Consider the following 55,856-nt stretch of genomic DNA (forward strand, 5'->3'; position numbering starts at 1 on the left):
AGTCAGATAACCAACTTACACTGAACATTAATCGTTGACAATAGGATTGCTGTGGCTTAGAGTATGGTTCTAATTTTGCAGATACCAACCACTTAAGTGGTAGTTGTTGGCATTTGGGTAGCAATCACTGGCTTCAAGACAAGATGCTAGGCAACAGAACTCCTTTTCTGTAGTTAGTCCGGTATTCAAGGACCGAGAATTGAGAATTTGCATTGGTTTCACTAGGCACCGAAGAGACCGCTGGAACCGAGCGGCTGCTTTTCTGTAACTGTGCATGCTGGTGCAGGGCACAATTACCCCAACGCCCATCCTGCCTGGCAGGCTGGCTAGGGTAAGGCCCAGAAATCACAGCACAGAAGCTAATAGAATGGAGTACCATTCAACATGCACTAGGGAAGAGATCAGTAATTGCAAAAATACCTGTAAAGAGAGAAAAGGAGAGGGACAGGAAAGAGGATAAAAAGCAACCTGACAAAGTGTATTCTATGCATACTTTTATTAATAAAATATAAGATTTACAGCATATGTCAATGGACAGTGTGCTTGGAGAATTACCTAGTTGGATAGTACGACACCAAAGTCAGTAGCTGGTTTTGGCGAGGAGAAATTAAACCTCAGATAACATGCCAGGAAATCACCGCTACTGACAAAACCAAAAATCTTTCCCAAGACTAGCTTTAAAACCCCTGAATCCATCCCAACATGCACAGCTGAGGTCCGAGAGGCAGTTTCGCTTGAATGTAGTATTGCTAGGAGGCTGCACTTTGTTCTATGTGAAATCTACCTGTTCAGTTCTGTGTCGTCTTCACATCCTCACTTCCTTTTGCATCTGTGCTAAGCAACTTTTCAGGTATTCAGTGCATCATTTGCAATATACAGGTACACACAAGAGCAGCAGTCTTGATACCACAACCCTCAGTCTTCCCCAAACAGCAGTTGTTAAACCTACGCAGTTCTTTGCAAAATGGAGATGAATTGTACCAGCTCTGATGCAAAAGCAGCATCTAATTACCTCTTTGCCCTTGCGATAAGAAAGAATAAACCTAGGCCCTGATGCTGTGAACACCTATACACATGATTAACGTTACTCAACAAGTTGTTTCCTTAACTATTAGCAAGTATCATCATTTGAGTAAAATTAGTCACATGCTATGTAAGTAGGAGTAGGGCCTACTGGTTTATTCACCCATTGGAAAACAGTTGCTGTCCCTGGGGCAGTTAATTTTTTTTTTTTTTTTTTCACAAGGCTAACAGGTGAAAAAAGGTAAAATCCTTACAAAGGCTCATGGTCAGGCATGCATGTTACAAGACAAATACTGTATTTAAGAGAACCAGATCTAATAAATATTAGAATTTTTACATTTTCAAACCACTGCACAAGAACTTAAAGAAATTAAAGTATGGTAGCAATAGTAGTCTTGTTAACAATCTCTAACCCAGCCATAATTTTACAGCAGAAACATTATCTTAGTTGATCAAATAATAGAGGCATTATAATAACTACCTATAACTAAGCCACAGAAATAATTTAAATATAGGTAACTGAAAAGTGAAAATTCTCCCAGTCAAGGTAAGTTCACGACGACTTTAAACTTCATTCTGAACATTTCCATGAAGGAAGAGTAAACCTAAAAGCACAATTAGCAAAAATATCTGAAGGTAAAAACTCATGAGCCTTATAAAGCATCAATATCTAGTTCATCTTTGGATAAGCCTTATTTGCTGAAGAGTTTAAATCTCTCAAATAACTAGGAACACTTATTTCATGCAGCTTCTGTACTCCACGTATTTCCTGATCGTTGCACCATTTAACATTTCTGTAAGTGCAACAACTTTGCAAAGCCAAAAGCCAGAAGAAACACTTGCATGGTAAAACTACATTTCCACTCAGTTACTGATAGCAATAAAATACAGAAAATAGAGCATCTCAGAATGCAGTGTAGTAATTATCTATGTAATCACTTGGTATTTTGTACTACATAACAACATACTGCCAGACAAGAATTCAAACAACTTTTTAAAAAGCCACGGGGGACTTTGTACTCTAAAGAAGGCATTAAAGGTACTGTATCCTAAAACAAGGCATTAAAGAAACCAGGATAAAACTAAACATTAAGACTTAGACCCATAAAATGGATTTTAAAACCTGAAAATTCTATTCCCGTTCCAATTTCAGCAATAGTTTAAAAAAGAGCCTTCAAGGGTACTGCAACAGTAACTGACCTGTTCAGATTACAGCAAAATCTGACAGCAGTTTATTGTTTTGGAGTGGAAGTGGTCAACGCATACTACGGCTGGTATTCTTGTCATTCATGAATGAATGCAGATACTTGTGAAATCCCTCCCTCTCTTCATTCCCATGAAAAATAATTAATACTGGTTAAAATCATTACAAAAAACATCATTTTATTTTCATGCATCTAAGGTAAAACACAGAGTATTTGTATAAAGAGGTAGATTAAAAAAAAGAAAACAGATTCTCCATTCTTTGTCACTTTTATTCAGTAGTTTGTTTGTTTTTTTTCCTTATTTTCTCTTTTTTGGTGCCAGACATGGCAAGGAGTGATTACAGTCAACTGTTTATTAAAACATTTGTTGCAACACAGACCCCCTTTACCACTGACCCCAAACGGACCCATTTCATGTGCTTTATTTTGTTTTGTTTTTTTTTTTCATTACACCACCACCAAGGCTAGGTGGAGGGGGATGAAAGGGAAAGGGGGAGTCCAGGAGGCCAGAAGGAGGACGAATGCTACAAGCCACAGCAAGAATGAGCTGTATTTAATAAAAAAAGGGGGCCACGAATGATACAGTAATGAGGTTACACAATTAAATCCCATAGCATGATTGAAGGCTTTCCCTGTGTTTGACGTCATCACAATGGAAGGCATAAAAAGTGGAGTAAACCGATGTTGATACAGTCCAATCTAGTCCATTAGGCAAGATGGTGCAAGTAGTCATTTAAATTAAAAAGTGCCCTATCCTCACCTAAATGGCTAGCAGACATGGAGAAGAACGCAGTGACGGATCAACAGAGCTTTCTCCATGTAGCTATAAAAGTGTGTTGTCATATGGCACATTTTTAAACACTGGAAAGGGGTGCCATAATGGACCTCTCATTCTCTTTTGTTTACAGGTACAAATGCTAGGTTCAACTATTTCAACTATGCAGGAAGTGGACTCTTCAGTTAGGAATGCCAACCCTAATTCATTTTGTCTTGAAATATATACAAGTTGTTTGTAGTAGCTACAGCAATGATGTTTTCCTTAGGATGCCAGGCTGTGTGTAGAATCTTCTTGTTGAAGTCTAGGCTGTCAACACTGATTTCATCCTTCTTTCGCTTACCACTTGCGCATACTTTACGTGGCTTCAAAACGGTACGGGGTTTATTGTTTTCCCGGGATGCCTCTAAGGTGATGTCTCGCTTTGTGTTTCTGTCAAACATTCTGAAGAAGTTGTTGTAAGATCCCGTCATGACAATGCTGCAGAGAGGGAGAAGGAAGGAAGTAACAGTTCAGTCGAAAATAACCTCTTTTATGAAACGTCAGGGTCCCGACTAAGATCATGCCTTATTATATAAGCAGAAAACAGGCATCCTTGCCCATACCTTCTACAATCTAAAGTGAAACTAAAGCATTTGAATGTTTTATAGATTTAAAAAAAAAAAAAAGCTATCATCTTCCTTAACTGGACCTTTTAAAGGTACACACTTTATCTAAGCACTCCAACTTCAGTGTCATCATTCAACTTGCTTCTCATGCACACATGGGGAAGTGATCTAATGAAAGCCAAATACACCGGATTTTTAGCCATATAATTTTAGTTACATGCAAGTTGCATGAATTTAGGTACTAACTAACATACCTTGTTTGTGATAATACGTTACAGAAGATCCTTATTCTGTATCACCTTTCAGTAATACACTTAGAAGTTTCCCTGTCCTTCCTTTGCCTCAAAAAAAAAATTTTAACAGATACTGAGTTAAAAAAAAAAAGCTATGTCTGACAATACTGATAGGGATACAATGAGCTGATTTAGATCTAGCAAATAAGTAGTTAATGACATGATTAAGGCAAAAGCAATAGCTGTCTTAAATGGTAGTACTGGCTAGTCAACCATGCCTGAGCGAGGCAAACTTGGCAACTCATTGTAAGAAAGAAAATTCTTAGAAGGTTTTTCCCAAGTGTTCTACCTTTTGACAAGGCAGCTTAAACAGAAAACACACAGAGAGGTTCCCCAACAGCCCTAGTGTAGATTCTTACAGTTAGAGCACCAATCAGACAACAGGGTTTGAGTACATGGGCCTTATTCCCATACAAATCATTCCAAAGTTGGATCATAACAGATGACAGAAAAAAAACCCAAAAAAACCCAGAAGATAAACACTAGGGATAATAAACCTAGTGGATTAGGGTATTGGCAGTATTTCACCAGTTAAAGTTTGCAGAAAAGCATCTCTAATCTTACTGCTTCACCCACCTCTCCAGTTTAAGTGGCTGGAACAGTTGATTAATATTTCATTCTGGCAAAGCAACAAAACTCAATTTCTAGTCAAATTCTACATCTCTTTAGTACACTAAGGCAAATCTCTGTAATCCTATGCTACAACGTCAAGCGTTAAGAGCTAATATACATACGTTAAAGTCTACTGAAGTACTAAAATACTATCCAAGCCAGTCCATGAATAAAACCAGACAGATATTTTGGGGCCATGCTTCAAACTGCCCGTTTTAAGAATAACTTGGAAAGGTCTTACATGCATATAGAGAAGAATTAAACTTGCCTGTCTGATCCATTCCAACAGCATTCAAATTTGTCAAAAATGCAATCATTCTCATACAGTGAACAAAGTTTACTTCTGAGGTATTCATGCACCTGGAAGAAAATTAATTAGATAAATGGAATGAATAGTGAACTTGCATACCTGTAAAATAATCTTCATAAATTCTGTTCCAAAAGTAGTTAAGTATCTGACAGTGCTTACACCCTATTCACAGGAGCACACACAGCTCCCTCCTCTGACTGTATGGATAAAGAGCAAAATGAACAGATGCATGAATTAACATATTCTGCTCTACAGAGATTTCGAATGAACTCAAATAGTAGCAAGTCACTTGCAGGGGAGAAAGAGACATCTCCCAATACTTGGCAATTCTTCAGAATGCTTTCCCTCTCTGAGCAGTTGTCATACCCTCACTACCCTTTTAGATATCTGAAAGGATTTATCAGACTTCGCTTCTTTCTAAAAATCATGGTTTGGTGACTGATCTTCCTCCTATGTATGATGAAGAGGATCCCTTCATGAATTTTCTTATAAAGAAAACACCACAGCGATTTTCAGTGCCAGCTAAAAACCTTTTCTGCAAAGGAAATGTTTTACCTCCTATTTTCTCCTGGAAAGAATAGGAGAATATAAAGTCAACTGAAGACTCTAAGAGAGATGTGCTATCTCACAGCTGAAGATTACCTTTCCACATTTCCATTGTGTAAGAGAGAGGCTTTTTCATACCCAAACATGGTTTTGGGTTCTGCAATCAGCCTGCAAATAGCAAGATCCTTTAGCACGTGTGCGGAACCCACAAATCTCATGGATGCTTTGCCTGGACATAGTGATCTATAAACAAAAATTTAACTGCCACATCAAGACTATTAGTAAGACTCAACATCCTTCAAGGTGTTAATTTCTAGCCTATATCATCTTCACCGAATACCTGGTATGTTTCCACAGGTCTGTTTTCCATATTTAAATCCCAGATCTTCACTGACAGGTAATCTCTAGTCATCATATATCGACCACTATGGCTAAATTTGACATCAGATATGGAAGAGATGATTTCAGAGAAAAACGATCTGTTGCTAGGATCTTCTGGTTCTTCAAACACTGTATAAAAATAAAACAGGCATTTCAATAGATAAGTTTATGTCTCTTCCCATACAAGATACACCCAAATTAGGTTTACATAGGCTTACCACATTGGGCTAGTCTGCCTGCATTATATACAATAACTTTCAATGAGAAAGCCTTATAATACAATTGCCACACTCTGAAATATTTTATTCTCATAGCAAGTCAACGTCAGCTTCTAAATAAGTGAACTACTCGCTAACATTCGGAGTTTTCATTGACACACGTAAGATATCAAGCACCAATTACAGACCAAACTCAACCAGTATTTACCTCCTGAGGTCTGCAGAAAGCCGTTCCTAGTCCTATTGTCTAGGCAGACTCCCCAGCTTAAGCTGCTAATAATTTTATTCACTACTTTTACTTTGGCAAAATAAGAATCTAAGATTTATTTAGATTTTTAGATCTAGTCAATATACTACAGAAATCCAATATAAATATATACACACACACACTTCAGTGTTTAATAGATTCTTATTGAGTGCTTAGTTTCATCTAACAGCAAGATATCATATTCCACAAAAAGACAATAAACAATGCAGGACAGAACTTACATTTTGAGTGTCTGTCACAGAGTGCTGATGCTCTCATATCACAGAGACGAATCGTTCCTTTACTGCTGCTGTATACAAACGTATTACAGCTGTTTGGGTGGAACTCTGCAGCTGTTATCACCTCTGTGAGCTCTTCCATGTTGGCAGGCTTAATATCTACAATATCTACAGCATTTTGTTAAGAAATTTTCTCCAGTTTTCATAACATTTTTCAGCTTTAAATGTATTCAGCAATGCTTCTTCAATGCTTCACCAAAGTATATCTGAAATAGCCAAACAGAATTAGAACAAGCCAATCAAAGCAAAATAATGCTTGAAATTTGGAAGCAGGACAAGACTTCCATGCCAAAGGCTGTGGGACCCAGTCACAAACTGGGCAGAAGTTAAAATCAAGTCCCACAATTTGTCTAGAAAGCAAAACCGTAACATTGCATTCTATATCAGTTTGAAGTTAATTCTTGTAACAGCACAAGCCTGCTTAATTTTTTGCTTCACTTCCACATTAATTAATCTATGTCATCCAATTTTTTTCCACATAAAACTTTATTTTGCTTAAATTCCAATTACACTACTACATTATAAAGAAGGCATGTATGACTTCTGCTCAGGATCCTGCTGATTTGTCCACAAATCTCTGCTCCCAGCAATGGGACTGAATACATACTCCTGTGATCCTACTGCCTGCAACATCTGTAGATGCACATGCGAGCAGGGCTGAGGGTTAGGTTAGGAGGTAAAAAAGAAGAAACATTGCTGAGATAAGGATGGTACTCCTCTGACTTGCTTCCTACTGCAAGTCAAGAAAATTTTCACAAGATAGTTTACTGTGATGCTGCCTTCCAGAACTGCTCATCTAACTTGAAACCTTAAGCTTTTTCTAAGAGTCTGTTTTTCACCATGCAAATGACTAGTTCTCCTTCTATTGCTTATGCTGAGCTACCTCTCCAGAAGTAAAAGTCCTTACAACTACTAGGCAGAAATAACCAGGAAATGGAGAAACATGCTATATAAAAAGCTTTTCAAGAAAGGAAAGAAAATCCAACAGTTTTGTTGTAGCCGAGCTGTTCCCATCATACAAAACAATGCAAAAAAGATACTAAAACTTCTGTCTGTAATTTCTAGGTGCCACAGGTTAATCCGCAAGTCATCTGCAGATAAGTACGTTTCATAATCGCTATTAATGGAGATGGAATTGATGTGATACGTGTGAGCATTGGCAAATATTCTTCGTGGACTAGCTTCAACCATGAGGTCCATGGGCCTGAATACTGGCACCTGCAAAATACAAAGCAATGGAAGTTTGAGATGCAAATGTACTACAAACACATTAGCACTCATAATCACAGTCCTTCAGTACACCAAGCCGATTAAAATACCTCAAAATCACCTCAGAAGTAAATGTGCCTGCCAACAGGCATCACAGAAAATGTGAAGTTAATAATCTGATGGGGCAGCTACTCACTGAGCCACAGGCTAATCTGTGTGCCGGGGGCAGAGGGAGAGGAGAAATCACTTGAGTGTGGCTAATTCACAGAGAGTGAACTACTCACCCGTAGTGTTGTAACTGTAGTAGGATCCCTATACCGTCCATCTTCTTCCTTTAAATTATAACCCTCTGGTCTTTTGTCCCTTTCACTGATTTTCCATAACTTTATTGTTTTATCTGAAATGAAACAGCCACAGTTTCAAACCAAAGCTCTAGCAAAGATACTAGTCTTCAAAGTTGATGCACTTTAACATGAAGCCTTCAAACAAGACAAGACCACCTACGTGTACCAAAAAAGACGAAAATACTGCGTGCAGAAAACAAGACAAGATAAAAAGCATTAAAAAGACCTCCTCCACAGTTTGTTCTTTTTCTAAAAGTTATAGCAAGTTTCAGTTAGAGTCAAGATTGTTATGAATGGCTAATATGAGCTCTCACACAGTTAGTTATACACATACTAAGGTACTGAATAACAGCTTAGCTAAGCCCCTTTGCTATAAAGCAACCAAATCAGAAACGACTAATATACCACCCCATGCTGTGGGGCTTCTGTACCCAGTTAAGCCAGAACAGCAGTACAGTAAAACAGCACAACTCTTGCGTAGCCACATCCCTAGATACTTGCATTTAAAACCAACTTGCTTCCAGCCTTTTGGAAGTGGAGAGGATTAGACAAAATCCTAATGGCGAACCTATGTAACAATAGGTTACCATGCAAAATTAACTATTAAGTCATAACTTACCATTTGTAGACAATAAAAACTGAGCAGCATTTTTCTGGGGTAACCACCTAATTTTGTTGATCTTCTCTTCAATTTCTAAACTTTTCAAGTAGTCAAACTCTGGTTCATGGCTTTGAAAGGTACTGTAAACATTGTATTCTCCCCTACTGTGAGACTGGGTTTTGTTCTAAAAAGAGAATTAAATGATCAAGATACGTATGCAATGTACAGAATGCTTTTCAAGGCTGCAGGCAGAAGGCAGAACTAGGTATTTATGCAGCAAGATATAGAGGCAGACTGCTAATTAGCATAAGAATAGGTTAAGACTTCTACACTCTATTGTTGCCTATGCCAGATTTGCCACAAGTATCCTTTGGTGTACAACTTGCCTTATTTTAACGAGTCTGTCGAACAGATGAAATGAGGATCATCTCTTTTGCAAGAACTTGATTAGAGTTTCTACTATTTTGGATAAGAAAGCATCAGAGAAGAGAGAGTTATCACAGCAGCTTTTGACTCCTAGAGTTTCCATAAACTCCCCTCAGCCACGTGAATACCATCTCCAGCAAGTTCTCATATTAATTCCAAGCAGCTGAACTTACAAACTAACATTTTGCCTAAACATTCTAGGCATGGTAAGTTTTCTTTAAAAAAAAAAAAAACCTCGAAAATCTTCATCATTCTCTCATCTTTAAATTTTCCACCTCTCTTTAAGGAGAATATTCCCCAAGAGAGCTACACAGCCACATGTATGGCAAATCTACTCTGTGGGTAAGTTCAGCTTGCTAGGCACACTATGGAAATCCCACGTCACCTCTAAATTTATACAAGCAGCTCCACTATTCTGGTTTATAATCTCCACGTTCCCTGAGACCTTCTAAACCGTTTAAGAAGCTTTTTCTTCCTCATTCTGGAGATGAGGGGAAAAAAGCTTAAACACCTCTGCTGAATACATCTTTGACATTAAAAGTCACACCTGCAGCTAGCCTGTTCAGGATGGAACTGTTTGGAAAACCAAAAAACCTCCAAACTTGCATGATTCCTCTTTCTAAAAGCTATGTTTTAGGCAGTAGCTTCCTAGCACTAATATTGCATTGCATGGACTGAACCTTAAATTCCCTCCAATGGGTAAGGTGACAGAAAACTGGAACAATTTCTGAAATAGTGCTCACTAGGTGCACCTGAAATTAATTCAAGCTTAATTTTGTGATATATTCCTGTTCCACCCATTTCAACAGGTTGCACCATCAGATGCCTTTCCTGTGATATGTTCTTGACTAGGGAATTTGCTCCTTCCTTCTCTTGTGTCTCTCATGTCATCCCTTAATACCTACTAAAACATACTTCTTGATATGATCCTTGCTAGCCCACATTTGTCACATTCCTTGCATCATTTTCTCTTGCTTCATACCCTTACATTAATAGCTGGCAGGAATTCTTACATTTTACAATAAGCTGTGGGGGAGGGAAAAGCAGACAAAATGCTTTGAAATAAAGTTTGGTGCTAGAATATTATACCACACCTATGAATTACACTGGCCTTCCCACCCTAGAGAATGGAAGGAACTGTGTTCTAAGTTTCAGTTAGACCTAACAAGTTAAGCAGGGTCACTGCATAGAACAGGTGACTTCTAAAGTAAATCTATTGTGCTTTAGGAAATGCTTGTCATGATTCAGGGAACTTTCCTTCAATTCCATACTTACCATAACAATTGAGTCTTAAATATACTTCTTGCGTATTCTAGTAAAACTCTGCAGGACTAGAATAATATCTAAAACCAGTAATATATGAAATCCATCCTTGGGATAAAAGCAAAATTTAAACCATCAGACCATCTCATGGCACTCAAAAAAAAAAATCAAAACAAGAAAAGGTGTTGGCCCAAGTGCCTTATGTTAAATTCCAATTTAGGTAATTACAGACTGCCTCCGCAAATTCCTCCCTCAGTTTCAATTACATACAGTATTCATTTCCTGCCTGATACTTATGTAATGTCACTTACTACGCGTTGCAGAAGGGCTGCCACATTCCAACCCAGAGGTGGCAGTGGATAAAGTTACACAAGCTTGTATAACTCTATACAGAGCACTTGTGGTTTAGTGTTTTTCTTCCTTGTATGTATGGTCTGTAAAGCACCCTGGAATGCAGTGTGATAGAAGACGGTACATAAATCCAACCAAAATACTTAAACAATTGTCTTTTAGATACTCTTACATATAAAACTTGCTCTAGACAGTCGTGCATATGGCATAACTAACTACTAATACATTAGGGAATCCAGTCCCCATTGTTCATTCCCTAAACACATCGAGGAGTCAAATTATGCCAAAAACAATTCTGTGCAACTTAATCTGATAACCCAGGTGGTTCTTACTATACCTAGATTCACAGATCATAAGGATATGAGCCATGGGTTATGCATCAAAAACAGAAGTAGTCAAGTGAGACAACTCACTTGAGAACAGGCAATTAGCTATTCAAGCTTTAAACTACATTAAAGGATCTTTAAAGGATGCAAGCTAAAACTCAAGAGTTTAAAAAAAAAAAAACACACCAAAAAACCCAACAAAACACTGCAAGAGTTTGTGCCCGAAACTACATCAAGATTACAGTAAGGATACTCTACATACTATGTTCATCTCAGACTCTGGCCAAACAGACTTAGGAAGAGGCTAGTCAGTCAGGTATATCCCACTAGATGGCACCAACTGACCAAAGTGATTTATTTGTAAAGAGAAGGTACTGCACTCTTGCAGTTGCCCGCGTACCAGCAGAAAGCAACTTGTTCTGGGGAACTCTGGAATTCTTCAGGTTTGGGATTTTTAGAATTGGAACTGAATGAACACTAAGGAAAGAAGCAGCAGCATGATTTTTCTAGGCAGTGAGATGACAGAAGTGCCTTTTTATCCTCTCCCTGAAATAAATTCTAACCAAGTCAACTTCTAACTACAGCCTTAGTTAAAAATCAAGCACTCCATCTCAGCTTTCCCACCTTTAACATGGGAGTAGAGGCCCTTTCCTAGCATTGTAAGATTTATCTGTAGAATTCTGCAAAGACCAAAAGAACAAGTACAAAATGAAAAGATACCTTTGCTACTCTGAGTCTATAATTTTACCTGATTGATATCAGAATGGAAAAGGACATCTTAGGTCACAGTTACAGACTCACTTAAGGGCAACTTTTATTTCCCCAACTACAATGAAATCTAAAATAATCATCACAGTCAAGCAGTCATTGTAAAACAACCAACTTCAGCTTCCCCAAGGTCTTTTTGTGTCCTACCTCCCCCCCTTTTTGTTTCCACTTTAAACACTCTTTAGACCACAGCTAAAGAGTGTTTAAAGATAAATTAATTTCTAAGAGTGTCACAAAGTTCTAAATGAAATTTAAGAGTGAAGAAATTATTTTAATCACTTATTACACAGGCATACACTTTGTGTGAATTTTTTTATACAAGCATGCTCCTTTTCTTTAAAAAGAAAATGAATAGAACAGAGGACAACATTAAATATACCTGAAGTAGTCAGTACTCACCTCCTGCTCCTGTTGAAAGATGACAACTCTACCTCCTTTGTCTCCTGTTGCTAACAACTCTCCAGAATGGTTAAATTCTACTGTAGAAATTATATCCGCTGCATAGGAACACAAATAAACCCCGCAAGTTAATAATTCTTCTAAATACTAAGTGGCCAAGAAAGCTAAGATTATAAGTAAAAAAGAAAATGCATACTTCAATTCAGTTTAAGTATACTTAAGTTACAAAATACAAGTAGGGATTTCTTCAAAAATATAGCAGTAATTTTTTAAAGCTGTACATTTGAAAACCATTTACTAGTTCACCATGCCAGAGTTACAAGTTCAGTGTTGTGCACTAAACTGTTTTTAAAAGTTTTATATCATCACTTAGAACTGATTTTCTGTTACGACTGCTACTCTAGAATAGTATAGAAATGGATTTTCAGTATGTACTGTAACAGCAGAGACTGTGTATATACATATTCCTGCCTTTATTTTCTCCATTCTTTCTGATAGACTATTTAAATACAATCATTACCCATATGATCTCAAAGCCTTTTTTTTTTTTTTAAAGACACTGTACAAATTTGACAACTTAAGGGCAAAACATATTAGGGTGGAGATGTTCAGACACAGTGTCTAAGGAATACAAGAATGTGGAACAAAAACAGCTACAGAAAATTAGGAAATAAATTCAACAGACTGTCTCTAAAAAACTTGAGTATCTCTTCTGGATGAGGAAGGTTTACATTACCACAAGTATTTTTATATGGGGTGCTAAAATTAAATTGTGGACATACATTGACAAAAAAAACAGTCATGCCTAGTATCAAACTGATCTGTTTAGACAGCAAAAAGGACAAATTGCAACTTAAGCTCAAGCACACCAATTCACATTTTCAAACGCACACGTGCCCCTCATACTTTCAAATAGTAGAATCGGAAGCCAAACCATTCTTTGAACACCAACTTCAAATTGCAATACAACTACAGAAATCTCATTTTCTGCAGAAGAAAGTACCGAAGATTTTTACATATGCAAGTCTTCAGGCTGTTTCGCTTTCATGTCAGTCTAATGTAGATAAACAATGTATCCACCTTTTCTATTGGATGGTTTCTTCATTCTCCCGTTTTAGAGTTTAAAAAGGTCTGGTACCTGCTCTACAGACTGAAAGCTACTGCTAAACAAAAGATACTCAGTCTGAATTTAAACAGACACTATTGTGCAGCATATCACAGAAGCTATCTTATCATAGACAGCAACAGGGTTATTTCATTTTGAAGGAGTGAAACATGCAGGATTCTCCTCTTATTCATTTAATACCAAAATGAAACTTACATCATTCTCAGGTTGTCCCAAACACATGGGCAGTGGCCTCTGAGGACATTAGCAAGCTGTTCTTTAATAACTGCATTACACAGCAGCTACAAGCATGCAGCGTTATCTGTCTGAAAACTGCACAATGCAACAACAGCCTAGACAAGCAGGCCAAACTCGGCTGAAAAATCCTCAAACAGAGGCAAAAGATGCAGAGTCAGATTCTTGGCACGAACAGGTATGTACAGCTCAGTTGCGTTTTCTAATATACAGCATTAACTGCCATATAAACAAAGGACAAAAACAAGATTATCCTATCTCCATCAACCTCCCTTGCCATGATTATCTGGCACTGCTGAAACACAAACAGGCTGAAATTTCTCAAGAACACTGTGTTACGTGTTAAGGACATAAATATGATGTAAGCTTGTACGTAGATAAACCAGGATCCAGATCACACAGAGAAACCTTGATTTGAGTGCACATCATTTCCCCCCCCCCCCCCCCCCCCCCCCGGAAGCTAACGGTTACTTTAGCCATTCATTCACGTATTTGTGAACAAGATTAAGAGATTTCTCTCACATCTGTAAGACTTCAGACTGCATGCCATTCAGATGAAGATATGGTATTCAATATATACCTTTCACAGGTGAACAGGGCATAAAGGTAACATACAATTCATCAAATCCAGTATGCAGAAAGTGTGAAATGCAAACCAAGCAATCTAATTTTGACTATTCCACAGAATGCAAACCACGTTGTTGTAATCCTCTGACAGAAGAAGAGCTTAAGGAAGTTATCAATTAATTGAAGAAAAACAAGATAACTCACCTCTCACTATTGAGAAGTATACAGAATAATTACTATTTTGAAAAACACTGAGATTTAACACTGCAAGCTAAGCCAGTCTTAAAACAGAGAAGACGATACAGCAAGTTATCAGTAGATCTAAGTGTGTGCATGTATGTGGACGGAGAACAGCAAAGAAAAATTTGCCTTAAATATCTTATATATCCATCAAAGAATAGAAGGATAAATTCATTGTAGTACTTATTTGGTGAAAGTCACTGGTAAGTTTTACAAGGTCAAAAGCCTTAGGCTTGAAGCCTTATCATTAGAACAGGCAGCAACAAAAGCCAAAAGAACCTTAAATTAAGGGATAAAACCTCCATTTTCTTAGGTCTGCTGATGTAATATATATTGAATTTATTTATACAAGTCTCATACATAGCAGAAAGCTAACCACTTTTCTGTAACAATTCTAGACATTCTCACTTTTTGCATTTATTTTAACTTTCAAGATCATCGAAGCTTGGTATCAGTCATCTCCAAGCCGATACAAGTCCTGCTTTCTCTATAGGCTCAACTGCATGAATGAACTTTCAGTACTAACATCCCCACACCTCCAACAAGTCCAGCAACCTCAGTCAGTGGTGACAAGGTACTCAAAACTCTCCAATGCCTGATCGACACTATGCAAAAGATATTTTCAAGTACTTGGATCAATTTTAAGTTAGAAACAAAATACATTCCTTAGCAGCAATCACAACAGAAAATTATCAATTAGTTTTTTTAACTCAAGCTACATATATAGAATCTGATGTGCCTTCTGCACTGTAATCTTGGACTGTTCCCTTTCCAAGGACAAAACAAGCGTGCTAAAAAAGTAGGCAGAAAAATTATTTCTGCTTAACTAGTCCCAAAACAGGGCTGAGATGCATATTTTATACAAAAATCAGTACTGCAGAGCAAAGCAGCCAATCATACATTTTAAATCCAGTAACTCACCGTTAAGAATATTGTATTCCCATACCTTGGTCAAAGAAAGAGACAGACATCAAGGCACTGGTGTTGCACTGGGCGGATGTAATAGTGTTTGAGAATTGACAGGGGAAGCATTTCATCTTCCGCAGTGCACTGATTCACTTGTGTATTGTCATCTGTATGAACACCCTCGTTGCCAAATAAAATCAATGTTATCCTTTTCTTTTCAAGTAGTAACTAAAATTCCCGTGATAGTTACATGTAGGGTTATTTTAGTCCTTCAGCGCTGCAACGGGCAAAAGAGCATCTATAGAACACACTGCCTTCTCTCTGCGTCCTCCCTTTTGTGCATGCTATTTTTGCTACAGTCTCTAGGTGGGAGTCTTGCAAACACAGAGGGCTGCTCCCACTGTCCAGAAGCTTGTAAATGATCCTTTCTGCACGCAAAGAGCACTAGGGAGAAATCTCTGAGGGAGAAGCAGATGCATAGGTGCTCTATTGTCACCAACACCAATGGCTTTTGGAAATATGATGCATTCTGTTGTTCACTGCTGAATTCATTTCAATGCCCTCCTCTTCAAGCACCAGTATCAGAGATAAATAACCACCAAAACCTTATCTGATAACCATACCCCTCACAGGATACAGTTAAATAGCATTATCTGTTAATAGACTTCCACAAAGTTACCCATGCCTTTAGAGATCAGATTTGTCTCTCTCCTCCCCCCCAAGCCTCTTGAGACATCTTTGACACCAAGATGAAGCGTGACATTTCAAGCACTGAGATTTTTAACACTACAGGGCAACAAACAACACACAAGATTAAGACATTCTGAGAAAAGTAAAAAAACAGGACAGAAATGTGCATCTACATTCCTGTAGCGTACCTCCAATACCTGTACTAAGTTTCTCCCTCTTGCATAACTTGGGACAGACAGCTCAGGGGTTACTATAGTTTTTAAAAGTACTTCTTGGCACAGATGTATACGGTTGTCCTTTAGTTCCACTTAAATATCCCTACATAGACACTTGTTGTTAACACCGTAGTAACACTTCCGAGACTACTAAGTACTTCCAAATAATGGTTTTCAGTGATCTAAAAGCAAAGAGGAAAAAAAAATTATCACCTATACAACTGGAAGTCCATTTACTGATGTCGTGCATGTACATCACCAAGGGAAAATGTTTTGCAGTAGGTTGAATGAAATGCTATAACCAAACACAGAACTACTATACAGTAGTATCCCTACCTCAAAGAAACAAAACACGCTACAGGCAAACCAAGCCAGCGATCTTAAAAATCCCACCAAACCGTAAAGAGAGGCTTCCGGTCCCTGACCTATCAGCACATGCCAACAGGGCAGAGTCCTCAAAACCTCCTGACTGTTCTTGCAGAATACAGCGGCTACAATCCAGTTTCTTACAACTGCTGTCAGGGTTGCTTTTTCTTCTGCACATGGTCTTTATTCTTCACAACCTGCTCTAAGCTTTTTACGTATTGCTTCAATGATACATCTTCACTTTAAGTGCCCCAATAGAAATCAAAACCACCACAAGGTCTGGACACTTATCTTCACTAGATTCAAGTAAGACTAGCTTTTCCCATGGTGGACACGGAGACAAGAACCTAAGAACTAAAGGAATCAAAACAAGGTGCCTAGCTTTGACAGAGAACGGGACAGGATGGGGCAGGGGGAAAAGACATTTATCTCAAAGTTTTGGTAATGCTTCAAGTCACATGTTTGCAGTTCACCATGTGAAAGGGATACATACGAGAAGCTCCCAAGCAATTCTTAACCAGTGGCAGACACACACTTCTGATTAATCATCTTGCAAGAGAACACTCAACACAAACCTAACTTCTTTCCTAGTGGGCTTCTGAAGACAACAATCAAAATTTCAGAATTTTTAGTCAATATTTATTACACCAACTTCTGCTATTTTGGGTAATTCACCTGTCATGTCAGGCAGGATACAGATGGTTTGAGAAACTGGGGCGCTGGGCCAGTGCGCTTACAAAAGATGACCAGTTCAAATGAAAATAGGCAGATTACACTGTTCAAAGATAGATGAATAAAGGAATCAGACAGATCTCAAATGCCTTTTCCTCCTTTAAAGGAAAGCAATGTTTGAAATAAGAAAAACTCAGTGACAGATATTAAAAAACATTTTCACACTTCAGGGGCCTTCCACACTTTTCAGTGAATGCTGAACAAGAACCACACACCGAGCAAGTTTTCTGAAATATTAGAGAGAGGGCTGTGCTGAAGTTTTACCACTGTCAACAAGTCTACAGAATAAGGGAATAAAACAGCTTTATCAATCCAAATAAGCAAAAAAATACTGTAATCCAATGACTTAGTTCCAGAAGGCCCACTGTGAACCTGAAAAGCAATTCTGTATTAAATTTGTTTCCAGTAATAGAATAACAGATATTTTATTAGTACAGAAGAGGCTATCTATTTTAATGTACCATGAACTTTATATAAACTCTGCTTATAAAACATGCTTGGTAGGCAAAACATGTCACCTACTCTACAGCAGCAAGTCAATCACGGCACTGAACAAAGAGCGTCTTTATTTCACCAGACCTAAAAGGTTTCTGTGCAAGTTTTTGGAATCACGTTGATCTGCTGCCTAAGCAGAGAGCAAGTAAATGAGTATGTTTACACAAGTGGAGCAATCTCCTGATGTTTCCAAGGACTGAACAAAGAATTGTAGTATTTAAAAAGCATTTTTGGTACTTCTTCATTGTTTATACACCTTCCCAGCGGCTCAAAATACCATTTCTGGAATTTTCCAAAGGAGCAATTCAAACAAATCTCGTCCATAACGTAGAGCAGATTACTTACATGTTGGTAATTCTGTCCTAAGGAGTAAAAAGACAATTCACTGACCAAATGTGGAGCCCACTTCCTCAGTTTGCCAGCCTTAAGTATAGAAGAAGCTATTTTGATCAAACTAAACATCAATTGATCATTCCAAGGATACTTCAGAAACTGTCTGGAACGGGAAACATTAAGAAACCAACTTTTAGGTTTATTATTAAAAATCAAAAAAAGCTCAAAAAGCCCCAAATGGAGGAAGCAGCACAGGAATGGATAAACATCATGAGGGATAAAGACAGTGAAATATTTGAATTCAGTGCAAAATTACTGAGCATACCTGAGCCATTCTTCCTAGATTCTCTCTAAAGATAAAGTCAACACACTCAAAACTGAGCAAGAGTATCTGTCCAGGAGAACTTGCAGACCTTAAGTGCCTGGAAATCACTTGTGAATTGTGTGATCCTTTCTAATCCAGGGTGAAGCAAAAACTTCCTGCTTCAGACTACTGAACAGATGCAACTTCCAAGAACTCAACTCAAGCCACAGCTAGCGACAGAAAGTTGTGACTTTTTATTGGACTTTCTTGTTTCCAGTAATGATTTTGTTTTGGAGTTGTGTACTTCATTGCTGAGGAAAAAAAAACAACCAAAAACAGCAGAGAAAACAAAAGCTCCTACAAGGCTTCAAATATTTTAAGCAGCTACACAATGCACTCTGAATGTCCGAGTCATCCCAATATCACTCCATTCTTTGCATTATTTTGATTTACCACACTTATCAAGAGTCCTAATATATTGTGTATTAAGTCTCTGAAGCTAGGTAGTAAAAAGTGTTAATCTCAAAGTGAACATGAAAGCTGCTTAAACAAGATTAAGAAAGAGTGACCATACATATGTGTTTGCAGAGAAGGGAGGTCCCAACACAGGATACCACAGCTACATGCGCCAGGGAAAGACTAAGAGCAAAATGGCAAGCACTGTTTAGTACTGACGGTATAAAAGAAAATACCCTCTGCATTCCAGCCTCATCCTTAATTTATGTACGTAGAGAGGGGGAAGGGAACACAAGGATTGTATACTTTAAAGTCACCATGACCAGTTTTACTATTGACTTAATTTCCCTTTTCTTCATTCACTTTCAAGAGCGATTCTCTGCATTCATTCCATCTCTCAGAAGTGACTAGGCAACAAAACCAAAGGCAGCTGGGATAAGGCATTCCTACCGTTCAGTTTACTTCAAGAGTCATTCCAGAAGTCCTTTAAATAGATCTCTTCTTTACTGGGAGAGGGCATTAAAAATATATTAATTCCTCAGAAATGAGAGGATGGGATGAAATACATGCAACACAGAAGTAAAGAAAGGGCTTCCCTTGTGGCAAAAATTTTCACTTCTGTGCCATGAAGCACTGCAAGAGCCAGCTGGTTACTTTTTCTCTCCCAAGTACCAGTCCTGCAATACTGCTGCACACAAAGAGCACACAAAGCACCTTAACAGGGAGGGGAGTGGAATTTGTATGATGGCCCGCTAGCGTCACACCGCTGCTGGCCCTACCAGTGTTAGGACACAAACATGCAGGAGCCAAAGACACAGTTCAAGCAGCAGAGAGTAATTAAGCTGGTTTTGTTGGCTTGTGCACATCTGGGAAATCTACACACAGGGAGAAAGATTTAGAGTGTTCTCTAGCATCCACGTTCATTCCAAGTGCTCCAGGACCTGTGATGCTGAAAATAAAAAACATGCAATCATTAACTCATTTTCCCCATTGATTTTGAAAGCATTCTAGTCCTGTTTGGTAAAGAGGTATTTAAATGTTGAGATTCTCCCAGTCCTATTTACATCTGTATCTATGTGTAATACACACATAAGATAAGAGTCTCCAAATAGTGAATAGATGTAGTACTTCACATCTGAAGTTCACTGCATAAACTACTCACCCTAAGTAAAATAACCAAATCTAAAACCTTGTCAAGCAGCCCTAAAACCCCATACTTTCCCTCCATTTCTTGGACTTTCCTATATTCTTATTTCTTTTCTTTTATTCACTCTTTCTTCTCCCATTCTTTGCCAATCTTTGAGGAAAAACATCACTTTCTAGAACAGGCAAGTCCTAATTCAAGTAGGAGTTCAACTTTGGATTTGAAAGCCTGAGTGATTTACTCATTATTATTACACATCTTATTTTTAACTTTCTATTCAGTTCCCTAAAATAAAGGTTGGACCCCTCCTGATAAAGCTTTTTCCTGTAGCTTCCTAAGTTACAGTAACATGACCGATGCCTACCTTGCAACTCTGGTTCAGCTCACAGTGGGCCTACAGGTAAGCACGGCTCACGTAGTATCCTTAAGTACATCACATCCTTCTGAGATTACTCTTTATGCTGTCAAATCTACATACTAGCAATGACAGTAAGAACTCTTATCACCAGCCTTCAGAAGTAGGAGCTTGAATTCAGTCACTTTTTTTAATGGAAGCAGAATCAAGACAAGCTAAGGGAAGGAACCAGTACTGTAAGACAACTATGTCATAGGATATACGTGTATTAGGATGGCTTCGAATTTACAGATGCATTTATAACATGTTCTTAGATAGCCTAGAGATAATGCAACTTAAGTACTAAGCTCAAAACAATGTTATTCTGTGGTTTTGTAACTTTATGCAAACAACTATTTTTGTTAAGCCTTCTTAGAAAACACAACAGTTTACTGAGCACCAAACTTCTATTCCCTCCCACTGAAGTAATACAGCAATACCAGCCTTAATCTTGTTGCTACTGGTTTTATGTAAGGCTAGTAATTCTCCTAAATAGCTTTACTAGGCTAAATGCTCAGCAAAGAATACAACTCCAAATCCATCTGACCTACGCAACAGAAGCTGCTCCTGTCTGCAAAGCAGTAGTGAGAAGACAACATCAGAACCGCAGAGAACAGAATTGAAATAGAAGTGACTCTCAAAACCCTTTACAAGTTGGAATAATAATGAATATGCAGATGAAGTATTTTACCAAGGTAATAGTAAAGCAGGGAACAGAATCACCATCTACCAAAATACAGTGCCTCTCATCTGAAAAAGCAGCTCCTTACACATTCAGAAACCTTTAAGTGATCCTAAGTTAATCGTGATACCAAAGCAACTTCTTCGTTTAAATACAATTCATAGAAAGCACGCTCTATGTTGAATATTATAATCTAAGTTGTATAGGGAGTAGCATAGTAAGTATTTTAATTCTTGTGTTTGGTAAACAATTGCTGTGCCTCACTGGGCAACTGCTGTTTGTGGGCCAACATTAGTGAGCTTCAACATCTCCGTTCAGGTCAAGTTTCCACCATCAAATTTATCACCAGTTTCCCCCGTGGTCCATTTTCGGACCAAGGCAAGAGGCCAACGAACAAGCGTGCTAAAACAGCAGCAACTTTCAGAAGTAGCAGAAATCACTACAGGGAACACTATAATCACCACCACCTCAAGCTTTTGTGAATGATCCCTAACACGTTTCAGCTACATTAAGCAGTTTGGTTTTTGCTAAGCTAACAGAGCTCATTAAGACCGAACTGAAGGCATTATATGAGCAAATCTGCTGGGGGGGGGGGGGCAGGCAAACAACATGCTTAGGAGCAACCACATCTCCAGACAGCACAGTTGTATTTGCAAAAGGCTATCAAGCCCACAACCAAAATGCTAATTAAGTGCATTTCTGTCTATATGTACAGTCTCCACAAGCTTACACTTACAACAGTTTCCTAAACAAGGTCAGAATGTGGCATTGCTAGAAGAGAAAGGAAATTGATTTAAACCTCAGACCACTGGCTTCCTGTCTCCATCTATAGTAGGAAATTCAAAGTCTCCAGTATACATGACTCCAAGACACCTGTGGTGGCATAGAGAAAACAGAGATGACAAACAGTAGCAAGTCAAAGCACTCTGAAAACAGATGTGTCATACACGAACGTGAGCTGATTGGTCCATGCTTCCTACAAATTCAAATGACATAAAATTGCTTTAAAGTTTGATCTTTGTGAAAGGAGTTAAAGCATTCACATTAAAAATTAGCATGAGCTTTGGGAAAGAACTTTTACACCTTAAATTGATTTAAAACTGTAATCCACCATGGAACTGGTGAAGCAACACCTGTACCACAATTACTGTAACCACTGGGCTATACCTGACTGTAGAGGTTTTATTTCCGCTCACCAAATCTGGCACTGCATTCTGTAATCCCTTTTATGCAAACTTCGTTGTAAACCTACGGAAGAAAAAAAACCTATAGGGCTAGTATATATTAGCGGAAAACAATCTTGAACTGATGCCTTGGAACCATTTCATCTAATGAGAGAATTAAATAGTTTTGGTTTTTTTTAACCCCAAATTAGTTTATTAATAAAGTGCTTCAAAAATTACTATGAAAAATCCTCTCATGTTAAACTCATAACAACAGCAGATAGAAGATTTTTCTCTATATATAAACAAATGCAAAGCTGTTTAGTTTCTGGATAGAGATCATTAACCCTCATCACCTAGATTAATTACTTTCTATTTTTAAACCTTAAGACAAGACATTACTGCAGTTCCTTTCAGAACACATGCATAGGAAACCAATAGGCAAATCCCCTTCTTCCACTAGGTGAAAGAGAATAAATTGACCACAGCAGTATCTTAGTTCACAAGAAGCTGCAAACCAACAGAGTTCCCAGTACCTTGTCTTGCCCCTAAGCTAGACATCATCTAGTTGGGAGAACGAAGTAAGGAGCAGTCAGTCTAACAGCATTCAGAGAAGCAAGAAACAAAATGCATTTACAAATCAGTCCAGATGGAAACACCGCAAAAAAACCTACTGCTGACTTGGCTGCCCACACTTAGGCACTGCATATTTAACTAATAAGGTTAACCTAGCTCCAGTATTAGTTCATGTAAAAAACATAACACACTGTGGAACTAGCGAAACATTAGTTGTAGCCCTGTTGGTACAGTTTCCAAGTCCTCTGGGAGCTGCCTTCACCTATGTATTACTAGGACCTCCGAGGGTGGGGTGTTTTTGGTTTTGGTTTGGGGTTCCCCCACCCCCACATACACCTAAGCTGACCTATCCTATGATCCTTCCCATCTTGGAATTGAGAGTGTGTGTATGTGTGTGAAGCTTCTTATAGTCCTCCACAACTCTGGAAGACTACCACTATCCAAATAATCCAATCTGCAAGTTACTGCTAAGTGGAGACATAACCAGTTCAAGACAGAGCCATTTTTCAACTCAACACAAGCTAGATTAGCCTGAAAATACCTCAAACTCAATAATAAGGGATTATTTAATACCTGACAAGTATTCCCTTGAGTCTCTAAAGGCATCCTCTGCCTTGAAACCACAAAATAGCATTGTTCTGGACTTTTACAATACCCTGTGAAAGACAACTGAACCTCAAGGTGGTCTGAAGCACCACCCAGATATTTTTAATTCAAATAGTTTTAGTCTTTGCAAGAGGCCTCTATGTTTTAACTTGAGGAACAAACCTGGTTAGGAAAGCAACAACTAAGACAATTTCGCTCTTTAGATGTTCATTACGTACATTTAGAGTTTTTCCCTTGAAGAATACCCTAAAAAATCTGTTCAAACAAATGGGATTCTACCTTACTTTATTAGTACTGCAAGCATATTTAGAAAGACTAATAGATATGCATACATACACAGGGAACATTTTACTAGGGGAAAAAGCAAATGATGAGCATTTAGTTTAAACCTCTTAATACGCATGCTTCCCCAAACTCAAGTATTCCTTAAAACATGACAGGAAGTGCCTATTTGCTTTTCCTATTCACACTAATTCAGGTCTATTGTTGGCTGAAACAAAGGTCTTTCAACCTGCATCACCCGTTCCCAGGACATTTGACACCAGTTATTAATATCATAAACATAAGAGGCATAAGTGGCAGAAATCCAGACCCACTCCTGGTACGTCTTAAATAACCTTAGAAAGGCGGGTGAATAATCTCACAGGTTGTGGAACTACATTTATTCACAACTAGGAACAAGCAGTTAAAGGTCACAGCTTCTCCTTGAGCCTGTCCATTGCAGCCACTGCAATACTATATAATAAAAAAAAAGCTCAAGTCTGTCCACAAGCTTTACTCTCTCCAACCAGCAGAACTGTTACGCTTTTAAACAAAAAGGTAATCAACAGCAAATCCAACATTTCAGCATTTTTAAATACCAGCTAGCTATTCAATGTGAAAGCTTATCATGGGGTTCAGTTTTCTGAACACCACAAAATTCAGCTGCTGAGAGCTTCCAACCTGTGAAGCTTAAATCTATTTTCAGGTGGGGAAAGGGGAAGAGAAGAGTGGCCCTCCTACTGAGGATGTGCATCAATCCCCTTTCAATTGCAATGAAAACTCCTCTTCACTCAAGGTTAGGATTATCAAAAAAAGATTGTGAACAGTAGTTTCCAGCCTCTGGATAACATCACCTTCAGAGGCTATGCACCTCTAAATTAAGTTGCTATCTATCGCTCTGTCAGAAAAGTCAGAAGCCAAAACCTTAGGCTTCAAGCAAGTGCCACAGAATTCTGGCAACCAACAAAGTCTATAACAGCCCAGAACAGTCATATAACCACCAAGCCTTCCTTGAGTGGTTTAAATACACTAAAAAAATTGAAAATAAGCATGTGTTCTTTGGTGCTGCAGCAATAAAACTCCACCTAAAACCACCTTTTTTTTTTTTTTAAACCCCAAGTGAAGTCTTAGCTAAAATGTAAGCCCAGTAGAATATAAAGTCTACGGTTTGCTTGAAGGGGGAAACTGGCAGCGTCAGTGTTCTCTGCTTCTACAGTTTATACTATAGAGGAAGCATTTTCTATATTACTGCAGACATAGTGATAATGGACTAAATGACACAGAAAAAGAGCTTCCTTCCCTTTGAATTTTCCTGTTTCAAACATCTACTATTACAGGGACTGTACCTTTCAACCATACATTATCCCTTTAAACAAAGTAATTGTACTAAGCAGTACTATATACAATCCACACTAGTTATATTTCCATTACAGAAACACTGTTCAGCCAGCAAAACCTACACTGATTTATGAGAGGTCTTCCTGGACAAAGATGACAGAAGGGTTAAGTTATATTTGTATTGTGTAGAATTTCGTTGGGGAGTTACTCATCATTTCTGTCCTTTGTACAATCACATACAGATCATACATACCCAATTATAGGGGAACAAAATTAACTCTAGCAGGAACTAACTTCATGCCCACAGTTGCTTCATATAAGATCTCCTTAGGTGCCTGAATGTTCTGTCACTATCACTCACAAAACTGAGGGACTTACTGAGCAATACAAGGAGAATTGAGACAAAAAGGCTTACAAGTAACAGATTAGATTATTTCTGCTCTAACACAGCATTTGTCTAGCCTTAGTACTCTGGTACATGACTTGTTCCAACATATTTTCTGCCTGCAGAGCTTCACTTTATAATGTCATTAATAAAGCTACAGCAAAACTGTTTCTGCATATGTCATTTCCAAGAAAGTAACATCTCAATTTTAGCACTGCTGAGGGCAAAAACTCAGGTTTACTGATTTTCCAGAATAAACTTTATGCTGGAACAGAGAAATTACATAGCCTCTATTCAGAGGAGAACAGCGCTGCCATTCCTGACCTCTGAAAACATTCCTGCCAACCTGCAGATAAAGGACATCCTATTAACTATATGTAGAGTGAAGATTCAGGAGACCAGAACTCCATCTCAAGCCACTGCTCTCTGGAAAACCTCTATTCTTAGAGCTAAGTTGCAGTACTACACACTCACTAGGCTCCTTCAGGATTTATACATAATGCTTACAGAAGCGCTCCATAGTTCTCATAAGACACACTATGAAATGCAAGTTATACATAGTATGAGGATTCCCAAAAATGCATTAAAAGAATTCGACTAACGTTTATTCAAGCTTTATTTCTTCTCACTGTGATAAACATGTTAGCGATGTATCTATTTTCCAAAACCACGCTAATTACCCCTTGTAGCAGAAGTGCTTTGCTGTATTGCCTAGCTGTTTTATTTATACTTCCATCTTCTTAGGGAACTGTTCTCAATATACTGAGGAGGAACGAAAAAGGAAGTTCTTGGGGGAAAAAAAAAAATCTCAACAAGCTCAGAAATACCATCTAGGCCTTAAAAGTGTCAACAGTTAAGCTGTTCTTCCCACTAAGTTATATCCAGTTAATGGCACGAAGTCACTGCCTTGTATGGGTATCAGGGATAACTTCCATTCAAGACCAGTGCACAATCCCCACACAGAAGTTTTAAGTGTTCCTTCACCAAAAGTGATTTTAGACATTATGAACAAAGTCATTCAAGACTACGGGTAGTTAAGCTCTCAAATATAGGCTTCTGAGACTGTAGAATCTCCACAGATGAAGGTTTTTTAATAAACGTCCAACAGGAGTAATAAGTATACTTGAAAGATGTGCATTTAGAGAACATACTAACAAGCTCCCAAGGTCCTGTCAGCCCTATTCTCTGGGATACCATCCTCATTCTGTTGTGACAGCTGATAAACACATTTGTTTGATAACCAGGGGCTGAGAAGGACACTGAAGAGCCTACCACTCAAAGCATGGATTTCACAAATGCCAAAGTTATTTTGATGCTCTTTGATTCCCTTTAAAAGGGGTTTTCTGCACTGTTAAAAAAAAATATTTAGTAGCAACAGGACTAGCAGAAAATCAGCCCTGTGAACTAGGCAAATCACAGAAACATTTACTCACCTCTTCTTCTAATTCACAGAATGTTTACAAGCTTCTCCTCAAGACTACAAATTACCTTACTCAAGATAGCTTACACTAATTATAACTGAACATGTCTACATGAAAGTTGCCCCTGTATTACTTATTCAAGAGGATGTTCACCTATATAGCACTGAAAAACCTGCACTACAAAATTAGCTGTATTAATTCACATAACCAAACATCCAATCAGTAAAAATTTTAAAAGGATGTGTTAATTTGGATGTCTGTTCATTGAAAGAATAAATCATTTCTATTTCAAGTTGTATGTACTTGAACCATTACCTAATGCCTAAAAGTCATTACCTAATGGCTTTTATTTAAAAAAAAAAAAAAAACAAACAAAACCAAAAACCACTTCAATACTAAAAGGAAAACATACCTGCTTCCACTTACATTTGTTCATTTTTATTATCCTTTTTTTCCTATGCTCAAGCCAGGTTATTGATTCATGAGTCCTTGAAACTAATTTGAATCAGTAACTATTTACTTCTCAATTCCTGCTGACAGCCCCCCCCCACCTCAACCTATAGAAACATTCCTCACATCCACTACAGTATCTACACCGAAGTACACCCTAAGAACATAGGCTAAATAGTCCCCTCAGAAGACCTTACTTCAGATCTTTTCAGGGGCTTGTTTGTGTTCTGAAGTAGTACAGAGCTATTTATGGAAAAATCCCTGCTGGAATCACAGCCAGAATTTCAATAGGCTGCACAGCACAGAAAAGCCAGTGGTTAGTTTTCTGTTTGCAAATAACATACTGTGCTATTGTTTTGCATGTACATAACAGAAGCCTTTAGGCAACGCCTTTCTTGATTTGTCACTGAGAATGCTACAGACTAACAGCACTGGAATATCTTGATTTTCCCTTTTTACTGAAGCCATTCCAAAACGCATGCTGCAAGTTAAAAATTAGTAGCAGTATTTTAGGAAAATACCATAGTTTGGCAATGCCTTTCAAAATCAGCTACGAGAATTCTGTGACTTGGTGTGCATTTCTGTTGTAGATACAAAAAACAACTCCTAGAAACGATCATGCTGTTTCAGACTCTTCTCATCCATTCTTTGACCAAAGCTTTTATTTCAGGTGCAAAAGCTAAGGCCAAAAATTTCTAAGTCTTTTAATCTTCATGTGCAGAATGCAAGAGACCATTGTACCTCAGACAACGTGTAAAGTGCCTCCTTCTAAGGAAGGAAAATGAAAGCAAAAAATCACTCTTACCTACTGTAACAGAAGGGAGGGAGAGAAGGAGGGAGGGAGGCACACTCACTAGATGAATTTCAGGCAGCTTGCCGGAGAGCACAGCGCCTGTGAAGGTCACAAGTACAACTGAAGTCTCCAGCAGAGATGAATACACAGTTCTGACTATTAAGTGACCGTGGAATAAAAATTTCTGATTACTGCACTCACTATAGGCATTCACTCCTTCATCAGTTCATTTCAATACTTAATGCATTTTTTAGTGGCACTTGGAACCCGAAAAAAAGAGTCTTCCCTTTACCAGCTGCCTCTTCTTTTTTTTTCCCCACTTGGCAAGTATTTTCCTGTGTTTCTATTCTGGCCCAAGCATACATGCCTCAGCTTCTTAAAAAAAAAATTATTAAAGAGAGACCATTGCTAGTTTCTGGCCTGGACTTTCAGAGATTCTTAACACTTACTTCTCTAAATGATGCAAAATGGAATCTACAAGTCTTGACAACTCTAAGGCAGACACTTAAATTTATAGCACATCTTAAATATATATATAGTCTGCTAATCTGAGCAAAATACTGACCTTTTAAGTTAATTATTTTACATCTCTCACCTTCTCTATCTATAAATTAGGACCTTTTCTTTAGATTTTGGAAGAGTTGTATAACAGCTGAAAACAAGATAGAGAGTATTTAGTATTATTACTGTCCTGCAAGGATCCCAAAGTTCCTTGCAATAGCTTTTAAAAGTTTTGGAACTTGATTTCAGGGAACAGGCACACTAGTCTTACAGACAGGGAAAACAAAGCATGGAGGGGTTAAAATGACTTAGTGACCTTCCTGATGAAACAACTCTGGATGATTACTTTCAGTTATCTCCATTTCCCATTTTCCTTTTTGTCAATCCCGCTGCCCCCCCCCCCCCCCCCCTTAAATTTAAATCTAAACTTTAAACTTGGTAAAAAGCAAAAGAGTAGTAACAACTCTGTAAGAAACTTGAGCCTCCATCAAAAGACACTGGTTAGAAAGAACATGAATTAGAAAGTGCCAAACAACTTCCAACTGAATGCTACAGAATTGTAAAACTTTTGGAAAAAGAATTTCAACATATACAAAAACAAGCTTACAAGACCAAAGAGGGCTGTGTACACGATCTTCTCTTGATGACTTCTTCAAAATGATAGCAACCAGCAAGAGGGAAAGATTAGGTCAGAAGTGCTCCTACACAGGATGCAATCACTCGGTCATGCCATTTTTTCTAACAACATGCATGCTTAATTACCCTTGTGCAGGAACACCGAGCAACAGAACAGAGAGATGACCCAGAAGCACAGTTGTAGATGGCAATTTAGAACATACTTCACTCATTTTCAGAAACAGCAGAAAGATGAGAATGCTACAGAAACAAGTAGATGTTTGTTATTCCCAGGTTTGGTATGAGCTTCTTCAGGTCAAATCAAGGAAAAGAATCCACAAGCTCCAGGGAGCCAACCACCTGATGTGCAGAATCTCCAAGTGGGTTTTTTTGTTTCATTTTAAATGTTCTCTGTCTTCCCACTGCACTTTCCTCTGAGGCATCTAAATACTGTCAGACACAAAATTCCTGAGTTAAGCACAGCATGTGTTCTGCTCCAGTAACAGAACTGGTATATTACCAGCCCCCACCACTTTCAAGAGTGGGTTATCACTTCCAAAAGGGTCTGGAGTAAAATGAAAGACCCTGGGTATTTCTTGAAAACAAAAAGAAAAAAGTAAGATTCAGCTAAAACCAAACCAAAATAACAACAACAACATCACAGCTTCATGGGTGGCTTTTGTTAAGAACAGACTAAGAAAAGGCAGAAGGACTATATAGAAAGTTTTTAAATTTTGGTCAAAAAGCCATTCCTGCCAGTTCCACATTCCACTAAAATAGGTTACGAATGCTTCACTATTACCTCTATAATGCAGTGCCGTTTTCTCACTGCTAGACTATATAATGAAAAAGTTTGCAGGCTTCAACTTCAATTGCTGTTTGTTCACATTGATCTTTCAGAAGAGGTGTCCTCAAACATGAATCTCAATTCACTGAAAGTAGAGTTTTCCATATGAAAGGCAGTCTATGAACAAGCACATATCAACTCTAAGCATAAAAAGGCTGAGGAGGAGACTGAGCAAGCTGTTCACAATACCATAGTTTCACATGTTGCCTTAAAACCATTATCATATCTCCAAGAGAAGCAATCCATCCATTCACCTCTCACATCTCTTGTCCCATTCCTGTAGCAGTGCTACCTATTCTACTACAAACATTTGTTACAGTTTGACAAATCAGTCTGGGGAAGCTAACTCAGGATAAAATTAATCTGATAGCAAATAATCCAAGACATGTAATTTTCATTCAGGTCAGTTTCCCAAAGCGATCACTACGCAGCTAAGTGAACATCTGTGTCAGCTCAAAGCAGTAACTCATAAAGGTACAAGGAAGGACCATCTCTTTCAGAAGCAGCAGCTACTTGAAGTGACAATGAACCTACAGGCAAGTCAGGATGCAACTTGAATTCTAATTCCTCTTTCCATACCAAGGCCACACGTCACTCCAAAACAAGCTGAACACGGCAATTATTAAAAGATAATCCAAGATTTTTAAATTATCTCCAGTATTTCTATAAATGAATCTTTACACAATGACCCAAGAACAGTACCTCAGAAGTTAGGTTTTTATTATGTAATTCCATTGGAAAAAAGTCCAGGAGCTCTGAAACAAATGTCTTTGGGAATCATTATATATTTAGGAGACTTGAAGCTAAAGATTTATTTCAGTATGTAGCTCTTGTCTGCTGGACCAATTTACTTTAAAATTTGAAGTTATTTGAAAAAAGTAAGTCCTTCAGACTACATTTATAAGCACTATACACAAACACACACAGGTCATAATTTCTGCATATCATCTTCTAACCTTCTACTAACAGGAGAAAGGCCAGCTTAAATTTTGGCCAGCTGAAATCACTACTCAAATCACTAGTCAAAGAATGGTCCCTGGAACACTTTTTATATTCATCAGGGAAAAAGGAAAATACAGCTACTAGCATTTAACAGACAAGAATATATTAGAAATTAATCCAAATTTTAAATAAGCAGCTGTAGTCTGAAGTCTCAATTACCTTAACTGTTCCTGAATATATGCAATTATCTTTTCTCAACTTCTCAAAAACATAGAGTGCCAACTGTGTGTGTTTGGAGATCACATTATTCCCAGAGCATTAATTTAAGAACTGCAATTGGAAATGCAAAGAGAAACACTTCCACACAAAATGCATTCTACATACCTGGGGGGGGAAAAAAAAAAAAAAAAAAAAAAAAAAAAAATCAATCTTTGTTTACAATACAACTCTTTTAAACCCTCTTTTCCTGACCCTAAAATTTTCTTCCAAAATTAGATGCAAGCCTAACTGCCTAAGGGGTTTAACATCTGACCTAAATACGCCGGTTTTCTTAATGGTGCTATCACTTGTGGATCACTAAGAGGAAAATACATTTTTATAAAGAATGGCTAACCAAATTAATAATTTCTCCTCTAGTGCTTAACAAAAGCTTGGTAAGTTAGAAGAGAAGCTTACAGCCGCTTCTGTTTCTGTAACCAAATTACAGTCATGAACAGAAGCCTCAAATAATTGTTTTCAGTAATATTATCAACTCACAGTAGCAACACCCTACCTGATGTCTCCTTAGCCAGCATCTTCACTTTAAAAGCAAATGTAACAACCCAAAACCTTCCAGTCACAGAAAAGAACAAGACAAGACCACCATCATGTAACACTACCTGCTGCCCAGAGCAATCTCCTAAAGCAGTCCTGTTCAGGGAGCCAGAAAGTGAGCAACAGTATATGCAATAAAGGAAGTCCTGCTATACAAAATCATTAACAAGTGCGCAGACACACACAGTATCAGTACTTCACCTCTTAAGACAAGACACCTTTTTAGGCTTCCCTCATTTTCAGGAAGGCTCACGTAACAGCATAAAAGATGACAACATCCTTTCTGTTTCCAGCTTACTTGCATACTAACCCTACAAAACTAGCATTTAGCTAGTGCATGCTTTAAGAGCATAACTGAGCTATAAAGCAATATAACAAAGCTATAATTACAAATATTCCACTCAAGTTTAAAATCTAGAAAACTGTCCAGATGTAGTTATTTTGACTATTAAGACCCACTGCTGCTTCTTGAAAGAGATTATTCTAAATTGGTTTGGAGCAAGTATCATAATTCCTGTTTTTCTTTCCTTTTATTTTCATAGAAATATGGTAACTGCTGTCTCTATTCACATTCACAACATAAGTGCCTACCTATGCCAGGACTTTTCATTCATTTCAATCATTTTCATTTCAATCATTTTTTCAAGAAGGGTAAACCTCAGTTTCACATAATTACTGAACACTGACTTATTCTGCAAAACTTTTCGCTCCATACTAAAAATATTGTAGACATAATTATGGTACTGCGTATTATAGAGCATTGAAAATACAAAAAAAGGTCTGGAAAATACCCTTAAGGCAGTTATAAAAGCATCTTATACTAATGAAATTGCTTTGGGAGCACAGTGTTTCCTAAAGAGGAAAGAACAAATGTAGCCTTGATTTGGTACCATCAGTAATTGATGTTTTTACTACAGGAGGTACAGTACATAGCAGATTTAATTGTATGCACAAACAGCACCTAAAACAAAGAAAGCCTAATTCTACAGCATTTAAATGCAAGACAATACATTAGTTTAGATGAAGTCAAACCCCAAAACAAGGGAATCAGTTTTTCAAATCATATTAAGAGTGATAAGACACGATAAGAGAAGATTATCATTTGTCAGATTATCTTTTTAAAGTGCTTTACAGTAAAGCAATCAGTAAGTAATCCCTCTCCCAATTAAGTGGTATTCTTTTCTAGAACAACTTCCAAGAAACTAAACTGTACTGATATTAACACAGCTCTTGGTACTAACAGAGCTGGTAACAATGCTAAACAAATGTCATTTCCACATACTGCTTGTGTGGACACTGAAGGAAGAAAATCTATTCCATGTGTACTAGTTTTGCTGCAGAGAAATGTCAAAAAGATTATTTACAACATAGTGATAAATGACATTGTGTTGTGTCCCTGCATGTGTTTGCACATGTGTACATGATATCTAATTTCAAAAAAATCTACAACTGTCACACTGCACAGCAGTTTGACAACTGGCTTATACCTACCTAGATCAGTGCTGCTACCAAATGAGGTAGTTCTGCATTCTCCACCTACCCTCAGACACATGTTTTCATCACCCTTTCTTTACACGTCTAGAGTTTGCACATCCACACAGCCTTAAATTCAGGGATCTGATTCAACTGCAGTGTAACCCAGTAAAAATCTACAGGTCCACTTGTTTTCAATAGCAGCACGGACTTGGACCAGCTTCAGTCTTTACATCTAAAAGATGACCACCAGTGATGCAGGATCTCTGTCAAGCACTAGTGCACCATAACAAAGCTTCAGTTACCTTATTGGCCGGTATTTTAGTTCAGTCTCTTAAGATTACTGTTACAGTATCAGTAGTATATTCTATTGCTGACCTTCAGATAGCACATGTTCAAAGTATCTCTCTTGAACAGCAAAGGTTTAAAGTCCTTTTTATCAGTCGATTTTACCATTTGTAGTAGCATAGCACTTCAGAGATCAGGGTCTTGTGATGACTGTACATAAAGTCCTATAAAGAGACCAACCCTCTTCCGGAGTTCCTCATGTTCCTTTGAGCCACTTGATCACTCTCCACACTATGCTGGCACAAGCACACACAGAGCACTGAGAACCAGATCAGGGTTCAATTCAGCTGAAAAATAATCCAGTCAAAATGACAATTTTAAGTATTTTTCAGCTGGATCAGCTTCCCAAACAAGTTCATTGTGCAGTTACATGAACACTTGTGCCAGCAAAGTGGGAAGGAGTGCCTCTTTAAGCAGAAATGCTGCCAAACATGTAACCATGGCCTAAATAGGCAAGTCAGAAGAGAACAGAAAGAAGGAAGGAAAAAAAAAAAAAGAAAAAAAGGCAGACAGTACAGCTAGGAACACCCAGCTCTTAACTCTTACTTCAGCACTGCATCCAGTAGAAGTTTTATTCTTCATTTTAGTTCTCCTAAAACACATTCTATGAAGCTACAGCTACCACAGAAACCCATTTCTAGGGTAGAAATACCCAAACCAGAATCGTTTAGGTAGCACCTTTAAAATTAAAAGCTATGAAGTTTCACAAAGCTGATCAAGAGTTGTAATCCGCCATGATTGCCACTGGTAGCCAAGTTGCATTCATTTGTACTGTTGGATAACCACCGTATTTACGACACGAAAAACCCACTCCTTTTTCCAACTAATTTTTATATGCAGAAAAGATTCCAAGAACAGCAAAGCATCACAGAAGTAACAGAACAATACCGGTCAGTGTGACTGACAAGCTGAAGTGCCGTAGCTACCAAACCCATGTCAAGAGAGAGTACTGAATAACTTCTAGGAAGCTAAACAGCCACTTACTATTTAGCTGTTTGCTAAATGCTCTTTGTTTTGGGGGACTTCACACTTTAAATGCACACTTTAGTCAATCTAGACCAGCAGTTCCTAGAACACAGTAGCCTATTTCTCTCTCTAGATACAGTCAGTCATTCTACAAATGGCTGAAGTTAAAAGAGCTAAAATACAGAAGCAGACTTAGGAATACAGAATAGGACTATAACCATGGGTCTTTTTATTCATCTCCAGCGTATTTCAAACTACCCCTTAAAAACAAACCTATTACCAGTCCTTGCTCCTTCTAACTGATGTTACCTTATCAGCATACAGAACATAACCACAGCCTTCAAAAACCCAAATTAAGCTCCCTCCCACAACTATACCCCAATCTTTCTTCAGCATTATTATCGCAACCTCTCACACCTTTGCTACTTTTCTCTGAGAATTTTTCCTCCCCTCCTATTCCATCAATCCCCATTAAAAAAGCCCATCAGTGACTTCTATAATAATGCCATTGTTTCTCTTCTGTGACTCCTGTCCACAAACACAGCTCAGCAGAAGCCCTTCTTCCCAACTGATCCCAGCAACATCCCTCCATCTCAAGGTATGGGTCCCTATTAGTCAATTGTTGGTAAGCCTACAGAACCAGATGTGCCACCAGGCGTAACAGTCTGGTAAGACAGAGCTAACCAACTTTCCAAAGGAGGCTCAGCAGCTCTAACCCACTATTACAGATACATGTTACTTGACAAAGAAAAAGCTTTCTGGTAAGGCAAGAGAAGATCGTGAACTCCAGATGGTGGTAAACTGCTTTTTACAGCAGTCCTCATTCCTGGCTTCAATTTTCCTTACTCTGAGATAACTATTCTCATGCACTGAAGACAAACTACCATTACTGAAGCAACAGCAGTTCCCATAGCTGCTCTGCAATTTTGAAGTCTGCCAAAAATAAACATGAAACTACACTTGAAAGATATAACATACTTAGAATCAAATACAGAAAGCCTTCCTGAACAAGACAAAAGTCAAATCTTGTTTATATCTCTGACCACACACACGAGCTGACTAGGGATAGCCATGTAAGAGACTTCATCTGTTCATCATCTGCACAAACTGAAACAGAGTACAGCAATGTTTTGGCTATAAAAGAGGAAACATTAAACAAGTCATAGATTATTAACAAAGCAGCACAGAATAGTTAAGCATCGGACTTTAAAATTAAGTTAGTAATCAGCACCCACAGCAGATATTCCAGTACTTCTTTCAGAGACAATTCGGGCATGAAATAGTTAAACAACTTGTCAAAGATGAGTGGTAATTACTCAGGGTTAAAGCTTAGGACTTAAGTTCCTGGCTCCCAGCCTTGGACCCAGACTATCAGACTTTTACGTATCTTTGGATTACACTTGAAAGAACATTTAGATACAGCAGCTTGACTCTTTTCCTTTTGCCAAGTAATTAAACAAATTTGACTTAATTTGTTCTGAAGTACGAACTCATTCCATTAAGCAAGTGTCTAGTTTTCAGAGACAGTTTAAACTCACAATTCTTAGTTGTTTCCAACTGGAGCTGCCATTATGCCACATCTTGGAGAACATAACAGCAGGAGAGTAAAAACAAGTCCCAAAACATTGAAACTGCTGCAGAAAGTCATCGTAATCCTTTTCTATAATCATTCCCATAAAGGAAACTTTCACTAAGAAAACATGGTAATGTCTGCTCTTGAGTATTTCTGGACAGTTAAGTCTTGCTTGCACTGAAACAGTGATGGCACAAAAGAAAAAAAAAAATCCATTACAGATGATGTTGATAACCTGATCATCGAACTTATCAAGGACAATGACTCTGTGTTCTCCACTGGAGAAGTCCTGTCTAATCTAATGTCCTGGCTCTGGATTCTCCAGAGTACCTGGAACAAGTTGAGCACAAATATGTTGTAGAATTGGGCACAAGCAAGACACATAAAATTAAGAAGGGAGAAAAACTTCTGTGGAGCAAAGAATCAGCTATTTCAGAAACAGAGGCAGCACAAGCTACAACACCCTTGCCCTTATGCAATAGACTGCTAAAATCACAAAAAGGCAAACTTTTGCCATCAGTTAAAATTAAGGACCCTAATTATAATAAAGCAGACACTCAGATTTCAATTTATAACCTGATTTCTGTGCTTAACTTTGTGATCTGATAGGGCCAGGCCACAGCTTACAACCAAGGATAAATTCCATACATACCAAGAGAAAAGAGGCTAGTTCTCTGCTCCTCACACACCCATATTCCTCAAGTTAGAAAAGCTTTGCCACAGCAGAATGACACAGGCAGGCCCCAGATACAAACTCATTGCCATCTTCTTTCCTCAAGCTTTAGTAACAGCTTTCCCCCTTCTTTCCCTTCCACCCTCATTAGCTCTAAAAGAAACAGTCACATCCATCTATCACACGGCGCTTAGAAAGCCAGAAAATTAAAAACTGTATGTATCAGAGTTCATGTTTCAGCCATCAAAGCCACCAAATATTGACTTTGTAATAGACAGCCATTCTAGCCTAAGTATCTGAAGAATTATAGGTTACACATATTATGTGACGGTTAGGAGGTCAGATCTGACCTCAAATCTACTGGAAGCTACGTACTAGCATTCTTAGCAAGCTTTTTAAAGTTGCTGCCACTATTACTGCATTAAGTGTTATCCTCCATTGGCCTGTTTTATAGGCAACATTGTAGAGAGACCACTGGTTTTGCATTCTACTGATTAATGCAATTAAATAGATGCAGTTTTCTTGGTTAACACTTCTATTAGTTTAGTTTAAGCTAGCTTTCCAATATAAATATTGCAATACTGTATTACGATCAGGAAGAAAACAGAAAGTGAAACCTCCCATTTCTTTCGAGTTTGTTTTCTTCACTTGTTTTTAATGAAGTTTCAGCATTCCACAACAAAAGTTAGTTTTTAAAATTTGAGCTCTAAAGCCATTTGGAACACAAAAATCCACACCCTAGGTGCTACCGTACACAAATTGGCACTGTGCTCAGTCACAGACACAATTAGAGTTCATACTTGTTAGCTTGCAGACCACAGTGGTCAAACAATCATTTAAGCTTCAGAGAGCAAGATTTTCTTTAGCTTTCACCATGGTGCCTGCCACAAGAAAGCAGACAGAAAGGCAGGGAGGGAAAAAAGGTCCTCAGACTAGACTTAGAGCCACTGTCAACTTGTCCTTGGGTATTCTGAAGGAGTGCAAATGCTGGGTATTCAGAAGCATGCAAAGCTGCTGTTCCATTTTTTGCAAGAACCACACAAGGCTCCGTTTCATTAAAGTGAACCTTAAAGCCAGAAATATAGCTAATAAAAGGAAAAACATGACCAGCTTGATACATTATTAACCCTTCCAACAGTATCACAGGGAGACATTACGAAGTATAACAAGAACTCAAAGGATCGCATGGAAGCTAAACTTGTGCTTTGATTAGACAACTGGCTTTCAAAAATTTCCAGCGTGAATTGTGGGAGCCGAATATACAGGAAGAGGAGAGAATTTCAGCTCAACAAATTCATTACAACGAAGTATAATACCAGCCTTGGGACCTCACTCCAGGATCTAGGCATTTAGATTTCAGGATGTCTCACAGTATATCGAGGCTCTGGGGTTTGTACCTTAAGACTCATCCTAAGTCAGTTAGAGCTGACAATGAAACCAAACTTCTCTGCTCTTTGGGTCACAAAATCAGAAGGCTGCATCTTCCATAAAATCAAAAATGGATAGTCTTACAATTTTTTGGAAACCATCCTGACTGGCTTGCTGAAACTGAAGCTAGTTAATTCACTTACAGTGAAGGCTTCCCTGAACTCCACCCACTACGACTCCAGCAACACACAGTACAGCTGCTAACCTGTCAGGAAGCATAAGGCTAGCAAGTCATCTTTCGTAACAAAGTACAATACTTCAGAACAGCTAAGTAAGTTAAGGACAGACTATTTCCTGATTTCCGCTTTTCCAGATCCCCATAAAAGCCACTTTACCATATATATATGTATATAGCTCATTACTATTATATGCATGTCAACATGTCTATTTTCATGAAGAATTATTTGCAAGCACTTGCCACACAACCACAACTTCTTCAATATTTGTACTTAATTAAGGATTTAGTTTGATATGTAATTAAAATAAAGTTTATAGAATTTACAGTCTGACGGGGAAAAATTATACCACATTTAAGAACAGTTTTGAGTTCAAGCTTTAAAAATACACTTCCTGAAGAACTTAAAATTAAACTTTAAAAAAACTGTTACAGCTTTCTTGTTTCCAAAAGTCATCTTTCAGCTTGTAAATGACAGGAGTCTTTGAAAGTGCATCGTTTGCCACATGCTGCAGCTAGTAAATAAAAACAAGTCACTTATGTTTATACTGATTTTTTTTGGCCCTTGGAATTTAATTTGAACCACACATCAAATGGGAAAATAATGGAAACTGTAGTTACCGCTCCTCTAAATACAACATTAATCTTACTTGTAAGTCAGAGCATTCAAGATATGTAAAAACAGAAAAAACCCGAAGAATTACGTAAGTGACAAGGCCAACTGCTTGCAAAAGAAAAATTTTAACTCACGATCTTAGAAGGCTGTGTTGTGCAAACAGGACTTTATGGCCAAAGAAATGTAGAAGTCAGTGCAACTTTCCCTAAAAAAGACCTCAGAAGAAATTTTGCTCTCTAGCACAGCGATTGAACAGCACAGAGAAAGTATGAATCCTCTAAAGATCCCCAATCCAAGGAAAAGAAACTAACAAGTACATTTTTTGCAGTCACAATCAGAGGCAGCCATCTTAGTATAAAATTACATTTGTCATTGCCAGCTTAGAAAAGTTTTAGGCAATTCCCAGTATTACTTCAAACACAAACCCCCTCTTTACTTAATAAGTAAGCATGCACAAATATTCAGATTTCTTCCTCTTCTGGTTAATAGAAGCTGGAAAGATTGGGAAAATTACTTGATCTTTATCTAGTACTTAGATCTTCAAAGAGTACAAACAGTAATTAATTCTCACAACACCTCCCTGTGGAATGCAAGTATCACATTCCCCATTTCGCAGATTAGGAGAAAACACAAATCAAAAATTGAGTGACAGGAAAATCTAACAATCTTGGAAAACAATTCCAGCAAAATATTTAAGAAGCCTGAATCCAACCCTTCTTAAAAGTGGGCAGAACAGTACTCTCAAACCATAGTTTAATCCTCAGTCTGGGTATCTGAATGCACGTTAAATGTCTGTTTGCTTTGCTCAAGTTGCATACAGCAACACTGAGATATTTTAGTAAGATGGCAATCACATCTCCCTACCTAAGAAGTAGTTAAAGTCAGAAAACATTCAGTAAAAAATATTGCTCTTACCTTCTGCTACATCATCATCTACAGCGCCTTTCACCTGAGAAAAACACCACTGAATGTCATTTCCTCCTCCAGCTCCTAAAAAAACACAATCAAAAAATGAGACCCCCCACAGCAACACAAAGAGCACACAATAGTTACCAACTGAAAATTTCAGACAACGTTGCACACGCCTACTTCCTCAGCTATGCTGTCGGCACAATTACAAATTGCCCCTCCCCACCTTTTTCCTTTACAGATATTGTTTTTGTCATTAGCGGTTTGCCAGCGTTCAATGCAACGTTTGTCAAAAACAGTGTAAGCACAGGCAGTAACAGTGATAAAAGCCTCTACCACCGAAAGCTCGCTGGACTAAGTAACATTGCTAGTGCTAACTTTAACTGCGCATTTAAAATGAGTGTGTGAACATCTTATTTCACACAAAGCTCCTTCCTACTTTAGAAGTCAGAACCCTCTACAAACACGCACACACACACACAAACAATTTAAACAGTAACTGCCAGAAAAAGCTGTACATTTTTGGAAAATTTCAGTCTTTCGTTCAACATAAACCAAGCATGCTACTCATTTCCTTCTTTTACAAAAACAAACTGAACCTACAGACTAAAGGAAAAAAATTTTACCACAATTTTAGAGTCTCTTCGCAGAAGTAATGAAAGCAATTATCAGCCTTAAAAGAGCAGCAAATCCAAGCAGAAAAGCAAACAAGCAATCTGATGTTAACAAGTTCTACTACCATAGAAAACGGATCGAAGAGAAAACTTCAGGAACATTACTGCCTCGGCGGAAGGCAGTGATTCATTTGAACCCTGCCACCAAAACACACAAAAAAATCACCACCCATTTCTTTTGCATTTCAGTCTGAGCAAATCACTGCAGGGCTGAGTACATACAGGAAGAGACTGAAATGGGCTTGCCTCTTTTTTTTTTTTGTTGAAAGCCACTGTCAAAATGGAACTTTTCCTCAACACAATTCAAACAGGCTGAGCAACAGATGGCATTTACACATTAATCCAGAGGTCTGTTACCACTTTTGGAATAACAAATACAGAAGGGACTTCTTCCCTCCTCTACACTAAGTTAAGGGAGGAAAAAAGTCAAAGACATGGAAACCAGAAGCCCCAAAATAATCTTTCCAAAAAAGACCAAGTGTCTCAGAATGTTGAGAAGAGCTGCAATACAATCAGAGTCCAGTCTGCATTTTTTGCCTGCCTTAATTTCTTTTCTGAAGGATTACAGGCATGCAAGCTACAAAACCTGACAAGGTGAAAGCAAGTACAAGCATCCATTTACGCAAGAGATGTGAAAATGCTTTCTGCAGCTACATTGGAAAGGTTTGCCACACACATCTCTCTACCATTCCCCAAACCCCATACAACCTATTTCCTTTCCTCTCCCCAACCTCTTCATTTGTCATTTAGCAGCTGGCACCATGGAAGCTTTTAAAGGGGACAGCTTGTAAGAAAAATCACTGCTCTTTCTTCCTAAGGCTAAAATTCTATGTTTCATACAATTTACTTGAACCAAGTTGGCACTTCCTTCCCCCCCCCGACTAAAACAAAAAGAAGAGGGTGGAGCATGGGCGTATGGTGTAGGGGGAAAAAGCAAAGCACAAACCTAGTACAGCCTCTCATGCTTGCTCCTCCAAAGCACTGAAAAGACAATTCATTTGCAGAGGAGGGGGATGAATGTATTTCCAAATTAAGAAATCGCAAGGAAAAGTAAGAACGAAGAGATACCTTATGCATACACACTTCTAGCCTACCAAGAGCACTTCAGGATGCAAAATGGGGAGCAAGCACAGGAAAGAATGAGAAAGCAAACACAGAAAGACCTGTATTATTTAATTACATCCTGTGCCCAATTTTACTCTCATTTGCAGATGCTTAAAAGCTGCACCCTACAGAAGGGTGCAATTGTACTCTCGACACAAGCACGTCTGCACCCTAGAACACCTCTCTGTGCACAGCAGCACTTCTCTGCACAGTCCTCACCAACTCCACCTGAGAAATAAATGCAACATACAAGCCCGTTTACAAATTCAAAAAGCCTGTAGGGGAAAGAGAAAAAAGGCAAAAGACCCACCCTGTCTGCAAGCCTCCTGCACACTGAACTTCAAAATACACCACTTCCCCCATCGAAGCCCCTCCACCTTGCTTCTTTCATGCCTTTTTTTTTTTTTTTTTTGCGATAAGGGAGGGAAAGGAAGAAGGGGTGGGTGGGAGGAAAGCACGATTTCCCAGAAAGGGGGAAAAAAAAAAATCAGGAAGGCGCAGCGGAGGCGGAATGGGAGCGCGGGGACGGGGGAGCCAGCGAGGCAGGGGCAGTCGGCACGCCGGCGGCCGCGGCTCAGGGAAGGCAGAGGCAGGCTGCGAGGCATTCCGCGAGCCGGGGAGAAAAGCCCAGCGAGCCGGGGGACGGAGGCGGCGCTGCCCGCTGCCCCCGGCCGGCAGTCCCGCCGCCCGGCCGGCAGGCCGCTGCCGCAGCCTCACCTGCGCCCCCCGCCCGGCGGCGGCGGCAGGGGCCGGTGCCCCGCGGGGGCAGCCTCCCCTTACCTGCCATGTTGGGCTCGCGATAGCGGCCGCGGCGGGTCGGGCGGTCTCGGCGCTGCGCGGCGGGGCCGCCGGTGCCGGGCGGGGGGCGGCGGCGGGGGGCGGATGGCGGCGGATGGCGGCGGGGGTGCGGCCGGCTCCGCTCCTGGGGCTGCCCCCGCTCCGCGCCTCGCTCCGGCCCCCCCCCGAACGCTCCACTTTCAAAATGGCGCCGGCCGAGCTGGGGGTGACGTCACCCGGCGGGGGGCGGGCGGGGCGGCGCTCCGGAGAGGGCGGGGCGGCGCGGCGGGTCCCTCGCTGCCCCCCGTAGGGCAGGGCCGGGCCGGGCCGGGCGGCATGGCGGCTCGCACCCCGCGGCCGCACGCCGTGCCTCGCCCGCCGGCGGTCCCCTCCGCGCTTGGGTTGGCGGCAGCCGCAGCGCCGGGCCTTTTCCGGGGGCTCGTCCCCTGCGGGGAAAGCTTCCTCCCAGGGCCCCAATTACCTCCGTCCCCTACCTGCTCGGCAGGATGCTTTGCAGGCTCACCCTTTATTGTACTCCTTCACTGAATCTCCCCCTTGCTTGTCGTTATCGTTTGGTTTTGGTTTGGGTTTTTTTTGTTGTTCCCTTTCCTCCACTCCCTCGCTTCCTTCTCCTGCCATTTCCTCATGCAGCAGTTCCTCGCCGTAGCCACATAACCTGTTTGATGCACGTTTTCCACCCTCTTGGATGCTTTCCATAACGTCTGCAGACTTGGTCTCTTATTTCAATGGAGAACCCAAGTGCGTCTTTGCCCTTCTCATTGCTATTCCCTGCATACTCCCAGCCATGCTTCTGAGCCATTTTTAGTCTTCCTCCACCGTTCACACTGACAGCCCGCAAGTTCTACAAAGAAAGACTTCCAGCCGAGCCCAGCTTGGCACAACTCCTGCTGGCTCAGAAAGGATGAAGGCTCCTTTTTAGCTCACTGGGTCCCAGCTAAAGTCTCAGCTGTAGTGAACATACAGGACTTGGATAATTGATGCAGTACAATCTATTTAAGATCTTGTGAAAGTCATCGGATTCCCTTCACAGATGTTTGTGCAAACGTTTCCTTTCTTCTCAGGTTGGGTAGAGCTTGCTAATCCAGATTTCACTTTGAGATTCATGAGCTCATCCTGCAAACCCAGCACTGCCACAAACTCGCAATGTGCCTTGAAACAAGTCTCCTAAGTCATCACGTACACTAATTTTGCATTTCCATCTCAAAACACCTAAGAGACTGCTTTTCTTAAACGAAAGACCATTCAACTCCTAGTCAAGTACAGCGCAAAACACAGAACTGTGGGAATTGAACACCTCTAAACAAACACACAAACGCAGCCAGGCTCCCAGTGTTTGAGAGTAAACACCAGAAACCCACAACTGGCCCGGATTATAGGCTACTTTGGACAAATGCAGCTTTATCTCTATATCCCTGATAAAGATTACACATGCAAATAAAATCATTCTTGGAAACAACAATAAAGTAATGTTTGAAAGAGCACTCAACACATATAGGGCATTCTAAAGAACTGCAACTCACCTAAGTTTGGGAATATCTGGAACCAAGTATTTTGCTTAGTCCATTTTGAGAGCAATCCAAAAATCTAAAAACAAACACACTGCAAGTTTGAAAACATTCACAATCAAGACAGGCTCTTTTTGGATCACTACAGCATTAAGGCCCTTCTCAACACCCAGGTCCACGTCTCCCAGAGCTCAAGAACAAATTCACTCAATTCTACAAATTTGTGGCCACGTTTAGTCAATACCAAATTCGGCACGAAAGCTGGCATTCCTCTTTTTTCGGGATTCCTCAAAAACATCCTTTTCAACCCTGAACACAGTTGTCCTGCAACCATTTATCAGGAAGGTTTGCAAATAAAGTCCAATTCATCCATTGCCTTCTGTACAATTACTGCAGAATTTGGCCCTCATAGTAGAATGAGCATTGTTTCAAGAACATCTGTTGCTAAAAAAAAAAAAAGACCTGCAATTAGCTCTGTAATATAAATTAATGAAGCTTTAGTACATACCTTGTAATTAAAACAAAGTCCCTCTTAGAAAAGATATAATATCATGGTGCCAGAAGGATGTATCATAATTCCAACATTTCAGGTTTTTGTTTTGAACTGAGCTACAGAATATAATGAAGTATAATAAATAATTAACATTAAATCACAGCCAGGGTAATTAGTAAGACATCTTGGGAATCACAATCTTTGCTTGGGTGTTCGCTTGCTTGTTAATTCAGACAACACAAGTATTCACACTAGTATTAATGGTTAGTGCAAATTAGCAAGAGTGCATTTCATAGCTCTGATTCAAAGTTTGTAAGCACATATTCGTGCCCCTTTGATTTCACTGGAGTTTAAGCATTTGTTCAGGTGCTCTGGAGAGACAGTAACTGTATTATGTTAAATTTATACACAACCACCAACAGCACGAAGCTTTAATGAACATTTATCTATTCCAATCATGCTTTAAATACTAATTCTTACTTTACAGACAATCCCCTTCAGCTCAGACTAAAGAACATCTCGAGGAAATGGGAGGGACATAAAGGGACAAGGATCCACAGAAAAGCATCTCTGGTTGTATTTGTTAAAGGCCAGTGAACTACATACAGAGTGGTCAGTTCACAGCAGCATACATCAAGAGCTGTAGAAGTTAGAACAACTTAAAATACAAAATGTAAAATGCGGCTGGCAACCAATAAAAAAAAATATATTAATGTCAAATCACTGATCAAACAACTAAGGCCCCAAAGAAGAACTCTATCAGCAACTCATTTTGTATCTGCTTTGGTTTCCCAGTAATTTGACCCGTTAAACAAGACTATAATGAATTACAACAATTCAGTTTAGAAATAAAGGGAGTAATTACCACCAAAATTATCACTGGAATTTAGTAATAGCTGAGCCATCTGAGGTCACATGCAGGTTAACATCAGGGCAATGTAATTCCCTACAGCGTACTCTTCTGTACTTCACTCTGTCTAGCTTGAAGTGTCTCAGCAAGAGGTTTCCATTGCTTTTTGGGAGCACATTTCACAGCCTAACAGCCTTTGCTCCTAGAAAATGTTTGCTAATATTCACCCTGTGTTTCCCCATTCTTAATTTCACATAATTGTCTCTACGTATGTAGCCACTTAATTAACAACGATTATCAAAGCAGTGCTGAGTCACATCTTAATACTGCCACATGGAAGTTCATGCTTAACAAAAGGTCAGGCAGACCCTGATTCTGCAATCAGTTTCAGGCAAACTCACAGGGTAAACTGCATGTGGTGCAAGTCCCAACCCATCTAACCTCTTCACGTTACATCAACACCAACCTCACTCAAGCAGGTAGGCCCTTAATGCTATTTGCAGCGTGCCAGCTGCCATGCCAGGAAGTCTTCTGTGGGCACGCAGAACTTTCATTTGCTTTTTCTGACAGTCAGGCTTTACTCAGCCCGAGTTCATTTTAACCAGGTCCCACCTGTAAAGCCCCAACTGCCAGTGGCCAGAGATTTTCAGCTAAAACCAAGGTTTAAACAAAGGTTTAAGCATTTCCAGTTCCTGTCTCGCTGTCCTAAACTTGAACACTACGAAGACATACATTGCACCCTACTTCACTAGAGCAGTTCCACGGAAGTCACTGGGTTTTATTTTTGGAAAGGGAAAAAATGAAGTTAAAGTCTTTAGCAGTTCTGAGCATCTGTACTGTTGGGGAAATACTCAGAAGTGGCATAAAATGTCATCCTCCCCTGGTCAGTCACTGGGCAGTTTAGTTTAAGTATTAACAATGATAAAAAGCAGAAGAGGGTGGTACATAACTTTCAGTTCACTTTGCAACTGCCAGTAATTATCTAGAGAGCCATTTCCCAAACAAAACAACGTAACAGAACTATCTAATGGTTCTGTAACTGAGTGCCCCAAACTACTCATCATTGAGCAAACTTATGCAATGAAAGCTCGCTAACTCTGGTAAACAAGCAGCTTGTGTCATCTCAAGGTGTAAAGTTCATTGGATTAAAGCTCTGCTATTACAAGGGGAAGCCTCAGCATTTTCTTTCAGAAATCACTAAGGCTTTTTTTCTTAACTTTAGCCTGGTACAAGCAAACAGAAAAGCTAATTAGGCTTGGAAAGAATTTCATATATACATTAAAGTAGTATTTTGCAAGACAGGTTTAAAACCAGCTCCAAAGTTGATCTGTTTAGAGCAGGTCTAAATTACAATGATTGAAACCACAATTTGCAAAACATTAGTTTAATGGATTATTTAAGCACAGTTTGTACAGGATTCATGCCCCTGAATTTTGGCAGGAGTTTTATTTTAAAGCAAGTGCAAAAATACATGCAAGGATACAGGGAAAACAAGGCTTCTGGAAAAGAAGAAAAAAGGTCTGAAAGGTAGGCAGGAAGCACCTGTTTGGAGGGAGGAAAACAAGTATTTTTCAACTAGGAAGGCTTGTTTGGGACGGTAGAAGGTGTTCCAGTATTTTGGGGTTAAAAATTAAGAAAAGAGTGATGAGATGCATAGAAAAACTGTTATTATTTTTAAGTCTCTTACTACATTTTTTACAAACTGTAGTTAGTTCTATGCGAGGATGATTCCAACCAAAAAATAAGAGAACTGTTATGGGAAGCTAACAATCCTATTGAAACTAAAACTGCAGCCATAGGAGGAGATAGGAGATTCAGAAGACCTAGATTTAGCCCTTCCTGTAACTTAGTAGCTGCAATGAACAAAGCATATAGTTCAGGATAACCTGGCACTTTCAATCTTCCACCTCAGGATAATTTGGACATAACTTGGAACTCTGAAACCTACTAGCAGTAGGAAAAACAAAAAACTGAAACAAAATAAGAACAGACATCCTAAACTAAGCACCATGAACACAAGGCAAGGCACTCAGAAAGTGTTTTTATTCTAACAAGAACGATTAAACACTGAACTACATTGCCAAAAAAAATCTGCAGCGCATCCACTACCAGGCACTTTTAAGAGCAGATTAGATAACCACCTACTGGGAATAGCCTAAGTAGAGCTGCTCCCTGCCTAAGGGTAAGAGATGCCTTAGTCCTTTCCAGCCCCAGTTTTCACCATTCCACAGAGAAACCACATTCTTCAGCTTAAAAACACAGGTTCTTTGTACCAGTGACAAAATCAAGATACACCAAAACCATTAAATCCATACTCAGAGAATACTTTTTAAAGTTTTAAGATTTCCTTCTCCTATTAGTCTTTAGAAAGGGGATAATTATCGTTCCTCAGTCTCTTTGAATACCTTGAGATCTATGAAAAGAACATAACAGCAATACCAACAATTATAATAAAAGGTTATCTTGGGGGGAAAAACCCAACACTTCATGCATAGACTTAACTGATAACATGCTGCATCTCTAAGAAGCACAGAGTAACTCTCAGGTGAAAAGAGCCCCAGTCGTCACCACCTTTATGAGGCACACTGCAGGAAGAGGAGGAGCTGAGATACGGGACTGCAAGGGGCCTGGAATAGTTTTTGTTTGGGTTTGGTTGGGGGTTTTGTTTTTTTTTTAACCTCCAGACTCTCGTACACAGAAATGTTTCTTTTTGGGACAGGGTTGCAGTGTTATTGAGGGAAGAGAAGTGTTCATTATCCCTTTCTAATAAACCTACATAGGGGAGCTAAATAAGTGAAAGAGAAGCCTCAGAGACTTTTATGAAACCGTTTTGCTTAACAAAAGCAGGAAGCTGAAAGCAAGTGTGTTAAAAACACTGCCGTCTATAGGATTTCCCTGTTATTTTTAATAGTGGGTTTTAGCATCTTCTATTTTAGATTCTTACTAAGGCAAAGTACTTTTATGCATTAATTAAGTTAACAAGCTATTATCCTTCACTATGAGCTGGAAGAATTACACCTGCGCAGGTTTATTTCAAAAGGGATACATATAAGTCTTAGCTCAAGCCCTGTAGTTATCTTGTGCGTATCACTGAAGCCGTTGTTACTAAAACATACATAAAAAGCCAACTGATCTAAAAAGAGCACGATCGGCTCTTTGGCATCATGTTTTTGTACTTTGAAGAAGCCTGTAATTTTACTAGCATTTAGCAGTAAGAAGTTAATTGCTAGCTCTGTGTGGTGCTAGCAGGGTGCATGAACTTATCACATCCATGATCCGACTTTGCCAGGAGAAATGTTCCTTAAAAACCACGGATTGTGGGAAGCGATGATTAAATATATAATTTGGAATAAAATGCCGCTGTAGTCTTTGAACTTAAGCTTCTTGCTCTTGATCCTAGGCTCTAGTCAAGCCTTGTACTTTCAATCAGCTTGGTCGTGCTAACTTTTCATGGTGTTTAAAGTGTGTGAACAGATTGATGTCCTAAGCCCTGGAATCACAGAAAGACATAAGAAATTCAGCTGGTATTTTTCAAGGAGTTTTTAGCTTTTGTGATTCCAGAGGGAAATGTGAAAATGTGACTTCTAAAACAAAAAAAAAAAGGAAAGCAAATGCAAAGAGCCTAAAGATATTACCTCTTTAAAACTCTCTTGATTCTTAAGCCGCACCGTAAGTGGAAGTATTACCAGTAACTTACTCTGAGTAGTAACACTATCGCTCTAATATTGCTCAAGTCACGCGTGCAAAAAATGACGTGTGCAGGTAACTAGCATGATTGGCTTTAGTCATTCATTAACTTAGACCTTGATGTATGAGTTCATTTACCTTTTGGTTTCATTTTTCATTAACAAGACCACAGTATTTCTAGGATATTTTTTAAATGTTTCAAACTTTCTTTAATTTAGCAAACATTATTCAAGTATTTGCAGCTGAAACTGTTCTGAAACATTCTTTGCTTGCTTTGCTTTGTCACACAGTTCTTCTGGTAACAGGTTTGTAAGGTAATGCCAGGAATGAACTGAGAAGGGAAGGAAGGGAGGCCGAAATAGCAGAATGAATTGTTCCATTCACATGGCTTTTCTGCTAGGGAATAAGTTAACATTGTAAACAGGAGAGAGGTGTGGTTTGCAGATTGGACAGGAAATCCTTAGTTCTAATCCTTGCTGTGTTGTTGATTCCCTTGGAGACCTTGAGCAAATGCTTTCTGTTCCTATTTTTTTAATTGGAAATAAGCTGGGATGATAGCACTCAACTAGCTCATAGGAGCGGTCTTTCAGTTAAAACATTTATAACATGCTTTAAAAGCAGCTCATGGCACACAGGCTTGCAATCAACTTGGCTACTTGTCTGAGGTTATTTCCTTACGCTGCTCTGAGGACCAGGGACCTTTGGGGGCCCAAGTCACCAGTGCGCATGTATAGGCTTTGTTTTTCTCATTTGTAACAATGCAAAGCAGATGCTTTACCAGGGATATAAGGAAATGTAGCCTCACAACCAATAGCCATTGTCTGGTGTGATTTGTGGTCAGGCAGTCTGCTCTGCCATCCTTAGTATACACTGTGGCTGCATTTAGCCCTGTTGTAAACAGATTTCTTAACCTTTTTCCCTTGGGTTGCAGGGAGCACACCTGCGAGTGAAGACGTGCGAGAAGGGGTTATGGCTGAGGAGAGTATGTTCTTTAGAAGGACTCTTCTGTGTGTCAGGCCCTCATTAGAAGCCACATGCTCTGGTTGTTGAGCAGTGTGGCAGTCTCTTGTGCCCTGAGACCCCACGTACCAGATGCAGCTGTCTAGCAAGCCGTTCAGCTGTGTCTGACTTGAAGGGTCCTGGAACCAGCAGATGATGGTGCTGGGAATACTGAAGAAGCATAGAGACTGCAGGCGTGACAGCCCTGTGTGGAGTCATGGCAGAGATTCTGATTCTTCTAGTGCGGCTTCCCTGTATCGATGTAAATGACCGTGTTAAGTGACGAATCAGAATCTTACCATTCTACTTTAACCAGGGAGAACCTGCGGTAACATGGTCTACTAACAGCAGCATGGAAAGGCGAAAGTCCAGACTCCTAAAAAGTATGCCTTCACCTCAGGTTTCTCACTTTTTCTATAACTAGTGCTTACAGATAGTTTCAGAGTTACTGAGCACACACAACTCACGCTAGTCCAGAGAAGCCCTTGGAAATGTTTCTAGAACAGAGAGACAATTTTCTTCCATCACACAGAGAAGGAAAACTCATTGAACAGTTGTCTGTTACTTACCAAACTTTGTTGGCTTTTCTCTTAACCACAAGCATTTTGAGTTGTCAAAACTGCTGATAACTGTTGCTGAAATTTAGAGAAGAACTTTCTCAGTATTCTTATTTGTAACTACTTTTATTTAAAAAGCCATTTAACCTTGCCCTGAAAAGCTTTGTAAACTAGGCGTAGTTTGGAAGATGTCTCACTTTGAGAACCTAAAGAAACTTGCTCCTGGTTTGCGTATCATTTGTCCTGAGCTCGATATGCTATCCTGAATTTAGCCATGAAGTTTTACGTGTGTAGAACTCTATTCTCTTCTATTGCTTAGTTGTAAGAATCCACCTGACCGGTGGGAATCTCCCTAGCTAGTCCAAAGACATCTTTCAATGTTTGCAGGATCTGTTTTTCCCATGCTTCTCCATTGCTTCTTATGTTTTTTCCATATATTCCCCTACTTCACTTCCTCCCCTTCCTCCCACTTTTTGCTTCATCTCTCCCCTTCCCCTTCAAAATCCAAACCATATCTTTGACCCTCAGAGAAGCAAAACCAGAAAAAAGTTGCAGCAGGTCCAGCCATTTTCATTTTATCTCCACTGTTCAAGTTACTCCGCATGGAAGCGCCAGTGCATGCAGATGACCGAGAAACTCCCATGTGGTTTTCAAGATCAGAACTCTGATCACTAATTACATGCTCATGCTTTAGACAAAGTCATTCTCAGCTTGGCAAATGGGAAGCTAATTACAAGATACCAATGAAAGAGACAGTTATTTGGAATTAAGCCTGCCAATATGTCTCAATATTACTGCCACAGACAACTGCTGCCATCCAGGAGGAAAATCTATTACTTTCTTCAAAGACCCCAGAACTGCAATGCATTCAAGGTCTGCAGTAGAAGATATGGCTTAAAGTAGCTGTGTAGACAGAACCTCTGAGAAATAGGAAAAGGGCAAGTTGTTTAACAGTGTTACTTAATTGGCCTACCCTAGAGACACTTTAAAAATCCTAGACAACTATAAGCCCTGAATCATTCTGCTTATTGACCTTCCTCCCTTTCCCTTTCAGTGCCTTTATCACCTTTGCACTTTCTTCACTACCTGGAACAGAACAAATTTTCCTTTGAGGTTCCCTGTACGCACTGTTTCTGATGTGATCCTGTTTCTTGCTTTCTCTGCCAGTAAACAGAGAGATCTGGGTAATTCTACCCCAGGAAAAAAAAAAGGCATTTATTTTTTAAACCAGTCGTTACTTTGTAAAAGACTCCCAGAGGGATGGAGGAATAGAAAAGTAAACAACTCCTTTACTGATACTTGATTATCAATTCATTTAAACTATATGAATCCTGTTCTTGGACAAACACAAGTATGCAGAAGAATACTAGAACTTCCTGCTTCTAAATCATCGGAGTAAATTGTCCATTTTTATTATTGTTATTTTATTTCTATTCTCTGTTTTTTGATTAAAACCGACATATTGAAAAGAATATATTAAACATGATGTGGAAATGCTCGTAGTTTTGGCTAATAGCTAGCCCTTCCAAAAAACACATCAGTTCTAACACTCGGGTTTAGACTTAAAGCTGATCTTTCCTGGCATGCAAGCAGCTTAAGTAGTAAGCAGGAGAAAAAGATGGAAATGTGGATTTCTACCCCCCCTCCCATAAGGCACTCCCATCAAAATCTCTTTGCTTGTGTTTCACTACTCCTTGTTTAGCTGTTGGTTACCCCAGCTGCACAAACATGAGAGAGGTGCTTCATTCCCTCCTGGAGGTCAAGTCTCAGAGAGTGAACATGCACAACCCCAAGACCTTTTGGCATCGGGGCACCTCAGCCATTTATGATCTATAATTAGACTCCCACCTTCTCATCATTCTATCATCAAACACTGATTTCAGAGTCCTTGGAGGGTGGAGTTGGTGCCTTCTCTGACACAAGCAAAGACTGGGCACACGAACCTGACATTTTCTTGATATAATCACTGCTGCAGTGTTCATTTAAATGTGAATATGCAATAAAGTTAATTTTAGAACTAGAAATGTTACCACTGACCTAGCCCAAAAAGTAATAATGATTTGAGTATGTTGTGCCTTTTGCCCACTCTCACGGAAGTCGATATAGACAGATCTTCATTAGTTTCAGTGACATTTAGATCAGGCTTTAGGTACAGACCCTGCCGACAACTTTAAAATCAGGTGTTGACAGATGAGTAGGATGTTTCGCTGAAGTACAAAGAGGGAAATCTTAGTCAGGATTCATAAATACATATACAGGTGTAGGTATTGCCATTTGTTTCAAGTAAGAACTATAGAGGTTTTAATACTTACATGGCATATCTATGTAACGATGAGAAGCATAGCAAACAGGGACAGATAGATCCAAAAGACGTCCAGCTAGCTATGAATAGAGCCATCCATATAAACTGTGTGGAATTTAGAGCATGGTTACAGGAGGACACAAGATCCAGTTGATATGTCTAACAAGCCATTGCACTGAGATGCAATAATTAGTCACATAACATTTGCCTAGTGTGTTGCATGCGAAGTGAAATATCTGAGCCGCTAGTGCAAGGTTTAATTATTAAAAACAGGTTCAGGTTAACTCCTTTAACTTTGCTTAACAGTAGATCGAGAGCTTGCATGGAGCTAGCAGTATTATTCCTAGCATTAAGCCAGACCACTGGGTAAAGCTACATTTCTGCAGTTTCATTGTTTTTCCTTTACGGTTACTGAAGTAAAAACTAATCTTCTCCCATCTCCATTGTTTAAACCAAAATGAGGCTTAAATATTCATGCTCTATGTCTGTCTACTTCCCCATAGTAGCTTTTGACTCAGTGACCAATTCCAATTAGGTTTTGTAGTAACAGATGCTACAAGAATATTCAACTGCTTACAAACATCAAGAAAATGTGATAGAGCTTGAATTTTTGCCTGCCCTGACAGAGGCTGCACAGTGAGTTTGGGCCTTATTAGACTCCAGAGAATCCACACTGGAAAAGCAGTGTTAAAATGTTTCATCTGTGGGAAGCACCTTAATCAAAGTTTGCATCCTACTAGGCAGCAGAGAATCCAACTATAAGGTGTATGTGTCTTGGAGACCAGACTTTCCAGGCTCTCCTGCTTACAAAGCTGCTTGTTTCTGCTTTTACTGTGTGTAGAACCTCCTGTACTTGCCTCCTATTGGTGACATTAAATCCAAGGCTGAATAGCCCTGAGGCAGAGGACCACAAGGTTAGAATAAGTCAGTTTGTCAGATTCCATGTTTTATCATAATTGCAGAAAGTTATACGAAAGGGGAAGGCAAATGAGAGATACTCTTTGAAAATACAGAGCTGTTCTCTAGGCAAATCTGAGCCACAAAATAGTACACATAAGTAATCAGTGCTAGAAAATTACCCTCTACCCAAAAAGAAAAAAGTTTTCTGGTTTGAGAGAAACTTCATCTTTCCAAAACTTGGTTACAGTCCAAACTGGACAGCAACTAGAAATACGTCCCAGAAACTGGAAGTTCCCTGGACTCTGCAGGGGCTCTGCAAAATCAACAAGCTTATCAGTCATGTTTCCAATAGCAGGCAGGAAATTACCAACAACATCAATTCACCGAGCAACTACAGGGGGTTCCCATGATACCGGACTTCCCACAAAACTGCCAGGATAACTATCTTGCTGCTAAACACCGTAAGCCTTTATGATCCACATCTCTAAACCCAGCTAAGCAAGGCACTGGCTTCCGCGCCAAAGGGTTCAAGACAGACCCTGCAGAAACAAAACCCTGGTTCTTCTGATCAGTCCAGATTCAGGAGAAGGGAGGCTGTGATTGCATGGGTATTTCCAACAGTAGCAAAGTTCAGCGCTCCTGCACAACACAGTTCTGTAGTTACATGGGCACACATGAAGGAAGGGAGCAGGAACAATAAATCAGTTACAGGCAACGTGAAAGTTTATGGAGCTGCAGCCTGCAATGCTTCAAATGGAACATTTGGGGTCTTAGCAAAAGCGTTTGGTTTCTTAGAGTACATTTGAACAATTCTTACCAATATCGTGAACGCAACAGTGAGTTTATTCAAACACATTGATGGCAATTGTATTGTACCATACCTGGAGACAGAGCCAATTGTAACATTTTATTTAAAGAAAGAATGTAATCTCCATGAAACGATCTAAGATAAGAAGGCAAGGTACAATGTTTTAATTTGATTTTTCCTAGTAAATGTTTCCCACAAAAGACTCAATTTAAGTTCTTTTTTTGCTTGATTCTGTCCAAGATCTTGTACTCGCTCTGTCACATTGCAAACAAGTGCCCTAATTAAACTTCTTGTTGGCCACCATCAGCAAAGGCTGAGTCTCTTTCTTTATACTTTGCTAAATGACAACAAAAGGGTTTTGAAAGGCCTTAGTTTTTCACTACACTGTAAAAAAAAGTGCATTTCAAAGCTTGGAAAAACTTTCCTTTCCCCACAGCATAAAACGTAACACTCAAAATCTTCTCTGCGTATGATCACCCAAACCTATGGGGACAGACAGAATACTTTGGGATCCTCAGTAGAACAATGACACAACAAAATTGTTGTTGCAGTCAAAACTTTGTTTTACCTGGACCCTCTACAGATCGGGTTATTTTGAAAAGCTAGCATCCAAGACCGTCTACGTATCAGGTTGCTTTAACACATTCACTAGAACTTCAGTTTAAAGTACGCATATAAAACTCACTCTCTCCTCAGAGAGCGGCCAACAGCAAGGGCCCCCAGACCCCCCCCCACCCCAAACACCGCCTCGCCTGGCGCTCGCAGCTTTTATAGGCAGTGCGCACGTGATGGTACGCGTCCCTGTTCCGCCACGTCGCTCATTCTGATTGGCCCCGGCGCCCGGGACCCCTTTACAGGAGGAGCGGGAAGGGGACCGGCTCCCCTGTGGTTAATGGCTGCCTGCCCCACAAGATGGCGCACCGGCGGTCAGTGGCGGGGGGACCGCCGCAGGCCATGGATGAGGCTGAAGCACAAATACCGCTCATGGCTCGGCAAAGGCCATTTAGCAGATCGGCGTCAGTGCTAGAAAGTGAAGTCTTGCGAGTTCCCCGTCTGGTGTCCTGCTTACAGAGCTGGAGATGGAATTTTGCAGGTGTTGGAGTGGGTGAATAGCCAGGAGCTCAGACCGAGGCCAGCTACAAGGTGCTGTGTGTTTTGTGAAATCCTTCTTTGATCTGACCTCAGCTGAAGGTTTTGAGCACTTGAAAATCTATCTGTG

The 55,856-nt window shown here is 39.4% G+C and overlaps 1 protein-coding gene across 2 annotated transcripts; it reads right to left on the reverse strand.

Moving 5' to 3' along the window:
* Positions 1-481: 481 nt before the first annotated feature.
* On the reverse strand, positions 482-42,598 carry PPP2R2A (protein phosphatase 2 regulatory subunit Balpha). Of its 2 annotated transcripts, none has more exons than XM_076359033.1 (10): positions 42,519-42,598; positions 39,967-40,041; positions 12,205-12,302; positions 8,690-8,855; positions 8,011-8,123; positions 7,558-7,735; positions 6,461-6,625; positions 5,713-5,882; positions 4,785-4,876; positions 482-3,483 (listed from the first exon to the last, which is right to left on the reverse strand). In XM_076359033.1, exons 1-10 carry the CDS (start codon positions 42,523-42,525, stop codon positions 3,204-3,206), a joined length of 1,344 nt encoding a protein of 447 aa, XP_076215148.1. In that variant the 5' UTR covers positions 42,526-42,598; the 3' UTR covers positions 482-3,203. The 2 variants fall into 2 exon arrangements, with proteins under 2 accessions (XP_076215148.1, XP_076215147.1); XM_076359032.1 differs by lacking the exon at positions 42,519-42,598 and adding an exon at positions 40,700-40,737.
* Between the last annotated feature and the right edge of the window lie 13,258 nt (positions 42,599-55,856).

This window comes from Aptenodytes patagonicus, chromosome 24, assembly GCF_965638725.1.
Source record: "Aptenodytes patagonicus chromosome 24, bAptPat1.pri.cur, whole genome shotgun sequence".
NCBI lineage: Eukaryota > Metazoa > Chordata > Aves > Sphenisciformes > Spheniscidae > Aptenodytes > Aptenodytes patagonicus.

What these genes read in the sequence shown, in the direction of transcription:
- PPP2R2A (XM_076359032.1), bottom strand. Translation starts at nt 40,736, where the DNA reads ATGTTCCTGAAGTTTTCTCTTCGATCCGTTTTCTATG. An exon ending in GTTTTTATTGTCTACAAATG is followed by an intron (nt 8,124 to 8,689) that starts GTAAGTTATGAC and finishes GTTTCATTTCAG; the next exon opens with ATAAAACAATAAAGTTATGG. An exon ending in GACCTGTGGAAACATACCAG is followed by an intron (nt 4,877 to 5,712) that starts GTATTCGGTGAA and finishes ATTTTCTTCCAG; the next exon opens with GTGCATGAATACCTCAGAAG.